Here is a 72,089-nt window from a genome sequence, read left to right as displayed (position 1 = left end):
TTGTTGTTGTATACCGTCCACAAAAGACAATAATTTGTTAATTTGACAAAAATCTGTTGAAATCACACTGGATGTATTATACTTCAGAATTGTATTGGGGCCATACTTATTTTAGTGTACAGCCTTACCTATGGATTGTGGATCAATGACATGGTGTATCAGTCTACTCAGTGACACCCAGAGAACATTAGCATCTTTGCTCTTATTGCAGAAACAACTGTGAATTGAGCCACATTTATTGTCAACCTATGTGTATTGCACACTTTTCCAGAGGGAAAACAATACTGCGTGGATTAGAGGTCGACCGATTAATCGGCATTGCCGATTAATTAGTGCCGATTTCATCTGCCTTTTTGGACACCGATTACATTGCAATCCACGAGGAGACTGTGTGGCAGGCTGACCACCTGTTGCGCGAGTGCAGCATCAAAAGGACCTCGTGGCTGCAAGGAGCCAAGGTAAGTTGCTAGCTAGCATTAAACTTATGAAAAAACAATCTTCACATAATCACTAGTTAACTACACATGGTTGATGATATTACTAGGTTAACTAGCTTGTTTTGCGTTGCATATAATCAATGCGGTACCTGTTAATTTATCATCGAATCACAGCCTACTTCAACTTTGCCAAACGGTTAATGATTTAACAAAAGCGCATTCGTGGAAAAAGCACTTTCGTTGCACAAATGTACCTAACCATAAACATCAATGCCTTTCTTAAAATCAATACACAAGTATAATGTTTTAAACCTGCATATGTAGTTAAAAGAAATTCATGTTAGCAGGCAATATTAACTAGGGAAATTGTGCCACTTCTCTTGCGTTCAGTACAAGCAGAGTCAGGGTATATGCAGCAGTTTGGGCCGCCTGGCTCGTTGCGAACTGTGTAAAGACTAATTAATTTTCCAGAATTTTTCAGAATTATGACAACATTGAAGGTTGTGCAATGTAACAGCAATATTTAGACTTAGGGTTGCCACCCGTTCTATAAAATACGGAACGGTTCCATATTTCACTGAAAGAATAAACGTTTTGTTTTCGAATTGATTGTTTCTGGATTTGACCATATTAATGACCTAAGGCTCGTTTTTCTGTGTGTTTATTATGTTATAATTAAGTATATCATTTGATATTTGATAGAGCAGTCTCACTGAGCGGTGGTAGGCAGCAGCAGGATCATAAGCATTCATTCAAACAGCACTTTGCTGCATTTGCCAGCTGCTCTTAGCAATGCTTGAAGCACAGCGCTGTTTATGACTTCAAGCCTATCAACTCCCGAGATAAGGCTGATAATACTGAAGTGCGTATAAGAACATCCAATAGTCAAAGGTATATGAAATACAAATGGTATAGAGAGATATAGTCCTATAATTCCTATAATAACTACAACCTAAAACCTCTTAACTGGGAATATTGAAGACTCATGTTAAAAGGAATCACCAGCTTTCATATGTTCTGAGCAAGGAACCTAAACATTAGCTTTTTTACATGGCACATATTGCACTTTTACTTTCTTCTCCAACACTGTTTTGTATTATTTAAACCAAATTGAACATGTTTCATTATTTATGTGAGACAAATTTCATTTATGTATTATATTAAGTTAAAATAAGTGTTCATTGTTCATTCAGTATTGTTGTAATTGTCATTACTACAAATACAGTTGAAGTCGGAAGTTTACATTCAGTTAGATTGGAGTCATTAAAACTCATTTTTCAACCACTCCACAAATTTCTTGTTAAGAAACTATATTTTTGGCAAGTCAGTTAGGACATCTACTTTGTGCATGACACAAGTCATTTTTCCAACAATTGTTTACAGACAGATTATTTCACGTATAATTCACTGTATCACAATAACAGTGGGACAGAAGTTTACAAACACTAAGTTGACTGTGCCTTTAAACAGCTTGGAAAATTCCAGAAAATTATGTCAAGGCTTTAGAAACTTTTGATAGGCTAATTGACATCATTTGAGTCAATTGGAGGTGTACCTGTGGATCTATTTCAAGGCCTACCTTCAAACTCAGTGCCTCTTTGCTTGACATCATGGGAAAATCAAAAGAAATCAGCCAAGACCTCATAAAAAAAATTGGTGACCTCCACAAGTCTGGTTCATCCTTGGGAGCAATTTCCAAATGCCTGAAGGTACCACGTTCATCCTTACAAACAATAGTACGGAAGTATAAACACCATGAGACCACGGAGCCGTCATACTGCTCAGGAAGGAGATGCGTTCTGTCTCCTAGAGATGAACGTAGTTTGGTGCGAAAAGTGCAAATCAATCCCAGAACAACAGCAAAGGGCCTTGTGAAGATGCTGGAGGAAACGGGTACAGAAGTATCTATATCCACAGTAAAACGAGTCCTATATCATAACCTGAAAGGCCGCTCAGCAAGGAAGAAGCCGCTGCTCCAAAACTGCCATTAAAAAAGCCAGACTACAGTTTGCAAATGCACATGGGTACAAAGATGGTACTTTTTGGAGAAATGTCATCTGGTCTGATGAAACAAAAATAGAACTGTTTGGACATAATGACCATCATTATGTTTGGGGGAAAAGGGGGGAGGCTTGCAAGCCGAAGAACACCATCCCAACCGTGAAGCTCGGGGGTGGCAGCATCATGTTGTGGGGGTGCTTTGCTGCAGGAGGGACTGGTGCACTTCACAAAATAGATGGCAACATGAGGTAGAAGATTATGTGGATATATTGAAGCAACATCTCAAGACATCAGTCAGGAAGTTAAAGCTTGGTTGCAAATGGGTCTTCCAAATGGACAATGACCCCAAGCATACTTCCAAAGTTGTGGCAAAATGGCTTAAGGACAACAAAGTCAAGGTCTTGGAGTGACCATCACAAAGCCCTGACCTCAATCCTATATAAAATGTGTGGGCAGAACTGAAAAAGCGTGTGCGAGCAAGGAGGCCTACAAACCTAACTCAGTTACACCAGCTCTGTCAGGAGGAATGTGCCAAAATTCACCCAACTTATTGTGGGAAGCTTGTGGAAGGCTACCCAAAACGTTTGACCCAAGTTATACAATTTAAAGGGAATGCTACCAAATACTAATTGAGTGTATGTAAAATTCTGACCCACTGGGAATGTGATGAAAGAAGTAAACGCTGAAATAAATCATTCTCTCTACTATTATTCTGACATTTCACATTCATAAAATAAAGTGGTGATCCTAACTGACCTAAGACAGGGAATTTTTACTTGGATTAAATGTCAGAAATTGTGAAAAACTGAGTTTAAATGTATTTGGCTAATGTGTATGTAAACTTCCAACTTCAACTGTGTGTGTGTGTGTATATATATATATATACACACACACACACACACACAGATTGGCTGTTTTTGGTCCTCCAATAATCGGTATCGGTGTTAAAATCATAATCGGTCGACCTCTAGCGAGGATGTTTTGGAGTCTGATAACTCTGAATATCTTGGGTATTGAGTAAACTGTTACTCCATTTCATTGATCACCAATCCTTAGGTAAATTTGTACAGTGCAATATGAATGTCAATACACACAATAGGCTGTCTGGGGAGGTGATTTCACACAGTCGCAGTCGCGCGATAAGAGCTACAACGCTAATATTTGCGTATACTCTAAACAGTTGTGCTCTGTGGGTATCACTGAGTAGACTGATACCCCATTTCATTGCTTCACATTACAACCTTGTTTAACATTATCTAGTCTAAATATGGCATTATTCCACCAATTGTAACTTTCTGCGTCACTTTCAAATAGGTACTTTTATTTTGAAGGCAAACCGCAAATACCACTATTGGGCCTAATCCTTATTGTGGCTAGCTTTACAACACAAACCATGCAGGTCGAGACTCACTAGCCAGATGAAGCTAGCTGGCTGCTTATAACGTTAGCTTTGGGCAACAGGGTTAAGTAGCTGGCTAGCTGTTCAATTTCAATAGGCAAACAACAAGTGGCTACCTAGCTAATACTTACTCACAAGCATTCCTAAATCATTGCTAAGAATAGTGAAAATGACTGCAGTTTCTACTGGTCATTGTTTTCAGGCTGGTTGTATTGGTGCTAGCTAGGTACCAAGCTAAAGCTAGCTAGCTACCCCAGAAGTTGCAGTCGAACAAATAAGGCTTTATTACCAACGCGGTATTGTAAACACATCGTTTGTTGCCGGTGTTTGCTTGTTTGCAGACTTTTTTTGTACAGCTTTGACTGGGCTACTGATAGTAGGGGTGGCACTTGGCTTGCACGTGCAAATTCAGAACACACAACATGCTATAATAGAACTGTGTTATTTGACGTGTCAAATGAAAAGCTTATTTAACGCGTCAAATAGTCTTATTGTCAAATTGTGTTATTTGACGTGTATCTTTTTTGACATGCAAAGACCCAAATAGCGTTCCATAGTATGTTGTGAAGCTAATAGCAGTGACGCTATTACTCTGTAACTCCGGTAGGGCAACATCTGAACAATAGCGCACTTGGTAACGTTTGTACTGTATGTACTGGCGCTCGATCAGTTGCCAACATCACCCACAACAGAGAACGGTTGATTGACAAGGGCAATGAATGCCATTATCTTGGCGTTAATGGATTTTGCATTTTAGTTCTCTCGCTGAAATTTTCTTGCTCATTCAAATGACTGCTCGACTTGTTGTCTGCTTGATCCACACAGCAGACATTGTGGCTAGGTTAGGAATGCTGTGTCGCAGGTGTAGTGCAACATTTTATGTGGCGTCATCACATCATGTACCTACGTTATATAGGTATGCACGTCAGCTTTGACATCAGTTTTTCACATCAGCGTTAAACTTGACATTGGGCCGATACCGATCTTGGCATTTTTCGCTAATTTCGGCCAATTCCGATATGTTCACCGACTATATCGTGTATTCCTAGTTACAGCCTTATTCTAAAATGGATGAAAAATAAATAAATACCCATCAATCTACAAACAATACACCATAATGATAAACCGAAAACAGGTTTAGAAATTTTAGCAAATTAAAAATGAAAAACAAATCAAATTAAAAATGAAAAACAGAAAGACCTTATTTACACAAGTATTCAGACTAGGGTTGCAAAATTCCAGGAACTTTCACTAAATTCCCTGCATTCCTGGTTGGAGATTTCTGGATTTCCTGCTTACTCCCTTCTTATTCTGGGAATCCTCCAACAGGGATTTCAGGAAGTATTGAAAGTTCTCCAAATTTTGCAACCCTAATTCAGACCCTTTGCTATGAGATTCGAAATTAAGCTCAGGTCCATCCTGTTTCCATTGATCATCCTTGAGATGTTTCTACAATTTGATTGGACAAGGCACACACCTGTCTATATAAGGTCCCACAGTTGAGAGCAAAAACCAAGCCATGAGGTCGAAGGAATTGTCCATAGAGCTCCGAGACAGGATTGTGTCGAGGCATAGATCTGGGGATGGGTACTAATACATTTTGGCAGCATTGAATGTCCCCAAGAACACAGTGGCCTCCATCATTCTTTAATGGAAGAAGTTTGGAACCACCAAGACTCTTCCTAGAGCTGGCCGCTCAGGCAAACTGAGCAATCGGGTGAGAATGGCCTTGGTCTGGGAGTGGTCACTCTGACAGAGCTCCAGAATTCCTCTGTGGAGATGGGAGAAACTTACAGAAGGACAACCATCTCTGCAGCACTCCTCCAATCAGACCCTTATGGTAGAGTGGCCAGACGGAAGCCACTCCTCAGTAAAAGGCACATGACAGCCCACTTGGAGTTTGCCAAAAGGCACCTAAAGGACTCTCAGACCATGATGAACAAGATTCTCTGGTCTGATGAAACCCAGATTGAACTCTTTGGCCTGAATGCCAAGCGTCACATCTGGAGGAAACCTGGCACCATCCCTACGGTGAAGCATGGTGGTGGTAGCATTATGCTGTGGGGATGTTTTTCAGTGGCAGGGACTGGGAGACTAGTCCGGATCGAGGGAAAGATGGACGGACAAAGTACAGAAATCCTTGATGAAAACCTGCTCCAGAGCGCTCAGGACCTCAGACTGGTGTGAAGGTTCACCTTCCAACAGGACAATGAGAGAGAGAGACTCTAATCGCTGCCAAAGGCGCTTCAACAAAGTACTGCGTAACGGGTCTGAATAGTTATGTAAATGTGATATTTCAGTTTTTTTTTAAATATATATATACCTTTTGCAAAAATTTCAAAACCTTTTTGGGTTTGTCATTATGGGGTATTGTGTGTCGATTGAGAAAAAGTAAATATCAGTTTTAGAATAAGGCTGTAACATAACAAAATGTGGAAAAAGTCAATGGGTCTGAATACTTTCCGAATGCACTGTATGCCAAACAATCCATTCAAACAATGCATTCAGTTGATGATAGGACTTATACAAGTTGTAAATGCAACAAGAACTGGTATTTTATCATAGTATTCACAGGTTTCTAAGAACCAAAATGTAGACATTTCTGGTCTGTTAAGATATATTTTAGAGGCTATTTACACAGAACACCCCCCTGTATAATTTGTATTTATAAGTACAGTGCCTTCAAAGTTTTCACACCTCTTTACATTTTTGTTAGTCTGAATTTGAAGTTGATTGTCACTGGCCTACACAATAATCCATAATGTCAGTGGAATTATGTTTTTAGACATTTTTACAAATTAATTTAAAATGAAAAGCTGAAATGTCTGGAGTCAATAAGTATAGTATTGAACTCCTTTTATGGTAAGCCTCAAGTTCAGTAGTAAAAATTAGCTCAACAAGTTACCTAAGTTGCATGCACTCACTCTGTGTGCAATAATAGTTTTTAACATGATCTTTGAATGAGTACCCCATCTCTGTATCCCACACATACAATTATCTGTAAGGTCCCTCAGTCGAGCAGTGAATTTCAACCAAAGACCAGGGAGCTTTTCCAATGCCTCGCAAAGAAGGGCACCTATTGGTACATGGGTAAAAATATAAAGCAGACATTGAATATTCCTTTGAGCATGGTTAAGTTACTAATTACACTTTGGGTGGTGTATCAGCACACTCAGTCACTACAAAGATACATGTGTTCTTCCTAACTCAGTTGCCGGAGAGGAAGGAAACTGCTCAGGGATTTCACCATGAGGCCAAGGGTGACTAAAACTGGACAAAAAACTGAGGATAGATCAACAACATTGTAGTTACTCCACAATACTAACCTAAATGACGAAGTGAAAAGGAAGCCAGTACAGACAAAAAATATTCCTAAATATGCATCCTGTTTGCAATAAGGCACAAAAGTAAAACTGCAAAAAAGGTGTCAAGGAAATTAACTTTGTCTTGAATACAAAGTGTTATGTTTGGGGCAAACACTACACATCACTGAGTACCACACTTCATATTTTCAGGCATGGTGGTGGCTGCATATGTAATGGGTGTGTTTGTCATCGGCAAGGACTAGGGAGTTTTTTAAGATAAAAAATAAATGGAATAGAGCTAAGCGCAGGTAAAATCAGACTGCTTTCCAACAGACATTGGGAGACAAATTCACCTTTCAGCAGGATAACTACATTAAACTCAGGGACAGATATACGCTGGAGTTGTTTACCAAGACGACATCGAATGTTCCTGAGGGGCCCAGTTACAGTTTTGACTTAAATCGGCTTGAAAATCTATGGCAAGACTTGGAATGGCTGTCTAGCAAGGATCAACAACCAACTTGACAGCTTGAAGAATGTGCAAATATTGTTGTGCAAAGCCCTTAAGAGACTTACCCAGAAAGACTCGCAGCTGTAATCGCTACCAAAGGTGATTCTAACGTATTGACTCAGGGGTGTAAATACTTATGTAAATGAGGTATTCCTATATTTAATAAAAAATGTAAAAAGTGCAACAATTTCTAAAAACATGTTTTTGCTTTGTCATTATGGGGTATTGTATTCGGGCTACAACACAATGTAGATTAAGTCGAGGGGTATAAATACTTTCTGAACGCTCTGTATTTGACAATATTATAGGTTGACAATAATTGTAATTTACAATATATGTTGCATCACATGCCTGCCTTTTTATTTTCCTACATCAGTAAAATCAGGATTATGCCTCTACTGTCTTTCTTTCCAATTAGACTGGTTTGGATTTCTTCCTGACCAATATGGCTGCAATTTTCATCCCATTCTGGAAGTTTGAGGCTTCATTACATAGTCCTCTGGTAATTTAATAGGATCTCTATGGTATTGGGTCTGTTTTTATGGCTTTCTTTTTGTTTATTGTTAGGGTTGCACTGGAGAGGTTCAGATTAGAAAGGTTTTGTTACGCATTGCCTAATTTGATGTGTTCTCTTTCTGCGTCTATCTTGTGTTTGTTGTGCATAGGTCAACAGATGACATCAGCAATGATCTCCGTCCACACCACAGCTTCTCGCTTTGCCTTGCTTCAGGTTGACTCTGATTCGGACTCCGATTCGGAGTCAGGAAAGACCAGAGGTGGTCGGGACTCTGGAAAGGGTCGGCCTGGGAAGGCAACCGAGGGGAAATCCACCGCGAGCAACGGCAAGAAGGAGAAGAGGAAGAAGAAGCGAGAGCAGCAACAGAGCGAGGCCAATGAGGTGACTGGCAGAGGCATTTAACCTCCTCGCTGAACACCGATTTCTGGTGTTCCCAACATCAGGTCTCAAAGGTTTCAGTTTGACTATTTCACCTGAGCTTGTGGACTGATGATGACTCCTGTCTCCTGTCCCCAGTTAAGGAGTCTTGCCTTTAAGAAGCTCCCTCAGAAGTCCTCTGCCCCGCCCCCCTCCCTTTCTCTGCAGGGTGTGGCCAATGAGCTACTCCATCCCGTGGCAGGGGACCAAGCCATGCCCCCGGAAGGCTGGCAGCAATGGAAACAGAGGGACTACCAGGTAGAACCTGACAGACCCCCCCCCCACCCCCGATCTGAGAGGATCAAATAGGTTTTAGAGATATGGTGAAATATGGTCCTACAATTTCATTTATTTTCTTCATATCTACATGATTGCTTAGGGGTTGTTTTTGAACAGGGCTCATGGTAACACCTGACATGGTGGGCATGAATGGGCATTACAATTTCTTATGGATGTTACCTTTACCTGATATCCCCCCCAGCTAATCCCATCCTTAATCTTCGTCTTTGTTTCTGCCCAATGCAGTTAACGAGTGAGCTGTATGAGGCAGACCTGGAGAAGGCACTGATTATAAGTAAACTGGAGTTTGAGGAGCACAAACAGGTACCATACTGCCCCAATGCAGCACTAGAGCTCTGCTACCCGAGCCCGATGGACCCCGACATTATACATCGTGTTAGGGCAGGGATAGTGCCTGTTTTTTTTTTTTTCATCAATAGCTAGGTTACTGGTATCACTAAATTGATCATTAACATTTTGAAGCTTAGCCATTTGGTTGTGCTCTGCTGCGCAGTACATATCATGGTGTCAGAAGTTCTTCAACCGTGTCAAATATAAGACCAGAATATGGTCAGAGTCCACAGGAGAGATTATTTGAATGAAAATAATAATGTTCCTTGAGTTTTGTTGGTTTAGAGTGACGAAAGGTAACTAGTTTGTCACTAACTGTTCTCTGTCTCGTCATTGAGCAGAACAGCAAGCAGGGGCGTTTCTATAGATACTCACACTAGCAGAGATATGCACAGAACGCAGCATGCAGTGGAGGATGCAAGGGACAGACAGACGAGCAGCTAATGGATACTAGCAGAGGAAGTTATTTCTGGGTTCGGCCAGGGCCGGTCCTTAAATTTGTCAGTAGCAATCAGGCATGAGTAGGGCCTGAACGCCGTGGGCATGGGTATACAGCACCCTGTCACAAAACATCTATCGTTAAACGATTAACAGAAATCAGAACCATAAAGGGAGAACTACACACATATGGCTCGGAACCAAAATGTTTATTTTTTGATGAGGAAATGAGTGTTCCATTAAAGCAGAAGCTGTTCTTTTAAATTGCATCCCGTCAGGATGATGACGGAACAGATACTCCCTCTCCCAAGTCCCGAGGAGGAGCAGCGGCAGGGAAGAAAGACAAGAAGAAGAGCCAGCAGGGAAAAGACAAGAAGATGACCGTGTCTCTGAAGGACTTCCAGGCAGAAGGGGGTGAGACCAGCAGTGGCTAGAGCTGCACTTATGTTAAAGGCCCAGTGCAGTCAAAAAATGACTGTTTTTCCTGTGTTTTATATATATTTCCACACTATGCGGTTGGAATAATACTGTGCAATTGTGAAAACTATAATAATGCCATCTTAGTGTAAGAGCTGCTTGAAATTTCAGCCTGTTTTGGTGGGATGGAGTTTTGGCCTGCCTGGTGACATCAGGTGGTACATTTGTTAATATATAACAATAACGTGTTTGAACATTCTGTACCCCCTCGTCTCTCTCAGTAACTTTCCATACACATATTTCCTGTTTACCTTAATCAATAAATGATTATATAGTGACAGTAATAAGTATAATTCAAGTTAGAACCCAACAAGACCAATAAGAAAGAGTTCGAAAACCTCTGGCAATAATAATAATACATTCTAGTTCAGAAATAATTAGGTGGGTGCTTGTACATGTCTGAAATAGGACAAATATAAGTGTGAATTGGAAATGTTTTAATTTTTTTTGTTGACATATTACAACTCTCCCTGAGACAGCCTTTTGAGAGTGGGGTCACGGCCAGGGTCTGTCGTTATCAATGGCGACTTTGGAGCAATTAGGGTTAAGTGCCTTGCTCAAGGGCACAGTTTTTTCACCTTCGGTTCATGGCCCAACGCGCTAACTGCTAGGCTACCTGCCGCCCCAATATCCGCTAGTTTTCAGTTTTCCACTCCCCACTCAGACCAGTACCAGACAGTCCTACCTAAATTCTTGCTTAAGAAATTACGCTTGGAAGAAGCTATTTTTGTTTATTTTTTTACCATTTTAATTGAAAACCATCACAGTAAGGTACTTAATTGTTACCCAGAAACGATTTAACTTTCAGGAAAAAAAGGCTGCATTGGGTCTTTAACATTGAGCACTGCCCCATTTCATCAATACAATACCAGCATAGCAGTAACACTAGGACTACTTGTTTAGCAATCAACTTTGAGCAGGTGCTGCGTATAATATGCAATAATTGTCTCTGTTTTCTCAGTGGCCCCACTCGTGTTATTATTCAGTTTTTTGACGACGTTCACTTGACTTGTTGAATTCTCCGTAAAAACCATGATTCTCCTTTACAGATCAGCTGAGTAAGAAGCAGGAGAAAGAGGTGAGGTATGGCATCATTGTTGTATTTGGTGTTTGGCTTGCAGTGCTTCGGTCGAGGGTTTTAAACCCTGTAATGCAGGGGTGTCAAAGTCAAATGGACGGAGGGCCAAATAAAAAATTTAGCTACAAGCCGAGGGCCGGACTGTTCGAATGTTCATTGAAAWTTTTTTAAATGACGCATATAGTCTAGTGAACCTAATTGAACCTACTGAAAACCTAACAAATATATTCCAATATGATCAGATAAATAAAGCAATATTTTCTTATGGCTCTGTCAGTAATCTTTAATTTTCAACAGACACAAAAGACAAATTTCCTTTATATAAAAATCCCCATAACATGAACATTAAATGAAAGAAACCGGTATTCAAGGCACCATCAGTAGCCTATATTTTCTATTTTAGCAAAAGTGGGCTAAATTTACTTCAAAGAAAAAAACAATAATAATTTTCTATCATCCACTCAACTGAAATATTTTTAAAATATAATTGGATTTGAAATACAATAAAATAAAGTGCAAAAATCTATTAATCAAAAACAACACTTTGTTTAAGGAGAAGTAACATGCAGTGAAAACAAATATTAAACTTTAACTTTTAAACTTGAACTGAGTAAAAACTCTAAATATGTGATTGCACAGTAATGTTCACTTGTTTGAGTTGAGGGTGATACTTGGTGGTGTCCCATCTTTTCCACAAGTTCATCAATGTTCGGGGTAAGGCTCTGAGCTGAGGAATCCTCAGAATTGAGTGGAGGTGTTCAGCAGTAAGTCGACTTCTTGTGTGATGTTTTGTTCAGGTTCATCAAAGAAAACAGTTGTTCCCACAGGTATGTGCTGCCAAACATAGACAACGTTTGAGCAGCCTGGATGCGCAGCTGGGGCATTGTGTCGGGGGGAAACGGGCGAACTCCGCAGCACCCATGCCGCATATTTTGCCCTCAGTGCATCATTGCATTGGAGGTCAATCAACTCCATTTGGAGGTTTGGTGGTGAGCTTTCCACGTCAACAGCAAATGGGTTACCGAGCAGTTCCAACCTGCTTTTTTGTGCTTCAAAGTCAGCAAATCGGCGTCGAAAGTCAGCGGCAAGCATACCTATTTTATCAGCCAACTGTGCGCTCGGAACGCACTGGTAGAGAGCTTCTCTTTCATGGTCTGGCAGCTGGGAAAGTGGCTCAAATTTTCTTTCCGCATCTGCGTCTCCCACAGAGTCAGTTTGGTTTTAAATGCCTTCACTGTACTGTACATATCAGAGATGACATGATCCCGACCCTGCAGCTGCAAGTTCATTGCATTCAGATGATCGTAATGTCACACAGAAAAGCCATTTCACCGAAACATTTCGTCTCGGAGTTGTGTTGTGTCTTTCCCTTTGCTGTCCAAGAACAGACAAATCTCCTCCACGAAGCTCGAAACATCTTTGAAGCCCTTTCCCTGGCTTAGCCATCGCACCTCTGTGTGATAAGGCAAATCACCATGCTCCGTTTCTAACTCCGTCAGAAATGCCTTGAACTGGCGGTGATTCAAACCTTTGGCTCTGATAAAGTTAACTGTGCGCGTGATGATGCTCATTACATGCTCCATTTTCAAGGCTTTACCGCACAACGCTTCCTGGTGTATGATACAATGATAAGCTGTCAGCTACACTGTCGCGTTTTCCTCTTGCATCTTTTCCCGTATCTTCGCCACCAGTCCGCTCCTGTGTCCACACATCGCAGGTGCTCCGTCGGTTGTCAAACCCACGAGTTTTTCCCAAGGCAGCTCCATCTCATTTACACATCTTGACACCTCTTCATACAAATCATGCCCCGTAGTTGTGCCATGCATAGGACGTAAAGCCAAAAACTCCTCTGTCACGCTTAGGCTGGAGTCCACTCCGCGGATGAAAATTGACAACTGGGCAATGTCAGAATGTCGGCTTCTCATCCACAGCCAAGGAATATGCAATGAAATCTTTTCCCTTTTTCACAAGCTGCTCTTTTAGATTGATGGACAACTGGTCTACTCTCTCGGCAATGGTGTTTCTGCTCAGACTCACATTTAAAAAGAGTTGCCTTTTTTCTGGGCAAACTTCGTCACAAACTTTAATCATGCAGTTTTTGATGAAATCCCCCTCCGTAAATGGCCGGGCTGATTTAGCGATCTCTTCTGCCAAAATAAAACTGGCCTTGACAGCAGCCTGGCCTTGTGATTTGGCTTTTTTGAACAGAGCCTGTCGAGATTTGAGGCCTAGTTTTAATTCCTCTGCCTTTTGTAGCCTTTGTTCCATGTCCATATTCTTGTTTTTGTCCGCGTGTTTCGTTTCATAATGTCGTCTCAGATTATACTCTTTCAGTACCGCCACACTTTCTCCACACAGAAGACACACAGGTTTTCCAGCTACCTCCGTGAACATATACTCCGACTCCCACCTTGTTTGAAACCCCCGGTTCTCAGTGTCCACCTTCCGTTTTGCCATTTTTGATGGGTATCTGAAAGTTAATTTTACTGTGATGCTGACGACTGCTGTGCCAATAAATATTGAAATGAAGCAGCCTACTGCTCGGTGCGTCACCGTTGCATTGTGGGAAATGTAGTATTGGTGCGTGTAAAAGATCTGCGGGCTGCCGGCTTGCTGCGGTCTGCGGGCCGGTTCTAATAATAAATCAAGATCATCCCAGGGGCCGTAAAAAACCTTCTCGCGGGCCGGATGTGGCCCGCGGGCCTTGACTCTGACATATGTGCTGTAATGTAAGGATGAATGTAATGAACAGGTGACGTGAACTAACGCAAATTGTGTAGGTTGTGTGTGAGTGATTTTAATAATTAAAATGCTGAATCCACTCTCCAGGAGCCCAAACTGCCCGCACCTCCAGAAGACAAGTTCTTCAACAAGCTTGAGGATGACGTTAGCAAAATCGTACAGAAGGAGAAAAGACGGGAGCAGTTTTCTAACGGCACTGACGCCGAGGTCACGACTTCAACAGAGCATGAACCGGTGAGACCGACTGCAAATCAGTTCATTCCAAGTGTAATGGTTTTGTGTTCGGATTATATTCGACCATTGAGTGACTGCTGATGAGACCATCGAGGACATGGTAACTCTATCTCTCAGAGCCTAACTGTGACTCCCATCACACCTGCCAGGACCCCCGAACTGAGCAGCTAAAGGACGACTTGGAGAAGAAAGACCAAGAAATCGAGAAGTTAAAGAAGGTCATTTCACAATGGGAGGTGAGTCGTTGGATGGATACTGTACTGGGCTTTGGATGGAGCATGTCAAGAAGACAGAATAGCGCCATCTGGCATTTACAGTTGGTGTGAACGTGCTATTGTTCTCGATCCTCAGGTGAAATACAAAGAAGTGAAAGCCAGAAACTCCCAGCTGCTGAAGATGTTGCAGCAGGGAGAGAGTACAGCTACTGCACTCCTAATTCAATCTGAGACTATACAGTAATCCATTACTGATGCATTAGGTAGGCCTACTTGTTCTCATTCATTCTCTTCCTCTCTCCACAGTGAAAGATAAAGCAGAGATCCTACTGCAGGTGGAAGAGCTTCTAAATATCAAAGAGGAGCTGTCTTCACAGGTGTGTGTGTGTGCTGTGCGTGTGTCTCAAACCATTAATCGTGTGCAAAGCTGTCGTCCTGGTTGAATGACATTTATTTCTCTCTCCAGGTGACATCACTACATGCCTCACTTGAACAAGAGAAGTCGAAAGTGAAAGGTTTGCAAACGGATCAGCCAAAACACCATCAGGTAAGACGTCACATAGATACTCGTCGCACTTGCAAGTAAAACTCAATACAATGCAACACACATTTAGTGTATCTCATCAAGTGTCCCTGTCTAAAATCAAACCAACAGCTCACGCCTGGTTCAGAGAGAGGGATAAAGGCTGCAGTGTAGATTGACCCCAGTTTGTCTGTTGTGCTGTTCAACCTGTGTAAAGCTGTGAGTCGAATGGGTTGTCTTTTAAATCTAAGGCGTGCGTGCGTATGTGTGTGACCCACTCTTAGATCAGGCAGGAAGTCACCTCTAGGAAGATTACCAAGGTAACAGTGCAGCAGCAGTAGTCCTCACTCTCCAGAATAGTACAAAAAACAGAACCATTCACTCTGTCCTGCTCATTACTATATGAGTGATTCCAAAACATTTTGTTTTTTACTTAATGTATGAATATTGACAAATCGAATCATGAATATTGAAAACAAACCACCATTTTAGATTTGGAAATGTTTTCTATATATTGTTGAACATAATGTGGTCATATCAAAGTTAGAGTGGGATCTCTGCTACTTTTAGAGTTGTGATCCAATTTGTAAGCGTTACCAACCGAGTGAATGTGAAAATAGATTGAAAATGGTCGCCCTCTGTTGGTGATTTGCAGGATGTGCAATTATACAAGTAAAAGGAGGAATGTGATTGGTTACATTGCCAACAATTTCGCTGTGAAGTATGGGCCAAATCTTTAAAAGTAGCAGATTTCCCACTCTGGAATGTTGATATACCGACCCAGTATATTATGTTTAGGGCTGTCAAACGTTTCAAATAATTAATCGCGCTGATGGCATTAGTTAATTTGCTCAAATTTGGCCCCAAAGAAAGATTTTTCAATTTAAAAAGTAATGCATTGAGTTACAGGCATACTTTGATTTGATTGTAAGGGACGGAAACACAGAATTATCTAGGCTACATCGGAATGTTTTAATAGCGTTTTCACTATAAACAACACAAAAGTCACTGTAACATACAGCTAGCTATTAATGCTACCAATGTTTAAGTAGGCCTACTCCCGCTTATCAATGTTCTTGAAGTTTAACACTTGCTCACACACACACACAGAGCTTTAAGTACTGTTAAAGCTTCAGCCATTCTAAATGAGTGTGACTACAGGGGGGAAAATGACTGGCTCTATTGATACAAAGAGATTTTAAACCATCTGTACAGTTCAGAGAACCTTATACACAAGCCTACACACTCTCCCTCCCTCCTCACACCCTCTCTCTCTCTCTCTCACTTATGACCTAAACTCACAAAAGACAAGCGTGCAAGGCGTGCGTTTTAGAATGCATTGTTTTGAATTATAATGACCCAACCGAAGCCGGGTGGGCGGGTTGTCAGCTTTGATGCATCACTTAATTAGAACGTGTCTCTATTTTTGCGTTTTATCGCTGTAGTCATACAAAACAATAAAAATGTTGTCATGATTCACTTTCTTTTCAAGCTCATTTGAATTGGAACGGTAGGTAAGGGTTGAGGCTTTACCACACATGCTAAATTAGACCAATTCATCCACTAATGGAAACGACATCGCGATGAGCAAACATTATTGGAGATATGGACTATCCTGCTAGCATACTGTTCTGCCTGTCCCGTCTTTGCCACCCGCCTCACTGCTTGCTCCGCCCAACGCTTATGGTGAGTTTTTGAGAAGGGTGCAACTGCAGCCCACAATTCGGGGCGTTCCTGTATGTGAACATTCCTGCATCTGCATAAACCCCTCTTTATACTTCCATTGGTCCATTTTTAAGCTATGACTCCAGTACATAGGTGTGAGGCACGGGCGATCTACTACAGTAGATGGTAGTAATGCACCATAACGTTGGATGCCAACCGCCAATAAACCCCACAGAAGAAGAGGCAGGGGCTTCAACGTTAGGGGGGGATGGAATTTTGCGGGCTGCAGTTGCACACTATTGGAGTTTTACAGCTGCTCTCTCACACATCCTTTAACAAAGTTGTTCTCAACTGGTTTTGCCTGGGGACCCAAATTTGACAATGACAATTGAGTCGCGACCCAATATTATGGACTGTTACATTTTATAATGTTGTGCTGCAGCTGCCTTCTTGGGCAGGTTTCCCTTGCAAAATAGACTGTCTCAATTATGGTATTAAATAAAGTCATTACACAGCCATTTTAACTGAGAAAACATTTATGATCAATTCAGGAGAATAAGCCATTTTAATTAGGAGACCAGTTCAGGAGTGGGGTGTAATAAATGATCAGACTCCGAACATAACATCAACACCAGTCCAATAATGTTAATGAACAGTAACACGTACCAGTGTTTTAAAATTGTTGTTTTTTCAATCATTAGGAATTCTTAATCATCAATTATCATGACAACCTTAAAGTTTTTGCCCTTGTAAAGTCAGCAACAATAAGTGGTGCCGCGGTATCCTTTCAAAATAAGTTTCGGTGCGAAGGTTTACCTTTTTTTAAATCCTCCCGCGACCCCCCCCCCAGTTGAGAATCACTGCTCTAACACACACACACAATCATACACACCCCACTCTTACATATACAGCCTACAGTACTTTGAAGCAGTAGCCTATTCCTTTTCACTTCTTGCAATCAAAATGTGTGCATAGTCAATGGTCAAGTTATCATGTTGCTGGGTAACATGACTAGCTAAACAATGTAGTTTGTTATAAAACCAATACATACTGACTCCAGAGTAGTTTAAAACGACCTGCGACATGCACAAAAAAAATAGCTTTGGGAATATTGGGCATAATTTTTGTATTATTTTGTAGAATGACACATGGTCTTTAGTGATGTTAAAGGCGCAAGCATTGACCAGTAGGGCTGCTGTCCAAACTCATAAAAGACACACCCTCGACTTATGCCCTTGGGGGAATCCCCATCGCCATCTTGGCGGGCGGTCCCACTGATTAGCCAAGCAAGGGAAGTTTGCAACGTAAGCCCCTCAACCCTCGTTTTTAGTCGAGTTTGCGAGTGTACAATTATGTTCACGCCGGGGCCTGAAACTCCCCTTAATTCAAATTGCGACGATTGTACATCCGCTAAGAAGTCAGCGAAAACTTAAAAGTAACATCAATGGAGAAGTCAACATACAAGTGTAAGTACAAACTAATGCAAATAATGCACATGACGGCACAAACACGTCTCATAAAAAGTAAATATGTTTGTGTTTGGTTATCTTTTGGAAATTGTAGAAATAAAGCATTTTCCTTCTTCAGAAGTTCCAGCTAGGCAGGCTAACGTTAGTCAGCTAATTAATATTTCTAGCTATCATACAGTAGGCTTTTATTAATCATTATATATTTAAAATAAGTAGACATGCACTCATAATTGACTGTAGTGCATTTAAAGTACCCACAAGCTACCGGTGGCTGAAAACACAATCATCGCGGGATGAACGAGTGACGAATTTCCGGGCAAGGGCGGTCCATTTTTAAAATCATTCTCGCCACTTTCCCTGCAAGTGTATACTTGTCATGATACGTCATCAGAAGGGTCTACTTAATTTGAGGGCTGAGGGGATAGGGTGTGTGTTTGGACTGTAACCTAGATGTGTTCCGTGTTGTGTTCTGCTCTTAAAAGGGGCAGTACGGATAACACGTGCTCTTGAAAGGTTCCATGCGGTGATGAAATAGAGAAGTGATTTAAGCCCTTGGAGACAGTCAAGCCCCAGACAAGCGGACCACCAAACTAACAATGTAAGAACATTTCTGTACTCACTCCATACTTCCGGGTCTCCTCTGATTGGCAGGGAAACAGGAAGGGGAAAAAGGGTTCAGAGTCTGATCTATGAAGACCGCAGAGGGAAGAACATTGACTGCAAAATACAACGAAGCAAAGCACTCCTATTCTTCAGGGTCTATTTGTTTGTATGGTTACTCTCTGTCTTCATGCACTATGCATGCCTTGTATAACACACACACCAACGCCTGGATGTGCCGCACTGCAGAAGTTATTAAAAGGCTTGTAATGAAGGCTGTTCTGATTTAAAGATATGTTGACTGACATCACAGCTCCTCTTTTTGTTCTGGTATGGAGCTTTATTGTTCTGGTCTGCTCCCCGCCTTCTCTGGGGAGATGCCAAATGACAGGTGTGATTATTAATTATTTTTCTTTTCACTGCAAGTTAAATAAACTACTTTTTCAGTGTAAAATAATGTCTCCTTTTGTGATATTACTATGTGCTAATGGTACACAAAAGATGTAAAACAGTTTTTGGTGCTCATCACTTATGACAAATCACATACAGTTGAAGTCGGAAGTTTACATACACCTTAGCCAAATACATTTAAACTCAGTTTTTCACAATTCCTGGCATTTAATCCTAGCAAAAATAATCTGTTTTAGGTCAGTTAGGATCACCACTTTATTTTAAGAATGTGAAATGTCAGGATAATAGTAGAGAATTATGATTTATTTCAGCTTTTATTTCTTTCATCACATTCCCAGTGGGTCAGAAGTTACCATACACTCAATTAGTATTTGGTAGCATTGCCTTAAAATTGTTTAACATGGGTCAAATGTTTCGGGTAGCCTTCCACAAGCTTCCCACAATAAACTGGGCGAATTTTGGCCCATTCGTCCTGACAGAGCTGGTGTAACTGAGTCAGGTATGTAGGCCTCCATGCTCGCACATGCTTTTTCAGTTCTGCCCATACAAAGCCCTGACCTCAATCCTATAACAAAATGTGATGGCCACTCCAATACCTTGCCTTTGTTGTCCTAAAGCCATTTTGCCACAACTTTGGAAGTATGCTTGGGGTCATTGTCCATTTGGAAGACCCATTTGCGACCAAGCTTTAACTTCATGACTGATGTCTTGAGATGTTGCTTCAATATATCCACATAATTTCCTACCTCATGATGCCATCTATTTTGTGAAGTGCACCAGTCCCTCCTGCAGCAAAGCACCCCCACAACATGATGCTGCCACCCCCATGCTTCACGGTTGGGATGGTGTTCTTCAGCTTGCAAGCCTCCCCCTTTTTCCTCCAAACATAATGGTCATTATGGCCAAACAGTTCTATTTTTGTTTCATCAGACCAGAGGACATTTCTCCAAAACGTACGATCTTTGTCCCCATGTGCAGTTGCAAACCGTAGTCTGGCTTTTTTGTGGCTTTTGTACCCGTTTCCTCCAGCATCTTCACAAGGTCCTTTGCTGTTGTTCTGGGATTGATTTGCACTTTTCGCATGGTGTTTATACTTGCGTACTATTGTTTGTACAGATGAACGTGATCCCTTCAGGTATTTGGAAATTGCTCCCAAGGATTAACCGGACTTGTGGAGGTCTACAATTTTTTTTATGAGGTCTTGGCTGATTTCTTTTGATTTTCCCATGATGTCAAGCAAAGAGGCACTGAGTTTGAAGGTAGGCCTTGAAATACATCCACAGGTACACCTCCAATTGACTCAAATGATGTCAATTAGCCTATCAGAAGCTTCTAAAGCCATGACATCATTTTCTGAAATTTTCCAAGCTGTTTAAAGGCACAGTCAACTTAGTGTATGTAAACTTCTGACCCACTAGAATTGTGATATAGTGAAATAATCTGTCTGTAAACAATTGTTGGAAAAACTACTTGTTATGCACAAAGTAGATGTCCTAACCGACTTGCCAAAACTATAGTTTGTCGACAAGACATTTGTGGAGTGGTTGAAAAACGAGTTTTAATGACTCCAACCTAAGTGTATGTAAACTTCCGACTTCAACTGTATATGGGGCATACATCAATCTCAGCTCTGTAGATTTTCAGCGAAGAGACGGAATCAATAGATCATTTATTTTGGTATTGCCCCTATGTAGCTTGTTTCTGGTCACAGGTTCAGAATGGTAAAAAAAAAGTCACAACATGCACTTAAAATGAACCTTACAAATAGCAGTGTTGGGCGAATTGGGAGAGCCATAGTCAGTCAATAAATAATACTCGTAGGAAAGGTTTTCATCTTAAGCTCACAATCTGTGGATACTATACGATTAGAAAGATAAATAATGTAAAACATCACAATTGAAAATGATATGGCACATGGAAACCAAACGAGGGTGGTCTATGGTGATGGGTGGGATGGGCTGAGAGTGGCTGAGGGTTGGGATTGAAGAGCTTATGTTTGGTCATGTGTTATTGTTATGTGACTGCTGTATGTAAAATGTGTATGCAAAATGTATGTATATGTACAGAAAAGCTGCAAAAAATCGTGTATATTTGTCCTCTGAAGAGGGGGATGGGTTAATAAAAATAAGAGGCAGACAAAGGGTCATAATCCAAATCGGAGTCAGGCAGGTACAGGACGGCAGGCAGGATCAGGACAAGCAGAAAGGTCAGAACTGGGAAGACTATGAAAAACTAGAGCATAGGGAACACGCTGGTAGGACTTGACGGGACAAAACAAACTGGCAACAGACAGACAGAACACACGGGGAGATGGGAGGCACCTGGTGGGGGGGGTGGAGACAAGCACAAAGACAGGTGAAACATCAGGGTGTGACAGAAATCATTCCAACATTGCCTACAATGTTGAATAAGGTACTAATGAGGTAGACCTATATAAGCAATATAACAATGGAGATGTACAAACTCTGGCATAAGGGAACGATGAGCGGATAAGAGGCAAGCCATAATTTCAATTAAGACAAAGAGTGAGTAGTCTAACTATTTGTTCAGCACTTTATAAATGTACAGAGAACGAATTCAGAACATGGGCTGTTCTTACTGTATTCTCCCTGTGCACCAAGTCAGAAATGTAGGATAAGTAACTAGAGAAGATGACCAACTTCTACTCTGTTTTTTTCTCTGGCTGCCCCTCCACCACAGAAAGCACTGAGCTAGGCTGAAACACCTGCATTTTAGTGCTGCCTTACTCAAGAAAGAAACCATGTTTGTATGTCTTTACTAACTCAAGGGAAGGACATTTTCTACATTGTTTGCAAACTGATATGTGACACGAATTAATGCCAAAATGTGCAAAACAGGCAACACAAAAATAGAATGACGGGTCACCACTGGGCTTATCTAGCTTATATGATAATGATGGTCATAATGCTTCTTGACAGTGTCATGAAGTGTATTTTCTACAAGTTATTTCAAATATGATGAAAAAAACAGGACTGTAAAGAATTAATAACAACAACAAAGGCTTTAAGAGACAAACTTTGAAACAAAAGTTAACTTCTTGGTCTGGAAAAAACACATTTGAATACATTTTGGTTTTGACACTTATGTAGGTGTCATAACCAGCCATACAATAATGCAATATATGTCACAAGGTGTAACTAAATGGGTCATGGCTGTGCTATGACCATATTAGGACAGGTTATGACAAGTTATGTCAGCTGTTATGACATATTATGACAAAGTGTTATGACACTGGGTGTCAAGTAAAGTGTTACTGAAAATGTTGTGATCCATTTAATAAACACAAGAGACCAGCAAAATTGATAAAATAATGTGGTGGCAGGAGCAGGAACAGCAAAACTGGGTACGTTCACACTAAAAAAAACATCACCAGATACATAGGAAATACAACTCCATACTACTTGTCAAAGATCGAGAACATATACTGTATACTGGTTGTTAAGGTGAGATTGTCGTGGGGTGTCTATGGTCATTTTATTGGATTCCTCATGTTTACTTATTGTTAGGAAGAATTATGGTTAAAATCAGATGTTAGGTAGTATATTTATTGAAGATTATATGAATCCTATAAATGAACATGGCCAATTTAGGTGCAATTAATTAGCTTAATTTCTCAGAGATCAAATTATATTTCAACAAAATAATGTTTCAGGAATGCTAATCTTAACTGTTTATAACTACAGAAACGATTTCAGAACAATCTGTTTTGGTACCCTTCCCCAGATCTGTGCCTCGATACAATCCTGTCTTGGAGCTCTACGGACAATTCCTTCAACCTCATGGCTTGGTTTTTGCTCGGACATGCACTGTCAACTGTGGGACCTTATATTGACAGGTGTGTGCCTTTCCAAATCATGTCCGATCAATTGAATTTACCACAGGTGGACTCCAATCAAGTCATCTCAAGGAGGATCAAATGAAACAAATGAAACAACCCATCGCTCCACAAAAGTGTTTTCTTTCCAAACCCTATCAAATGTTTCATATCTTTCCATATCAAGTTGAATTGAGATTAAGGCTATTAATTGTGTGTATCGCTGAAACTGCCTAGAGTGCACCTGGCCTGTGACAAAAACAATGTGCTCTGTCCACCACTGGAGGGGGGGCACTGTTGACTAAACTCTCTTCTGCCTAGAGAGAAAATTGAAAATTCAGGAGCCATTGAAGTACATGTGAAACTGGAGCAGGGATCTCAGGGCTCGGTTAAATCCATAATGCTGAAGTTCAGATTCAATCAGTAAAGCCTAAGATCAGCGTTGTAGAGCGGTTGAAATGTAAAGGTAATTTTCGATTGAGCCGACATAGCCTTTGCAGCATTTACCGTGAATGCGGTCTCCGCAAGCAAAGAAACATTGCTTTTAAATTTCAATCACGCCACAACACTGATCTTCTGCGTTATGGATTAAATCCAGCCCCTAGTCAGGAAAGCACTTGTTTTGTATCAGATAGGTGTTACTTGAAGAGGATGTTTGTGTATGGGAGAGAGTCATGAGCCTTGGCGTGTTCATTCCCTCTCTGTGTCCTCCCTTACATGCTGATTACACACGAGCGTTGCAAAATAAATGTAAACATACATGTTATTCAATTATTGCACCCCAAAATAAATGTAAACATACATGTTATTCAATTATTGCACCCACACAAATTAGCTAGCAACTGCAAGCTAGCTAGCTAAATTGCCATAAATGTTTAATGCTTTTCTACCTGTCCCCAAATGAATATTATTGGTTCAGAGTTTGTTTTCATATTTCAACCTGCGTGTCGTGAATAAAGTTACCGCTAGATGAGGGCCTTGGGTCAGTTTTGCATTTCACCCACTAGGATTGGGGAAGGGAGAGCTCATTAGGGGAACCTTCAGTCCAGAGCTGATGAAATTCTGCGAAACTGTCATTTTTTATTTTTTTTATTTCACCTTTATTTAACCAGGTAGGCTAGTTGAGAACAAGTTCTCATTTGCAACTGCGACCTGGCCAAGATAAAGCATAGCAGTGTGAACAGACAACACAGAGTTACACATGGAGTAAACAATAAACAAGTCAATAACATGGTAGAAAAAAAGAGAATCTATATACAATGTGTGCAAAAGGCATGAGGTAGGCAATAAATCGAATAATTACAATTTAGCAGATTAAACATGGAGTGATTTCATCAGATGATCATGTGCAAGAAGAGATACTGGTGTGCAAAAGAGCAGAAAAGTAAATAAATAAAGCAGTATGGGGGGTGAGGTAAGGTAAATTGGGGTGGGTAAGTTTACAGATGGACTATGTAAGCTGCAGCGATCGTGTTAGCTGCTCGGAATAGCAGATTTTTTAAAGTTGTTGAGGGAGATAAAAGTCTCCAACTTCAGAGATTTTTGCAATTCGTCCAGTCGCAGGCAGCAGAGAACTGAAGTAAGGCGTCCAAATGAGGTTTTAGCTTTAGGGATGATCAGTGAGATACACCTGCTGGAGCGCGTGCTGGGGTGGGTGTAGCCATCGTGAACAGTGAACTGAGATAAGGCGGCACTTTACCTAGCATAGGCCTTGTAGATGACTGGAGCCAGTGGCTCTGACGACGAACATTAGCGAGGGCCGCGACTAGGGCATAACAGGTCGCAGTGGTGGGTGTATAAGTGCTCTTAGTAAAAAACGAATGGCACTGTGATAACTGCATTCCATTTGCTGGTAGAGTGTTGGAAGCTATTTTGAGATGAACATCGCCGAAGTCGAGGATCGGTAGGCATAGTCAGTTTTACTAGGGTAAGTTGCGGCGTGAGTGAAGGAGCTTTGTTGCGAATAGAAAGCCGATTCTTGATTTGTTTTGGATTGAGAGATGTTTGATATGAGTCTGGAAGGAGAGTTTGCAGTCTAGCCAGACACCTAGGTACTTATAGATGTCCACATATTCTAGGTCAGAACCGTCCAGGTGGTGATGCTATGTCGGGGTGCGGGTTGCAGGCAGCGAACGGTTGAAAAGCATGCATTTGGTTTTTACTAGCGTTTAAGAGCAGTTGGAGGCACGGAGGAGTGTTGTTGGCATTGAGAGCTCGTTTGTGAGGTTAGATAGCACAGTGTCAAGGAAGGGCGGTAGTATATAGAATGGTGTCGTCTGCGTAGAGGTGGATCAGGGAATCGCCGCAGCAAGAGCAACATCATATGATGTATACAGAGAAAAGAGTCGGCCGAGATTATGATACCCTGTGGTACCCATAGAGACTGCCAGAGGACCGGAAAACATGCTCCGATTTGACACACTGAACTCTGTCTGCAAAGTAGTTGGTGAACCAGGCAAGGCAGTCATTAGAAAACCGAGGCTACTGAGTCTCCGATAAGAATATGGTGATTGACAGAGTCGAAAGCCTTGGCCAGGTCGATGAAGACGGCTGCACAGTATAGTCTTTTATGATGGCGGTTATGATATCGTTTAGTACCTTGAGCGTGGCTGAGGTGCACCCGTGACCGGCTCGGAAACCGGATTGCAAAGCGGAGAAGGTACGGTGGGATTCGAGATGGTCAGTGATCTGTTTGTTTGACTTGGCTTTCGAAGACCTTAGATAGGCAGGCAGGATGGATATAGGTTCTGTAAAGTTTGGTCCAGGTGTTCCCCTTTGAAGAGGGGGATGACCGCGGCAGCTTCCCAATCCTTGGGATCTCAGATGATACGAAGGAGAGGTTGAACAGGCTGGTAATAGGGGGTGCGAAAATGGCGGCGGACAGTTTCAGAAATAGGGGTCCAGATTGTCAAGCACCTGATTTGTATGGGTCCAGGTTTTCCAGCTCTTTCAGACATTGCTATCTGGATTTGGGTAAAGGAGAAGCTGGGAGGCTTGGGCGAAGCTAGCAGGGGGGGGGCGGGGCTGTTGGCCAGTTGGAGTCGCCAGGAGGAGGCATGGCCAGCCATTGAGAAATGCTTGTTGAAGTCTTCGATTATCACGGATTTATCGGTGGTGACCGTGTTACCTAGCCTCAGTGCAGTGGGCAGCTGGGAGGAGGTGCTCTTGTTCTCCATGGACTTTACAGTATCCCAGAACTTTTTGGGTTAGAGCTACAGGATGCGATTTCTGCTTGAAAAAGCTGGCTTTGCTTTCCTGACTGACTGCGTGTATTGGTTCCTGACTTCCCTAAACAGTTGCATATGCGGGGGCTCTTGATGCTATTGCAGTCTGCCACAGGATTTTTTTTGTGCTGGTCGGGCAGTCAGGTCTGGAGTGAACAAGGGCTATATCTGTTCTTGGTTCTGCATTTTTTGAAAGGACATGCTTGTCTAATATGGTGAGGAAGTAACATTTAAAGAATGACCAGGCATCCTCAACTGACGGGATGAGGTCATATACTTCCAGGGTACCCGGGCCAGTCGATTAGAAAGGTGCTCGCAGAGTGTTTTAGGAGCGTTTGACAGTGATGAGGGTGGTGTTTGAGCGGGCCGTGGCGGATACAGGCAATGAGGCAGTGATCGCTGAGATCTTGATTGAGGACAGCAGAGGTGTATTTGGAGGGCAGGTTGGTCAGGATAATGTCTATTAGGGTGCCCATGTTTACGGATTTAGGGTTGTACCTGGTGGGTTCCTTGATGATTTGTGTGAGATTAGGGCATCAAGCTTGGATTGTAGGACTGCCGGGGTGTTAAGCATTCCCAGTTTAGGTCACCTAACAGAACAAACTCTGAAGCTAGATGGGGACGGATCAATTCACAGATGTTTGTCAGGGCACAGCTGGGAGCTGAGGGGGGTCGGTAGCAGGCGGCAACAGTGAGAGACTTATTTCTGGAGAGATTAATTTTTAAAATTAGAAGTTCGAACTGTTTGGGCATAGACCTGGAAAGTATGACGAAACTTTGCAGGCTATCTCTGCAGTAGATTGCAACTCCTCCCCCTTGGCAGTTCTATCTTGACGGAAAGTGTTATAGTTGGGTATGGAAATCCCAGAATTTTTGGTGGCTTCCTAAGCCAGGATTCGGACACGGAAGGACATCAGGGTTGGCAGTGTGCTAAAGCGGTGAGTAAGGCAAACTTAGGGAGGAGGCTTCTGATGTTGACATGTATGAGGCAAGGCTTTTCGATCACAGAAGTCAACAAATGAGGGTGACTGGGGACATGCAGGGCCTGGGTTTACCTCCACATCACCGAGGAACAGAGGAGTAGTAGGATGAGGGTGCGCTAAAGGCTATCAAAACTGGTCGCCTAGAGCGTTGGGACAAAGAATAAAAGGAGAGATTTATGGGCGTGGTAGAATAGATTCTGGGCATAATGTGCAGACAGGGGTATGGTGGGGCACGGGTAAGCGGAGGCAAGCCCAGGCACTGGGTGATGATAAGAGAGGGTTGTATCTCTGGACATGCTGGTCTCAATGGGTGAGGTCCGCATGTGTGGGGGGTGGGACAAAGGAGGTATCAGAGGTACGGAGAGTGGAACTACGGGGTCCATTGCAAACCAAAACAATGATAAATGATACTAGCCTGAAAACAGTATGCAAGCATTGATATTTGAGAGAGACATACAATAAGGCATAAAGTGATTGCAGGTCTTGATTGGAGAGCTAGCTAAAACAACAGGTAAGATAACAGCAGCAATAACAGGGTGCTAGTCTAACACAAGCAACAACAGGTAAAAATGGCGAGCTAGGCAGAGAGGGTCGGATTAACTACACACAAGATCTGAGTTAAAGCACAGAGCCGACAGATAAAACACAAATAAACAGAATGGAGTACCGTGAATTAATGGACAGTCAAGCAGGCATCAGCTATGTAGCCAAGTGATCATAGTGTCCAGGGGGCAGCCGTAGATGGAGCAGGGAGGCCTCCACTAAGCTAGCACGCGGCGTTTAAAGTTAGTAGCCCGGGGGGTGGTCTGCTCAGACGGAGGGGGTCTGCTCAGATGGAGGCCGGTTGAGGGCACAGCGGGTGGGGTATTCGTCTGCAGACCAGACGTGGTCGTGTCGACAGAGAATCCAAGCCGGATGGCGATGGCGAAAGAGAGGTTGTGAATTGTASAATTGTGTTTGCTAACTGGTGCTAGCTTCGTGGCAGTGGCGCTAGCTGCGCTAGCTGCAAGCTAGCTGTGAGGATCAGAAGTAGTGGCTCAGGGATTACGGCAGGAATCCGGCGTTGTTGTCGAGAGACAGTCCGATGCTGGTAAATTGGTGAGTAATATCCAGGCTAATAACAGGGCTGGTGTCTGTGCAGAAGGTAAAAGCTGCTAGCAGCGGCAAAAAATGGCTAAATTAGCTTGTAGCTGATTTAGACCAGTTGTGATGGATTGGCAGGGCTCTGTGTCGGCAAAAAAGGTCCAGGCCAATTGGCAAAATATGTATTGTAGCACAAGAATTAGCCGGAGGACCTCTTCGGCTAGCCGGGAGATTGGCCTAGCTCGAGGCTAGCTCAAGGCTAACTGTTGCTTGCTTCGGGACAGAGACGGGACAGAGACGTTAGCCAGGAGTAGCCACTCAGATTGCAGAGACGTTAGCCAGGAGTAGCCACTCAGATTGCAGCTAGCTATCTGATCCGGTGTAAAGGTCCAGAGCTTGCGGTAGTAATCTGGAGATTTGGTAGAGAAAAAGCAGTCCGATATTCTCTGGGTGGATATCGCGCTGTGCAGACTGGCATGTATTGACCAAGCTGAGGCTGGCTGGTGTCCGAATTAACGGTAAAGACCACTAGCAGTGACTAACTGATAACTAGCTAGTAGTTAGTTAGCTGGCTAGCTTCTGATGGGGGTTCCGGTTCTAAAGTATAAAAATAGCAGATCCGTACCACATTGGGTGTTGGGGGACACGGTCTGAGAGTTGAGGTTTGACTTTGAGTCACAGTCCAATATTTGCATCCCCAGGTGTGCCGGAGCACATAATAAGAGGATTTATGTTGATATCAGCAGTCAGAGGGAAGGGGAATTAAAAAAACACCCTACACAAAATGTTTAGTAAACTTTTATTTTTAGTTGATCAGCAAAAAGAGGAACTGCAAAAGGGATAATGTAAATTGATTTCAGCTGTGAAAAGCTGCAGATTTTACCATATGTGATACAACCAGGACATCCTCAAATAAAGATGGTCCACAATTTATATAGTTAAAATCATTTGATAGTTTTCATCAAGGCTCAAGCCATGCAAAACTATTACATTCAGCGAGCTGGAAGCATAGGCCTATTTGGGTGTGCAAAAGTCTGTAGGCCTATTCTGAGGCACATTCATAACCCGACTCCCAGACTAAAAGGAACATAATTCTGTCTCAACAAGCACATCGGATCTAATAAGATATTTCTGATATTATTGCAGACTCCTATTTTACCAATAAAATAACATGGACTTGCCCAGATAGCATCTGACACTGCACATGAAGCCTAATTGGCCTTTATGAACCTGGTCCCTGGCAGTGTCTGTCCAATGTGCTTTTTTTGTATGTTAAAATGACAACGCACTGCTCTGAAAACAGTTTGCACCCTGCAATTTCCAGAATTGACTATGCTCGCTTATTGTGTCCCCTTTAGAATGCCAGGTGATATTGTGCAACAAGATTAATTGCTCACGACTCGAGAGTATAATATCATTATGAAATCCAACCACTTTGGAACGTTCGCTGTCATTGACTAGTAGGAACAATGGTAAAAGCAGGAGACAAGGGTGTGTCCCAAATGGAACCTTAAACAAGGTCCAATGCAGCCATGTTTATCTCAATATCAAATCATTTACGGGTAACAATTAAGTACCTTACTGTGATTGTTTTCAATTAAAAATTGTCAAAAAATAAACAAAGATAGCTTCTTAGCAAGAATTGTGCTAGACTGTCTGGTAGTGGGGAGGGGAAAACTGGAAACTAGCTGTTATTGGCAGAGAGGTTTGAAACTCTTCCAGGCGGTCTTTTCAAACTGCTCTTACACTAAAAGGGCATCGGCATAATGGTCACCATTTCACAGTATTATTCCAACCTCATATTGCAGAAATATATATAAAAACACAGGCAATTCACGTTTTTCACCATACTGAGCCTTTAATCCTCAAAGGGCTTTGGTCAAAAGGGAATAATAGGGTGTCGTTTGGGACACTGCCAAGGAGTTTAGAGTGCTTGATGAGTGTGTGACCTTTTAGCTGCTGCTCCTTGTGCATGACTATTCCAAAGGCTTTCTGACGTCAGCCTGGTGATGACAATCAGCTACAGGCTGACTACAGTGTTGTCACTGTTCCGTTTAGATCTCCCTGCCGTGAGAACATGGGTGTGCAAAAGCTAGACAAATATCTTACTGTATTACTGTGAGAGCACTCCTTTTCAGATAAATAATGAACACACAAAAAATCCACAAAAGCTGTACCTTAAACTGTCGACAAACAATTACAGGCATCTGGAAGATGCTGTAAGAAACAGTAGTTCAATGTATACAATTGTCAACAGTAAAACGTTCAAATGTATCAACATCATAGGATTCCCAGGGGTCATCTCCCTTTATCTGTTCTTTAACTCTGGTCCAGGTCATTAGTGAGCGTTCCTCCACTAACACTTTCCTTATTGGAGGAACACTCCCTGGACCAGAGATTACTGTTGTTATGCAAAGACGTGAACCTGTAAATACATTCAGACCTTTAAAGACAGTAGGTCTTTATAGGAAATACTTCCCACTAAAATGGAAGATATTCGTATAATTCTAAATAGCTATTTGCGGCAGGAAGACCTACTGTATAGCTACTCTCATTCGGAAGATATCTTAACACAAAAGGGTTATGTTTAAAAGAGACATTTCAACAAAAATGTAAACCAAAAATAGCCGATTGCTTTCTCTTCAACCTATTCTGCGACGGAATACCCGGGAGTTCCTCTCTCCAACCAAATGTTGATCCTTTGCAGGCATTCTTGTAATGCGTACACACCGCTGCGTTGATGCAACATAGGCTGTACAACGTACATTCATTTACAACAGTGACCACACTGACATACTGTATGCAGTAGCAAAACCACCAGAAGCTTATGTTGTTCGAACAGTACCAAATGGAACTTGATCCACACCTCACTCCTCTTATTCTTGTAACATACAGTAAAAGTAGCTCTGAACAAAGTAGCAGCACCACTGGTTTAAGTGAGCAGGGTTAGTGTCAAGGCAACGCTTACTTATGAAAAAAAGAAAAGAAAGTCGCACACCCCAATGATTTATGGGTAAAGAAAAAAACAAATGTACCCATTAAATCTTCTGCAACTTCATTTTTTCCCCTTCTACATGCGTTCACTATTCAGTCTACCAGTACTCTCTGCGTTAGCCTTGGACCCCAGCTCCTTTCAGGAGTTGGGAGTCTGACGTGGGGGTGGTCTGCGCTCTGGAAGCCTGGATACGCCATTGATGTTGGCCTGTTTGGCCCCGTCTGGGTTTCCACCGAGGTCCTCACTCTGACCACACAACTTCAGGGCTGTGATGAACACATCCAGGTCAAACGGGCCCTCTTGCCCCCTGGAGGGAAGCATCTGGAGGCGCTCATGGATCGCCGAAGGAATCGGAGGTGACATTGACGGAGGAGAAGAGGGCAACAGAGAGGGAGGGGAGCGGGATGAGGCAGGTGGGCTGAGTGTGTCGTCCTCGTCCAGCCCAGCTGAGGGCCGTAGGACCGGCGAACAGCAGTGGAAGAGGGGGGCGGGGAGGGGAGTGGGAGAGAGGGGCAGTGGGGGTGAACTGGAGTAAGGCAGGGGTTCCTGGGGCAGGCTGGGGGAGTGGAGGCGAGACTGAGTGCTCTCCACCCACCGAGATATCTCCTGGAACAGGTCCCCAGGCGGCTCCTCCACAGGCAGCTCCTCCACACTGGCCCCTCTAGGCTCAGGCACCGGCAGCTGTCTGTTCCTCTTCCAGTGAGACAGGTCCAGGATTAGCTTGGGCTCGGAGTAGTGCTGCGGTTTGTCTTCCCTCCAGGCAATCTTATCTAGATAGGAAGGAGAGCCCACTTTGTAGTCACAGGAACGGTCACAGTCCAGCTCAGTATAGGCCACGCCCCCACAAGCACGCTCCAGAGAGGAGTGGGAGTGGTCCAGGAAGCGCTCGGCAGAGCTGCTGTTGGAATACTTGCGAGGGTCCACCTGGGCCTCCTCCAACAAGGGGTTAGAGCCTGCCTTGGGATCCCTCAGGACCTCCTCCTCCTCTGGGTCACCCACCTCCAAGACCCCAGGCAAGCACTGACACCCACCCTGCTGCTGCCAGCAGAAGTCTGATGAGAGGCTGGTCTCATACCTGCACAGTGGAAACAAAGTGCTTGTCAATGAAATATCTAAAGTAGCCATTTCGATCTATTGTTGTGAAGAAAATATTTGTTGTCTTTATACCCGTTACATTTTCTCCTAATTTGTCTACACACACACACACAATGAAAGATAAATGAATACGAAACTGAAATCACCTGGTAGACACTACAACTTATATTGAACAAAAATATAAAACGCAACATGTAAAGTGCTGGTCCCATGTTTCATGAGCTGAAATAAAAGATCCCAGAAATGTTCCATATGCATAAAAAGCTTCTCTCTCATTTTGTGCACAATTTTATTTACATCCCTGTTAGTGAGCATTTCTCCTTTGCCAAGATAATCCATCCACTTGACAGGTGTGGCATATCAAGAAGCGGATTAAACAGCATGATCATTACAAAGGTGCACCTTGTCCTGGGGACAATAAAAGGCCACTCTAAAATGTGCAGTTTTGTCACAACACAATGCCACAGATGTGCAATTGGCATGCTGACTGCAGGAATGTCTACCAGAGCTGTTGCAAGATAATTGAATTTATTTCTCTACCATGAGCCGCCTCCATCGTTTTAGCGAATTTGGCAGTGCGTCCAACCGGCCTCAACCACATGTAAATGCAAATGCGCACCTTCGATGACCATTGGCATGTTGGACAAGTGTGCTCTTCACGGCTGAATACCAGATTCAACTGTACCGGGCAGATGGCAGACCGTGTATGGCGTCGTGTGGGCGAGCAGTTCTTCCATGGCCTGCATACTCAGACATTTCATCCATTGAGCATGTTTGGGACGCTTTGGATCGACGTGTACGACAGCGTGTTGCAGTTCCCGCTAATATCCAGCAACTTCACACAGCCATTGAAGAGGAGTGGGACGTTCCACAGGCCAAAATCAACAGCCGGATCAAATCTATGCAAAGGAGATGTGTCGCACTGCAAGAGGCAATGGTGGCCACACCAGATACTGACAGGGGCGTGGATCAGATTTTTTTTTTAAGGTATCTGTGACCAATCACAGTCATGTGAAATCCATAGATTAGGGCCTACTGAATGTATTTAAATTGACAGATTTTCTTATATTAACTGTAACTCAGTAAAATCGTTGAAATTGTTGCAGGTTGCGTTTTTAAATGTTTTATGTACTGGCTTTTAAGAGGGCAACAGCGGCATGCAGGTGAAGTGTCTGCCAGGAGATTTAATTAAGAGTAGAATGAATTAGCTTGTATATATATATATATATATATATATATATATATATATATATATATATATATAACATCCATGCAACATTTTATTCGGCTACATCTTACTCAACTTTATTTATACTTTTCTTTGGTGTATTCATTGTGCACAGCCATGTCACAGTTCCTTTCATAATCTCTTTATGTTGCTTTGCTGTGTTATTTTTCACTAAGTCCGTCTGCTGCTATGTGTCTCTGTGTGAAGTTAAGCTGAGACCATAGAATTAAATAGAAATTAATGACATAGTACTATATGAACTCAGCAAAAAAGAAACCTCTCCTCTCACTGTCAACCTTGTTTATTTTCGGCAAACTTAACATGTGTAAATATTTGTATGAACATAACAAGATTCAACATCTAAGACATAGTGAAAAGTCTGTGGAACTTGTTCAGTTTAACAGAAATTGAATAATGTGTCCCTGAACAAAGGGGGGGGTAACAGACAGTCAGTATCTGGTGTGGCCACGAGCTGCATTAAGTACTGCAGTGCATCTCCTCCTCATGGACTGCACCAGATTTGCTAGTTCTTGCTTTGAGACGTTACCCCACTCTTCCACCAAGGCACCTGTAAGTTCCAGGACATTTCTGGGGGGGAATGGCCCTAGCCCTCACTCACCAATCCAACAGGTCCCAGACGTGCTCAATGGGATTGAGATCCGGGCTCTTCGCTGGCCATGGCAGATTACTGACATTCCTATCTTGCAGGAAATCACGCACAGAACGAGCAGTATGGCTGGTGGCATTGTCATGCTGGAGGGTCATGTCAGGATGAGCCTGCAGGAAAGGTTCCACATGAGGGAGGAGGAAGTCTTCCCTGTAACGCACAGCGTTGAGATTGCCTGCAATGACAACAAGCTCAGTCCGATGATGCTGTGACACATCGCCCCAGACCATGACGGACCCTCCACCTCCAAATCGATCCCGCTCCAGAATACAAGCCTCAGTGTAACGCTCATTCCTTCGACGATAAACGCGAATCCGGCTATCACCCCTGGTGAGACAAAACCGCGGCTCGTCAGTGAAGAGCACTTTTTGCCAGTCCTGTCTGGTCCAGCAACGGTGGGTTTGTGCCCATAGGCGACGTTGTTGCCGGTGATCTCTGGTGAGGACCTGCCTTACAACAGGCCTACAAGCCCTCAGTCCAGCTTCTCTCAGCCTATTGCGGATAGTCTGAGCACTGATGGAGGGATTGTGCATTCCTGGTGTAACTCGGGCAGTTGTTGTTGCCATCCTGTACCTGTCCTGCAGGTGTGATGTTCGGATATACCGATCCTGTGCAGGTGTTGTAACATGTGGTCTGCCACTGCGAGAACGATCAGCTGACGGTCCTGTCTCCCTGTAGCGCTGTCTTAGGCGTCTCACAGTACAGACATTGCAATGTATTGCCCTGGCCACATCTGCAGTCCTCATGCCTCCTTGCAGCATGCCTAAGGCACGTTCAAGCAGATGAGTTGGGACCCTGGGCATCTTTCTTTTGGTGTTTTTCAGAGTCAGTAGAAAGGCCTTTTTAGTGTCCTAAGGTTTCATAACTGTGACCTTAATTGCCTACCGTCTGTAAGCTGTTAGTGTCTTAACGACCGTTCCACAGGTGCATGTTCATTAATTGTTTATGGTTCATTGAACAAGCATCGGAAACAGTGTTTAAACCCTTTACAATGAAGATCTCTGAAGTTATTTGGATTTTTACGAATTATCTTTGAAAGACAGGGTCCTGGCAAGGGACGTTTCTTTTTCTGCTGAGTTTAGATGTATCTCTATGGCTGACACACACTAGCCTGGTCCCAGATCTGTTTGTGCTATCATGTCAACTCCTTGTCACTAGTTGACATGACAGCACAAACAGATCTGGGACCAGGCTAGACACACACCTGTCCCAGTGAGAGCTAAAGGCCTGGCTGTGACCAGGCTCCGTGATTAGGCTATCATCCAGCTCGTCCTCTATGCGGAAGGGCTGGGGAGACATGGGCTCGTCCTGAGGAAATGAGTACTGCTGCAGGAAGGGATGGGACAGGGCCGCTTCTGCCGTCAGCCGGTCCATGGGGTTAAAGGTCAAGATACGCTCCAGAAAATCAATGGCTAGTGGAGAAAGAGACGTGAACAGAGAATAGAAAATGGTTTCAAATGATGTGCATACGTGGCTGCAAGTAATGCCATATCGCATCAGGAATAAATATTTTTTTCTCTAGGAATAGTAGGCAACAAGTTAGACATGTGTGTTCATGATTTTTAGCATAAAACAGTTATCGTTTAAGGGAGAACAAAGGCTCCATCTAATTCTCCACCCTCCATCCTGCTCACCATCCGCCTCCACCTCAGGGATCAGCTCCCTAAATGACCTCTTGACCTTCCAGCCATGGCTGACATAAGTGGGCATGACCTGCAGAAGATCCAGGCGGTCCTCTTCCCTCAACACAGGCACCGTGTCCAGGATCAGCTGCATCTGTTCCAGTTCATGGGCTCCTGCAGAGCAGCCAGGAGGAATCAGGCAGGAAGACAGAGTACCAGGAGTAAAGAACTATATCAATCAAATCATGATTCCAAAACTAGAAAAGGTCATTTTCATGAAGAAAAATGAGGTGCCTTGTTTAACTGTCCAGAAGTATTTCTGTGGTAGAAGTTAAGAAATTGTTAAAGGCTAGTGTTGAAATTGAGGTTAACTTAGAAGTAGAAGTATTTTTAAAGACTGGTATTAAAATGGTTGGAGCAGGCTACTGGGAAAAGAACAGCTGCACCCTCATGACTAACGAGCTACTGACACGGTCATGGACCACATACTTTTATCCAGACCCAATTATTCAGTATCTGTACATGACACAATTAATATTAAACAATGACACCAAAAGCCTAACGAAACTGTCTTAAAATGATTATTATATAATGTGAGCACAAAAAGGCTTTTTTTCTGTTTGGTTTCTGTTCAAGTCTCCAAATGATCCGTTTTTCTTTCGACTTCAGCCAGTGTAATCGTAACAGCAGTGGGAGCTATAATGACACTGTCACTGCGAGACAACATAAAAGCTCAGCTCTGTCCCAACTGGCACCCTATTTCCTATAGTGCACTACTTTTAACCCTGGTAAAAAGAAATGTGTGCACTACATAGGAAGTAGGGTGCCATTTGGGAGACACGCATATCCTGGAACATTTTGCTTCTAATAATTACTCTTGTTGACACTGTTAAGCAGGTCGGCCAGAGAACAGACATGCAAATGGAAATTATATAATTATATGTATTATTACATCCCAGTAAACAAAGTATACTATCTCTTCACAACATCAAAAAGATCCTGGACAGACAAATAGATAGTACTGCCCAACAGCATAAAAACAAAATGGGCACTACCCAGTTTATCTGAACCATTAAATCTCTCAGATCATATTCATATCCACACCTCTCCACCTCAATAGACCTCTTACCTGCAAAGAGCATGCGGCCTGTTAGCATCTCTGCCAGGATGCAGCCAGCTGCCCACATATCGATGGCCTTGGTGTAGTTGTTGGGAGAGAGCAACAGGCGTGGAGACCGGTACCATTTAGTCACCAAGCCCTCTGACAGGTAGCCCTGGCCAATACACACAGACAACAGCACACACAGGGTAAGCGTAACAAGTACATTTATACATAGAAGGTTCTCTAACTTTGTAAATGTTTTAATGGCTCTTTCGCTAAGATATTTGGAGGGCGTTTTTACAGCTGCCCCCAATTCTTTACACTTTACGGGTAGGCTATAGAAGGCAGTATTCTTCTTCATGTCAGTTACAATGTTGAGAATATATATCTAAGTATGGCGGAACAGAGTGTCAGAGAAAAAGCGTTTGTGAAAATGTATTACTGCACCTACCTCCTTTGAAGTGGCCCTCTTTCACTATTCTGCCTAATGACACACCGGCTTCATCTCGTCAGAGCAGCACGACTTGACCACTTTATCTCCTCTTTTTTATTTAGAACATCCATTACACCCAGACAAATCATTTGCTTTGCTATCATTGTGGGGACAAAAAATTGATTTCCATTCAAAATCCTATCTTCGCTAACCCCTAACCATAAACCTAACAATAATTGTCACCCTAACCCTAAACCTAACCCCTAAGCCTAAAATAGCCTTCGTCTTCATGGCGACCAGGGAAATGTCCCCATGAGGGAGAATTTTCCTCGTTTTACAATCCTTGTGGGGACTTTTTCCGGTACCCTTCCCCCCCACACACACCTGATAGACGTAGAGAGATGAGATTATGAAAAACACAGCCACTGGACTGAGACCAACCTCTGCAGGATCTTGAATTGAATTCAATTATTGCATTACACAACCCCAGTAAGCATCCCCTGTCCTCTCTGTCCCTCCCCTCCACTCTCTGCCAATGGTTAACGGAGCACTGTTCAATGTTTGATGAGAAGCAGCTGAGACAGCCTTAGGACCACACAACCTCCCCCTCTCTCTCCAACTCTCCTTCGTTTCACTCCTCCCTCTCACTCACCCTCCATCCTTCTCTCCTTTCTCACCTCCTCCCACTCTCCAGGTGATTAATAATTAAATAGGGTTAGCTCAGCAGGCGGAGAGATTCAGTTAGGCCTCCTCCTATCACCTTTGCTGCAGCCCCTCTTCTGTGACTAAGCAATCTGTCAAATCTCTGCTTATTGTCCAAAAGCACAGTTTAGTCAGTCACTGATGGTTCCAAAAGTCAGATGTACCATTATAGGTGCATTGTTGCGTTACTATGGGCCCTGGTCAAAAGTAGTCCACTTAATAGGGAATACGATGCCATTTGGGACACATCCTATGTCTATATTTGACAGTAACGAAATGTTGTTAGGCGTTGTTAGCACTTCAAATCAAAGCATCTGTCATTATGACAAATTCGGCAACAAAATAAAAAAATGGTATAGCACCATTGAGGAGAGATTGGCACTAATAATGACAACAAACGTAATGCTTAAGGAAACCTGCCAACCCTCTGTCACAGGCTGACATGCTTACTTTCACGAGCGCAGCGGCACACTCACGGGTCAATTGAAACGATAGGAACAATTCAAACAGCCCGTCAACTTCCTCTCCACGTCGGAGGCTGACGACAGATCCCTGACGTCTTTTCTCTGTTGCGTCTGCTGCTAAGGTCTTTGCAACGTTACATTTAGGATGAAATATTCTTAAAATTGTGGTACTATCATGCATCCTCCACATTTTAACAAGCAAGGACTATCCCAGCAGCTGTAGTGAGAATTGGCCTGTCAGCCTCTCTCTAAGTAAGCATGGCATAGGAAGAACCAGAGACGCTACGGTTGCGAAAATGACACCCTATTCCCTATATAGCGCACTACTTTTGACCAGAGCCACATAGGCTCTAGTCATAAGTAATGCACTATAGGGAATAGTTGTGCTGCACTATAAAGGTGTTGAAGTCTAGCTTGAAATACACTTATTCATGTTAACATAATAGAACTTTTGATTCCTTTACATGTACAGTCGAAGTCAGAAGTTTACATACACCAAATACTTTTAAACTCAGTTTTTCACAATTCCTGACATTTAATCCGAGTAAACATTCTCTGTCGTTAACAATGTAAAGGCAATGCTACTAAATACAAATTGAGTGCATGTAAACTTCTGACCCACTGGGAATGTGATGAAAACTAACTGTAGAATCACCACTTTATTATAAGAATGTGAAATGTCAGAATAATAGTAGAGAGAATTATTTATTTCAGCTTTTATTTCTTTCATCACATTCCCAGTGGGTCAGAAGTTACCATACACTCAATTTGTATTTGGTAGCATTGCCTTTACATTGTATAACTTGTGTCAAATCTTTCGGGTAGCAATCCACAAGCTTCCCACAATAAGTTGGGTGAATTTTAGCCCATTCCTCCTGACAGAGCTGGTGTAACTGAGTCAGGTTTTTAGGCCTCCTTGCTCACACACGCTTTTTCAGTTCTGCCCACAAATTTTCTATAGGATTGAGGTCAGGTCTTTGTGATGGCCACTCCAATACCTTGACTTTGTTGTCCTTAAGCCATTTTGCCACAACTTTGGAAGTATGCTTGGGGTCATTGTCAATTTTGAAGACCCATTTTCGAACAAGCTTTAACTTCCTGACTGATGTCTTGTGATGTTGCTTTAATATATCCATATAAATTTTCCTACCTCATGATGCCATCTATTTTGTGAAGTGCACCAGTCCCTCCTGCAGCAAAGCACCCCCACAACATGATGCTGCCACCCCCGTGCTTCACGGTTGGGATGGTGCTCTTCGGCTTGCAAGCCTCCCCCTTTTTCTTCCAAACATAGCGATGGTCATTATGACCAAACAGTTACATTTTTGTTTCATCAGACCAGAGGACATTTCTCCAAAAAGTACAATCTTTGTCCTCATGAGCAGTTGCAAACCGTAGTCTGGCTTTTTTATGGCGGTTTTGGAGCAGTGGCTTCTTCCTTGCTGAGCGGCCTTTCAGGTTATGTCGATATAGGACTCGTTTTACTGTGGATATAGATAATTTTGTACCCGTTTCCTCCAGCATCTTCACAAGGTCCTTTGCTGTTGTTCTGGGATTGATTCGCACCAAATTACGTTCATCTCTAGGAGACAGAACAAGTCTCCTTCCTGAGCGGTGTGACGGCTGCATGGTCCCATGGTGTTTAAACTTGCGTACTATTGTTTGTACAGATGAACATGGTACCTTCAGGCACTTGGAAATGTCTCCCAATGATGAACCAGACTTGTGGAGGTCTGCAATTTTCTTCGCTGATTTCTTTTGATTTTCCCATGATGTCAAGCAAAGAGGCACTGAGTTTGAAGGTAGGCGTTGAAATATATCCACAGGTATACCTCCAATTGACTGAAATTATGTCAATTAGCCTATCAGAAGCTTCTAAAGCCATGACATAATTTTCTGGAATTTTCCAAGCTGTTTAAAGTCACAGTCAACTTAGTGTATGTAAACTTCTGACCCACTGGAATTGTGATACAGTGTGAATTATAAGTGAAATAATGTCTGTAAATAATTGTTGGGAAAATTACTTGTGTCATGCACAAAGTAGATGTCCTAACCGACATGCCAAAACTATAGTTTGTTAACAATACATTTGTGGAGTAGTTGAAAAACGAGTTTTAATGACTCCAACCTAAGTGTATGTAAGCTTCTGACTTTAACTGTTTATGTTGGGGTCAATGGGGGTCAATAAGAAGTAGGTGTATGGAAAGTTACTGAGTGAGGAATTGGGAGTGCAGAAAGTTTACATTCTGTTAAAACATGGTATTGTTAAATCTCATGGCTCCTAAGGAGGGGGGCAAAGGGCAACAGTTTGGTTTCAGTCACTGATAAGGTAGGACAGCTGTGGAGTAGGGAGGAGTGAGGAATTCAGCCCAAGGTCAGATGAAGTGAGGAGGAACAGTCAGTCCTGTCACAAACATATTTCCACACCCATGAAGGTTCTAGCAGGAGGCTACACCACTGAGAGGAACCAATTAAGTTCCTGACTAGCAACAGAGATGTATTGGCTGTGTAGACGTGCAAGGAGTTGCCACCGCCTAGTAGGAGGGTATAAATATATGTGCTTGGGTAAACATGTCTTTGTATTTGCAGCTGCTTGATCCAGTGGGGGAATACATTTGGTTTGTGCTTGTCCTAGTCAACCGTTTTAGGTTCTAAACAAACAGAGCAAAAAACGAACAGTTGGCGTTGTCGGCAGGATTCACCACGATTTACAGTTGAACTAGAGAGTCCAAATCAGTGAAACAGGAGCCGGCACCAAAAACAATGTAGGCACAGTTCCTAAATCTGTTACTACTCATTCTGACATCTTGGGGAGATGAGTTGTAGGCTGAAACAATTATAGGATATGACCTAGAAAGCCTGAGTTTATTTAGTATGCCCATTGTGTAACGACCGGTCATAAATATGGATTAAGATAGATTGAGTGGAGGTGTTCCTCTGCGAGAGCCATAGAAATACTTGGTGTAGGATAGGTCCGTAATGGGGGTGATCCCCTGCAAGATCCGTAAATGAAACAAAAGGCCCAGCCGCGGTGGCCGTGAGGCCATAGAGTGTGTGTGTATGGATAAATTGTCATGCTTGTGTACTACTACAAAAAGTTATAGAGAAGAAGTCCATGTTTTGGGACAAAGGCAGGAAGTGCATTGGGTGGAGAATAGGAGATATCCAAGGATATCTGTGCTTAAAGATGAAACCACAGTGAGTGGGATTGTAGATGGTGATAAAAGGTTCCCTACAAGTTCCATGGTTAGAAAAGCACTTGAACATGATTCAAGTGTATTAGCAGTAGCAGTAAGGAAAGAGGTTGGTTCATGCCCTATTGGGGCAGGGAACCGTGACAGATTATGTGGAAATAAGGAAGACAACTGAACAATTTTGTAATGCGTGTTGTCAACAACAGTAATATTTGAAGCGTAACACTGGTATAAGACATTAGGTCTCCCGTATTCTCCAGTAGTAAATTAGCAGACGCTTCAGTATTAGTTCTATCACAAGGTATCATGTGTCCCGTGACCAATTAATAGGCACAAATACCATAACTACTCTCCGGGGAAGTGGGTATCACAACCCTGGAAAATTGTTAAGAGGGCGTGTATTATTGGGGGCCTCCCTGGTGGCGCAGTGGTCTAGAGCACTGCATCGCAGTGCTATGCTGCGCCACCAGAGTCTGGGTTCGCGCCTAGGCTCTGTCGCAGCCGGCCGCGACCGGGAGGTCCGTGGGGCGACGCACAATTGGCTTAGCGTCGTCCGGGTTAGGGAGGGTTTGGCCGGTAGGGATATCCTTGTCTCATCGCGCTCCAGCGACTCCTGTGGCGGGCCGGGCGCAGTGCGCGCTAACCGAGGGGGGCGGGTGCACGGTGTTTCCTCCGACACATTGGTGCGGCTGGCTTCCGGGTTGGAGGCGCGCTGTGTTAAGAAGCAGTGCGGCTTGGTTGGGTTGTGTTTCGGAGGACGCATGACTTTCGACCTTCGTCTCTCCCGAGCCCGTACGGGAGTTGTAGCGATGAGACAAGATAGTAATTACTAGCGATTGGATACCACGAAAATTGGGGAGAAAAGGGGATAAAATGTAAAAAATAAAATAAAATAAAAAAGAGGGCGTGTATTAGAGCAGTGAGTGAGGAAATCTAAAACACCCCGGACACCGTCGAGAGAGACGCAGAAATAACCCCCGTTGAAATGGAATCCGTGGTTACTGACACTCCCGTAAAAGGGGGAATAGAAGAGAAACTACAGCAAAGCCATGGATGCGCTGAAAAGTAAGTATAAAATTGGTCAGCATTTTATCAGTCAGGAGAATTCCAATCTAATAAAGAATTCAGAGATGCTATTGTGAGTCGGCACAATGACATAAAATAAAAAATCAATAGATCAATACACCAGCGTTTTGATGTCAGCGTTCTATCAACAGAAAAGCAAAACCGATAAAAGCATTTACATTTACATTTAAGTCATTTAGCAGACGCTCTTATCCAGAGCGACTTACAAATTGGTGCATTCACCTTATGATATCCAGTGGAACAACCACTTTACAATAGTGCATCTAACTCTTTTAAGGGGGAGGGGGGGGTTAGGAGGATTACAAAATTAGATGTACTCAGAATTAATTAAAAAAGACTGGGTACGTGAGTACAATAATAGAATGTGTACATCTGCTTTCACTGCAGGTATGAAACCTGTTATCAAAACAGCTATTGCGGGGTTAGTGGACCAACATTTTCACTAGGTTGAAATAGTGCAGGAGGTTTGAATGTGGAATCTAATTCCACTCACTTGGCAGCCGTGCGTGCAGTTAATACAGCCACAGTGGAAGTCACTAACAGTGGTTTAACTAGAGGGCGACCGATTAATCGACATGGGCGATTTAATTTGGGCCAATTTCAAAACAATCGGTATTCGGCCTTTTTGGATGCCAATTATGGCCGATTACATTGCAATCCATGAGGAAACTGCGTGGCAAGCTGACCACCTGTTACGCGAGTGCAGCGTCAAAAGGACCTTGTGGCTGCAATGAACCAAGGTAAGTTGCAAGCTAGCATTAAACTTATCTTATAAAAAAACAATCAATCTTCACATAATCACTAGTTAACTACACACGGTTGACGATATTACGAGGTTAACTAGCTTGTCCTGCGTTGCATATAATCAATGCGGTGCCTGTTAATTTATCATCGAATCACAGCCTACTTCAACTTTGTCAAATGTGTGACGATTTAACATAAGCACATTCGCAAAAAAAGCACATTCGTTGCACAAACGTACCTAACCATAAACATCAATGCCTTTCTTAAAATCAATACACAGAAGTATATATTTTTAAACCTGCATATTTAGTTTAAATAAATGCATGTTAGCAGGCAATATTAACTAGGGAAATTGTGTCTCTTTTCTTGCGTTCAGTGCAAGCAGAGTCAGGGTATATGCAACAGTTTGGGCCGCCTGGCTCGTTGCGAACTGTGTTTCTTCCTAACAAAGACCATAATTAATTTGCCAGATTTTTACATAATTACGACATAATATTGAAGGTTGTGCAATGTAACAGCAATATTTAGACTTAGGGTTGCCACCCATTCGATAAAATATGGAACGGTTCCGTATTTCACTGAAAGAATAAACGTTTTGTTTTCGAAATGATAGTTTCCGGATTTGACCATATTAATGACCTAAGGCTCGTATTTCTGTGTGTTTATTATGATTAAGTATATGATTTGATAGAACAGTCTGACTGAGTGGTGGTAGGCAGCAGCAGGCTCGTAAGCATTCATTCAAACAGCACTTTGCTGTGTTTGCCTGCAGCTCTTAGTAATGCTTGTTGCACAGCGCTGTTTATGACTTCAAGCTTATCAACTCCCGAGATAAGGCTGGCAATACTATAGTGCCTGTAAGAACATCCAATAGTCAAAGGTATATGAAATACAAACGGTATAGAGAGAAATAGTCCTATAATAACTACAACCTAAAACGTCTTAACTGGGATTATTGAAGACTCATGTTAAAAGGAACCACCAGCTTTCATATGTTCTAATCGGTCATGAACATCCCACTTGCGACAGTCTAAGACGGGGACAAACGGTGGCCGTGATGAGAAAAGTTAATGCTGGTAATATAAGTAGCACATACTGTAAATATATTTTCTCCTGTCTGTAAATGTACATTCTGCCAGTGTCGGTCTGGGCTAAGTTGTGGGTCTTAAAGTGATAGACTCAACGTGACGCACTTAGGACTGTCATTCTAAATTTGGGATGGATCATTTATCAATAGTTCTAATTATGATTCGGAAAGGCGAGAAGGAGAGAGAGCGCTGCCCCTAAACTGTGAGGAGAGCACAGATTGAGGGGAGGGTGTACTGCTCATCCTGCAGGTGGTTTCTGAAACTAATTCATATTTGTAAGAATCCATTGAGTGAGGGTTTCCTCACAGGAAACCTTATCTTTTCGTTTTCCTCCAAGAGAGATTTTATGAAAAAACACACTAGATTTTACCTTGGGCTAACCGTAATAGGGACATTGATAGTAGGGGTTGTGTTTTACCATGCCATCAGTACATATGGCTTCTTGGATGATACAGTACAATTAATTACGTACAAGGCTCATAGTCTGGCTTGCTGTGACACCCAAGGATGAGGATGAAGACGACTGGGTAAAAGCGAGCGGGATAACCAACAGGGAACTCATTTTCATAGGGGCCCAGTGAAGATCCAGCATCCATTGGCATAGAACAGAACGGATTAAAGGTCCTTGCCCCAATCTCATCAAGGGTGGTGTGAAAGTAATAAACATGTATTCTCTCTCTTCACTGTGTAAGTCAATATGTTTTCTAGGTGGCGTGGAACATGTGAGTGATCATTGTTCCAGATAAGGGATTGTTGGAAACTGACTATTTGACTTGAGTACGTTTTAGTATGTTTCTAACTATATAAGTGGCCTAGCGGTAGTGATTAACGTTTTATGGTTAGATGGAATGTTTTTTGTGCAAATGTATTTGTGGCCGGAGGAAAAGTACAGTACCAGTCAAAAGTTTGAACACGCCTACTCATTCAAGGGTTTTTCTATATTTTTACTATTTTCTACATTGTAGAATAATAGTGAAGACATCCAAACTATGAAATAACACATATGGAATCATGTAGTAACCAAAAAAGGTTTGAAACAAATCAACATTTGTTTTATATTTGAGATTCTTCAAAGTAGCCACCCTTTGTCTTGATGACAGCTTTACACAGTCTTGGCATTCTCTCAACCAGCTTCATGAGGTAGTCACCTGGAATGTATTTCAGTTAACAGTTGTGCCTTGTTAAAAGTTCATTTGTGGAATTTCTTTCCTTCTTAATGCGTTTGAGCCAAATCAGTTGTGTTGTGACAAGGTAGGGGTGGTATCCAGAAGACAGCCCTATTATGGCAAGAACAGCTCAAATAAGCAAAGAGAAACTTACTTTAATAAATTAAAGTGTCAATGCGGATAATTTCAAGAACTTTGAAAGGATCTTCAAGTGCAGTCGCAAAAACCATCAAGCACTATGATGAAACTGGCTCTCATGAGGACCGCCACAGGAATTGAAGACCCAGAGTTCTCTCCTGCAGATGAGAAGTTCATTCGAGTTAACTGCACCTCAGATTGCAGCCAAAATAAATGCTTCAGAGTTCAAGTAACAGACACATCTCAACATCAACTATTCAGAGGAGACTGCGTGAATCAGGCCTTCATTGTCGAATTGCTGCAAAGAAACCACTACTAAAAGGACACCAAAAATAAGAAGAGACTTGCGTGGGCCAAGAAACACGAGCAATGGTCATTAGAAGGGTGGAAATCTGTCCAAATTTGAGATTTTTGGTTCCAACCGCTGTCTTTGTGAGACGCAGAGTAGGTGAACGGATGATCTCCGCATGTGTGGTTCCCACCGTGAAGCATGGAGGAGGTGGTGTGATGGTGCTTTGCTGGTGACACTGTCTGATTTATTTAGAATTCAAGGCACGCTGCAGAATGCTGTGATACGCCATCCCATCTGGGTTGCGCTTAGTGAGACTATCATTTGTTTTCAACAGGACAATGACCCAAGACACACCTCCAGGCTGTGTAAGGGCTATTTGACCTGGCCTCCACGACCTCAAACCAATTGAGATGGTTTGGGATAAGTTGCACCGCAGAGTGAAGGAAAAGCAGCCAACAAGTGCTCAGCATATGTGGGAACTCCTTCAAGACTGTTGGAAAAGCATTCCTCATGAAGCTGGTTGAGAGAATGCCAAGAGTGTGCAAAGCTGTCATCAAGGCAAAGGGTGGCTACTTTGAAGAACCTAAAATATATTTTGTATTGTTTAACATTTTTTTGGTTACTATGGGATTCCATGTATTATTTCATAGTTTTGATGTCTTCACTATTATTCTACAATGTAGAAAATAGTACAAATAAAGAAAAACACTTGAATGAGTGGGTGTGTCAACTTTTCACTGATACGTGTCTGAGAATGCTTCCATAAGGGTTTTAGTTGCAGATTCTGGCAGGACCGATATCAGTGCATTCTATTGAGTCCCAAAAACCAAGGCGTTAACATTATAGGGAATTGGGAAAGCAGAATTTAATATGACTGGGACGGAGATTTGTGAGGCTCATAAATTAAGGAAGTGGGTAATAGAGTCTCTGGGGAACGATACCACTCCTCTGTGTATAGTGATACAGGGGATAGCTTGTAGTAGATGGAAGGAAATCTAACTGTGCACAATTTAGAGACTACTATGAAGACAAGTTGAACGTCACGCATACCCAGATCATGGTAGGAGTAGCAGAGATAGTGGTATCATTTCAGACTCTTGTCAACTTTTAGTGAGGGGTTCATGGAAGGTACAACTCTTGAAAGACTAGCTACAGATCCCTGTATACAGGAAGCCACCTAACCAGAAGGGAGTTTCCCTGTGATAATAGCATCTCCTGCAGTGTGATTAAGAAACATGTGACTCATGGTTTCGAGTCCAGGCTATGTCGCAGCCGGCCGTGACCGGGAGACCCATGGGGCGGCGCACAATTGGCCCAGCGTCGTCCGGGTTAGGGGAGGGTTTGGCCTTCAGGGATGTCCTTGTCCCATCACGCACTAGCGATTCCTGTGGCGGGCCGGGCGCAGTGCAGGCTGACACGGTTGCCAGGTGCACAGGGTTTCCTCCGACACATTGGTGTGGCTGGCTTCCGGGTTAGGTGGGCATTGCGTCAAGAAGCAGTGCGGCTTGGTTGGGTTGTTTTTCGGGGGACGCACGGCTCTCGACCTTGGCCTCTCACGAGTCCGTGCGGGAGTTGCAGCAATGAGACAATTGGATACCACGAAATTGGGGTGAGAAAGGGGTAAAACGTTTTTTGAAAGTTTTTATACGCCACTAATCTCTCTACCGTTCCTAACCGCCAGCAGTGGGACCCGAGTGACGGTAACAGGAAAGTGTTAGAAGGTTGCTGCTTATCAACCGTTGGGCCCCAAAGTTTACACCGTAACGAGGGTGTTCACAAAGGGGTGCAGATCGGTGTAGATCGGCCTTGGGATGAGAGACGTGTACCTCACCTGAGCACAGAAGTATTATCTACAGATACCGACTGTAGCAGAACATTGGATGTCGTCGGAGATGGTGGTGGCTAGAAAACCTGGTAGGAGTTGGGAAACCGGTAAGGGGTATCTGAAAGATTTAGTTCTAGATCTATCGGTGAACCACAAAGGCAACAGGAGATCAGGAGCAGGAAACAGATTCAATGTAATAGCTATTCTAAAATGGCAGTCGCTGTAGGGACAGTAAACTGAAGGAGCTGTAGTAGTGGCGAAGGATGCTATAGTAACAGCATGGAGCTGGACTACAGCGCATCTTGAAGTATGCATCATGGGCAGTGTTAGTGGTGGTGGGGGGGGGGGCTGAAGTGAGGATGATATGGTGTGTAACCTGTGGCCTAACAGGGGAAGACTAGGTGAAAGCATGAGGAGGTTTTTTAGAACCCTGGAAGAAGCCAGGCTAAGACAGAGTGGGAATCGTCATGTTATCAAACTTGTTGGTTTGTTTGCATATATCATTATGCATTGCTTAACGCATTACTAATAACTGTCATATTGAGTTTTCCTTTACTTTTCAAGTCTTCTGCTATAACTCTCTTAGGAACCCGAAGGAGGAAATGGAGAAAGTCAAAAGCTCCAGCTGAAATGTCATTATCAGCTGAACAACAAGAGGGGGAATAAGAGTGTGATTATAAATCAGAGGCTGTAAGTCTCGGAGGTATAAACATAGAGATTAACTTAGTTGATTTCATTTCAAAGTTTATATGTTGAAAGTATGGAGTTACTATTCAGAACTAAGGGAGTCTAGCTTGAAATACACTTATTCATGTTAACATAATAGAACTTATTGATTATTTTACATGTATAATGAAGGTATTTGTTGGGGTCAATGAAGGGTGGATAAGAAGTAGGTGTATGGAAAGTTACTGAGTGAGGAAGGGGGAGTGCAGAAAGTTTACATTCTGTTTAAACATGGTATTGTTAAATCTCATGGCTCCTAAAGAGGGAGGCAAAGGGCAACAACCTGGTTTCAGCCACTGATAATGTAGGACAACCGTGGAGTAGGGAGGAGTGAGGAATTTGGGCCACAGTCAGGACAGATGCAGTGAGGAGGAACAGTCAGTCCTGTCACACACATACATTTCCACACCCATGAATGTTCTAGCAGGAGGCTACACCAATGACAGGAACCAATTAAGTTCCTGACTAGCAACAGAGATCTATTGGCTGTGTAGAAGTGCAAGGAGTTGACTCCGGCTCGTAGGAGGGTATAAATATATGTGTTTGTGTAAACATGTCTTTGTATTTGCAGCTGTTTGACCCAGTGGGGGAATACACTTGGTTTTAGCTATTCCTAGTCATCTGTTTGAATTTGTACACTGTTTGTTTAGAACCTAACAAAGGGAATAGGGTGCCATTTAGGACACACCCTGTATCTCTCTCTCCTCTGAATCAACACATGCCTGTCAGTGGAGTTCAGTACTGAACATTCTGTTCCACTCAGAGAGAGAGAGCGGTAGCTAGGTACACATTATGTACATGGCTGCCTGGACTGAGGAGTAGCTACAGTGCATTCACAAAGTATTGACCCCTTGACTTTTTACACATTTTGTTACGTTACAGCCTTATTCTAAAATGTTTGAAAAATTTTTTTTCCCGTCATCAATCTACACACAATACCCCATAATGATGAAGCAAAAAGCAACCCCTTTTTTAGAAATCTTTGCAAAATTTGAAATGACATTTACATAAGGATTCAGACCAGGATTCATACTCAGTACTTTGTTGAGGCAACTTCGGCAGCGATTACAGCCTAGAATCTTCTTGTGTATGACGCTACAAGCTTGGCACACCTGTATTTGGGGAGTTTCTCCCATTCTTCTCTGCAGAGCCTCTCAAGCTCTGTCAGGTTGGATGGGGAGCGTCGCTGCACAGCTATTTTCAGGTCTCTCCAGAGATGTTAGATCGGGTTCAAGTCCGGCCTCTGGCTGGGCCACTCAGGGACATTCAGAGACTTGTCCCGAAGCCACTCCTGCGTTGTCTTGGCTGTGTGCATAGGGTCCTTGTCCTGTTGGAAGGTGAACCTTCGCCTTCGTCTGAGGTCCTGAGCGCTCTGGAGCAGATCAAGGATCTGTACTTTGCTCCGTTCATATTTCCCTCGATCCTGACTAGTCTCCCAGTCCCTGCCGCTGAAAGACATCCCCACAGCATGATGCTACCACCACCCCCATGCTTCACCGTAGGGATGGTGTCAGGTTTCCTCTAGATGTATTGCTTGGCATTCAGGCCAAAGAGTTCAATCTTGGTTTCATCAGACCAGAGAATCTTGTGTCTCGTGGTCTGAGAGTCTTTGTGCCTTTTGGCAAATTCCAAGTGGGCTGTCATGTGCCTTTTACTGAAGGGTGGCTTCCGTCTGGCTACTCTATCATAAAGGCCTGATTGGTGGAGTGCTGCAGAGATGGTTGTCCTTCTGGAAGGTTCTCCCAACTTCACAGAGGAATTCTGGAGCTCTGTCAGAGTGCCAATTGTGTTCTTGGTCACCTCCCTGACCAAGGCCCTCCTCCCCCAATTACGTATTTTGGGCGGGCTGCCAGCTCTAGGAAGAGTCTTGCAGGTTCCAAACTGCTTACATTTAAGAATGATTGAGGCCACTGTGTTTTTGGGACCTTCAATGCTGCAGAAATGTTTTGGTACCCTTCCCCAAATCTGTCCCTAAGCATACTGCTAAAGCAACACTCGAGTGGTTTAAGGGCAAACATTTAAATGTCTTGGAATGGACTAGACAAAGCCCAGACCTCAATCCAATTGAGAATCTGTGGTATGACTTAAGGACTGCTGTACACCAGCAGGAACCCATCCAACTTGAAGGAGCTGGAGCAGTTTTGCCTTGAAGAATGGGCAAAAATCCCAGTGGCTAGATGTGCCAAGCTTATAGAGACATATCCCAAGAGCTGTAATTGCTGCAAAAGGTGGCTCTACAAAGTATGGACTTTTTTTGTCTTATTTGTTTGTTTCACAATAAAAAATATTTAGCATCTTCAAATTGGTAGGCATGTTGTGTAAATCAAATGATACAAACCCCCCAAAAATATATTTTAATTCCAGGTTGGAAGGCAACAAAATAGGAAAAATGCCAAGCGGGGTGAATAATTTCGCAAGGCACTGTATAGACAGGTGTGTGCCTTTCCAAATCATGTCCAATCAATTGAATTTGCCACAGGTGGACTCCAACCAAGTTGTAGAAACATCAAGGATGATCAACGGAAACAGGATGCACCTGAGCTCAATTTCGAGTCTCAAAGCAAAGGGTCTAAATACTTTCCGAATGCGCTGTACGTGAATAGACGTTGTTCGAACATGAGGGAACGAGGGCAGGCTGAATGGAACAGGGAGAACAAGGTTGTGTCCCAAATGACACCCCATTCCCTATACTTCCATTACTTTGGACCAGGATCCAAAAGGCACTATGTAGGTATTAGGGTGCCATTTGGAACACAACCTTGCTCTTCCTGTTCCATTCAGCCTCCCCTCGTTCCCTCATGTCCGAACAACGTCTATTCACATAGCTACTCTGAACTCCTCCGACAGGCCTGTGTTCATTCAGAGGAGAGACATAAAAAGGTTATTCCTTCTTTTCACTCTAGCATCCATACAACCTGATTTTTATCCTGACAAAGGCGTAAGTGTTTGATGTCCAAATCAGCTGTTGCAACTAACACATTTCACCCATACTCTGATGATGGGTAAGGGAGGCCAGGCCAGATGTGTAGTTGATACACAGACTTCTCTATAGCTGGCCAACTATGCACAATCCACTGCGTAAGAGCAGCATCGATGCTTTTTTCTCTCTCAACTTCACGCAGAGCACAGCACTGCCCATTTGTTATTTTGGCTACACTCCCGCTCACAGCCTGAGCCATCTCTTTCCCCTGTCTACACCGTGCTGCCCCGAGATCAGATCTCTGGGTCTGGGCCCGGGCCAGGACAAAGTTCCCCTTCCACTGGGCCCTCGCTGGGCTACTAGTATTACACAGTGTTCCAGCACAATAATAAAGCAGTACAATAGATCAGTACATTGTCACATGAATCTCCCAGAAGCTTATCCCCAAAAAACAGACAGGGAAATCATTCTGGGTAACTTAAAATCAGGTTAGGTTATGAAAGCGCGTCTCTAGCACTAGCTATAGACGGATGATGATGCGGTCACTTCCATTTATGCAAAGCAGAGAATCATCAAAGTCGACACAAGGCAACAGAGTTGATGCATGCGACTTGGTGCAAGGATCTATTCATACACGCACCACGACCGCACAGAAACATGCACAAAGAGGCATCTTAATATGGGTAGAATGCTGTGTCGTTTGGAAATGCAGTACAATTGTCGTTTTTTTTTTTATGTCTCCGCCTTACATGTAGGGCCAGGAGTTTTTCCCTAGGACTAAGGCCAGCTTTTTCTGGTCAGGTCACATGGTTAGGAAAAACTCCTGGGCCCTGATTCATGAAGCGTCTTAAGAGTGATGATCTAGGATACATTTTGCATTTCAGACAATGAATACAACATGGACAGCTGAGAACTGATCCTAGACCAGAACTCCTACTCTGAGGCTTTACGAATACTGACCCCGAGCTAGCTGTTCCCTTCTAACTGCAGCCCACTTTAACTATAGTCTCACCTTATGGGAGTAGTGTGGGTCAACGATTCTGGCCAGGCCAAAGTCACCGATCTTGAGCAGTAACTGGTCTGTGTTGAGGAAGATGTTCGCTGGTTTGAGGTCGCGGTGCAGCACGTTGGCTGAGTGGATGAACTTGAGGCCTCGAAGGAGCTGGTAGAAGAGCAGAGTGGTGTGCCCGCTAGGAAGTGGCCCCTGCTCCAGCAGGTGAGCTAGGTCCATCTCCATGCACTCCTGGACGATGTACAGGGCGCTCAGCTGGGCTGGGTCGCGATGAAGCGGGCGGCCGTGGGGGCCCAACACCTCGTGCACGCGTACAACGTTCTCGTGCTGCAGGCGGCGCGTGATCTTGACCTCCCGCAGGGCGTGCTTCACGCTGACCACGTCACGCATCGCCAGCTTCTTCACAGCCACCCGTTGGCCGCTGCGCTTGTCCACAGCGGACAGAACCAGACCAGTGGTCCCGCTGCCCAGGGGCCGGGGGTCTATGAAGACGTCCCCCAGGTCAAAGCCGTGGAGGAACAGTGGGGAGTCCTGTTTGGCCATGGCTCAGGTGACCTCCACCAGTTATTGCATGACGAGGTAAAAAAATCTGAAAGGATGGTACATGATTTGACAAAGCAAATAAAAGGAACTGGAGTCATACATACACATAAGTAAATAATCCCATCTGTAAAATGGTCATTGTTTTATAATTGCATGGGTTATGATTGCTTTTCCTGGAATAAGCTCCATAGAATTTCAAGTGTATCACTCTTGAACAAAGTGAATATAACAACGTGTACAGTAGTCAAGCTTGTTCCATCTACCTCAGATATCAGAGAGTGTAGAGCAAGTGATGAGACAACTCTACACCCCGGTGCAGGGCAAGTGTTGCCATAGCAACGCCCCAACTGTGCCTGCTACAGATAGAAGCATGGGATGGCAGAGGCAGACACTCGGTACTGGTCTCTAATCCTAGCTGAGCGATCCCAGCTCAACTCCCCCTGGGGAAATGAGCCGAGAGTTACATTCACAGAGATTCTAGTGGATCCCGCTCCTTCCATAGCAGTCTATCAGTCAGTTAGTGACCCGCCCATTCAGTCCTCCCCTGGCCGACGATATTCCCAAACTTCCCACTCAATCCCGGTTTTGTGGCATTGAGTTAATGAGTGTCCATGGAATTCCTCAGCCTGTGGCTAGAGCTGTAGCATGGCCCTGCCTCCCTCTGGTTTCTGGATACTGCTGTTTGCCACCATTACCACCTGAAGCTTCTGCGACAGAGGGGGGAGATAAAGCAAGTTATGCATGAAATACAAAGATGATATCCTATGTGCCGCATTTTAATGTGGACTGCATGGTGATAACGCACAATTCACTTTTATGCCTCTCATTCACACAGAACTCCTACTTGGTGTCATGTTATCCCTACCTAATATAATAGATGCAAGGAACAGATAGCATAGCTTATGTATAGGCCTACCTGATGTTTATATGGGATGTCAGAGCCCAACTACTGCATAGCATAGTCTAGTGGAAGAACAATCTAGACATCACCACATTCTAATGACTATTTTTAACATTAAAATGACTTAATGGTTAGGTATATTATATAATTATAAGAAGGGGTAGTAGGCAATTACTGGGGTACAAATATCACAGCACAATAACAGATCATGTTTGGCCTATTAAATTCATTGACATCTGAAGCCCAGATCATTTATAAAATGAATGTGCTCCATTTGGATATTTTTGTATACAGACCTACTCAGTTCAAACCTGACAAATGTGCTCAAGATAATTATTTTTGTGCCATAGCCCATCAGTAGAAAATACAATGCTCTTGTTCTATTTTAAAATAGGCATTTCCCTCAATGGAGACAAAGATAGGCCTATTGACACTGGATCTATGTCAAAGGTATAGAGCAGGGTACCCCAACTGGCGGCCCGTGGGCCAAATTTGGCCTGCGGGTGATTTTATTTGGCCCCTCAAGTTTTCTGAGCAAAACATAATATTTGTAAAAATTTTGACATAAAATACTGGGAAAACAGCTCCAAGTTATTAAACATTTGGAAATCTGTTTGAAATTATTACATTTAAGTCAAATATTATATCTGTTTGGGCTTCTTGCGGTCCGTTTTATTTCCCATTCTTTGCAACACAGGCATAAAGTCTATAGGCACATTACATAGTTGATTAAGGTATTTGTATCACAGGAGTTTGGTGGCATCTTAATTGGGGAGGATGGGCTTGTGGTAATGGCTGGAGTGGAATCAGTGGAACGGTATCAAACACATCGTTTGATGCCATTCCATTAGCTCCATTACATCCATTACCATTAGTCGTCCTCCCCTCAGTGGCCTCCACTGATTTGTATGTTTATTAACCAGTCTAGCCTGTAGATCCACAAGTAATAGAAGTTGACACACTAGTAGACCTATGACAGAAAATATGTGATCATTTTCAGTTACCTGTTGTTATTTTATATGTTATTTATTATGGCCATTTTATAGGCTAATATTACAGTCATTAAAAATATACACTATATATACACACAAAAGTATGTGGACACCCCTTCAAATTAGTGGATTCAGCTATTTCAGCCACACCCGTTACTGATAGGTGTAAAAATCAAGCATACAGCCACGCAATCTCCATAGACAAACATTGTCTGTAGAATGGCTTTACTGAAGAGCTCAGTGACTTTCAACGTGGCACCGTCATAGGATGCCACCCAACCAACAAGTCAGTTTGTCAAATTTCTGCCCTGCTAGAGCTGCCCTGGTCAACTGTAAGTGCTGTTATTGTGAAGTGGAAACATCTAGGAGCATCAACGGGCCACACAAGCTCACAGAATGGGACCGTCGGGTGCTGAAGCACGTAAAAAAAATAGTCTGTCCTCGGGTTGCAAAACTCACTACCGAGTTCCAAACTTCCCTCTGGAAGCAACATCAGCATAAGAACTGTTTGTCGGGAGCTTCATGAAATATGTTTCCATGGCCGAGCAGCTGCACACAAGCCTAAGATCACCATGCGCAATGCCAAGCATCGGCTGGAGTGGTAGAAAGCTCGCAGCCATTGGTCTCTGGAGCAGTGGAAACGCATTCTCTGGAGTGATGAATCATGCTTCACCATCTGGCAGTCAGATGGACAAATCTGGTTTGCCGGATGCCAGGAGAACGCTACCTGCCCCAATGCATAGCGCTGACTATAAAGTTTGATGGACGAGGAATAATAGTTTTTCATGGTTCGGGCTAAGCCCCTTAGTTCATTTTAGACGATTCTGTGCTACCAACTTTATGGCAACAGTTTGGGGAACCCTTTACTGTTTCAGCATGACAACGCCCCAGTGCACAATGCCAGGTCCATCCAGAAATGACCTCAACTCCATCGAACACCTTTAGGGATGAATTGGAACCGACTGCGAGCCAGGCCTAATCGCCCAACATCAGTGCCCGACCTCACAACGCTCTTGTGGCTGAACGGAAGCAAGTCCCCGCAGCAATGATCCAACATTTAGTGGAAAGCCTTCCCAGAAGAGTGGAAGCTGTTGGCAGCAAATGGGGGACCAACTGCCTATCAATGCCCATTTTGGAATGAGATGTTCGACGAGCAGGTGTCCACATACTTTTGGTCATGAAGTGTTTTTTGTTGGTTATAGGCTAGGCTACTGTAGCACAATGCATCGGGCTGCATCATTGTGTGTGGTGGTGGCTACATTGTAACGCCTTGATAGCAACAAGAAACATTCAAAACCTCTAAAGGTAAAAAGAAAAGATGCGGTAAAAAGTGTCATTCCCAAATTTCTTGGGACGTGAAAACCTCTGATGAACATGGGCCAGTAGCCAGCCTTTTGCTCAGCGAGCGTAGCGTTATCTATCGGCCCATCCATTGAAAACTACAAAGGCACAAGCAAGATATCACAACACAGCGAGAGCACTCACCATATAGCATATGCTAGGATGAACATCGCAGCCTGTCGCAAGAGATGGAGAAAAAAATCTGTGGAGGTTTTCGATAATTATCCTATTCTATTTGACTGTCAAAAAGAAAGTATGGAATCAGTCAGCGGGACTGTGACCAAGATCGTGGTTACTGTAGGTATCCGCTAATTGCATAAAACTATTTATTTAGGAATAGGATACGAGGATATCTGTTCCGGTAGTCTGCGCATAGGCTGCACTATGAATTATTGAGTGCTGCTCTCTTTCTTTCGGTACTTCCCACACGGAGCGTTGTAACCTCTTCTAAAACACAAACTCCACCACGGCGCCCCCCGATATGACGTCACGTTCGCAGCTGTCAATCAATGTCTCTGACACCTGCTGAAGCGCCATCCCATAGCCCTAACAGGGAAAAAAAACTATTCTCTGATATAGCCTAGCTATATCGAACAAAATATAATTATGAAATGTTCTATGTTTGCACGCAATACAATGGCTACGTGTATCCTTCATCCAAACCAGTTCCACCAAGAATAGAAGTGTCACTCATGGTTCTCATATGATCTCACTTAGACCACAGCCCTTCAGTCAACCATTCAGTTATACCAGGAAGGAACACAAGTCCAGAATGTAACTGATTAACTTTCCTAATATTGAGTTGCACCCCCTTTTGCTCTCAGAACAGCCTCAATTCGTTGGGGCATGGACTCTACAAAGTGTTGAAAGCATTCCACAGGGATGCTGGCCCATGTTGACGCCAACGCTTACCACAGTTTACATGGGAAACTGTTGAGCGTGGAAAAACCAGCAGCGTTGCAGTTCTTGACACACTTAAGCCATGGGCGCCTGGCACCTACATCTTTTGTCTTGCCCATTAACCCTCTGAATGGCACACACACAATCCATATAGCACGGCTTAAGAATCCTTCTTTAACCGGCCTCCTCCTCTTCATTTACACTGATTGAAGTGGATTTAACAAGAGACATCAATGTGGGATCATAGCTTTCACCTGGTCAGTCTCATTGAAAGAGCAGGTGTTCCTAATGTTTTGTACACTGAATATCATCTTAAGGACATCACGAGTTGAGCAACTAGGGTGACCTACTGTTCTCATAAGGACAAGAAATAGAGGCCCTAGCCCCGTCCACTCTGTCAAGGGCGGATGGGGGGGGGGGGGGGGGGGGGGTCCCTAGGTACAGATTTAGAATCGGCTTCCCCTCCCCAATCCTACTCTAAACATTAGTCAAGAAAACACTTAAACTGACCCAAGATCGGTGTCAAAAGACAACTTCACCCTACACCCGTTCCATGGGCTGCCGAAACTCCTCAACAGCTGCCTCACAGTGGATGTTGGGAGCCCAGATTATCAATGGGGTGGGGAGGAGGTCTCACGGAAGGAGTCGTCATGGAGGTGAGGTGTCATCCAATCTCAGCGGAGGGGAATCCTGAGAGCAGTCAGTGCGCTATTAACCACGGTTTCACGGACACTGAACATCTCGCTCTCCTTAAAACATATATGTCATATTGGGAAATATGAATAATATGTTATAGGCCTGTAGGATACATTCCGTATTAGATTGTAGGGGCACCCAGACTATGCCTACAAGAGTTGTTAATTAAACTATGTAGTTTAAGATTTATTTTTTCAAAAGTGCAATTAACTTTGAGTACATACCACTTTCCTTGGAAACAACTGGTAAGAACTTTAACATTTTATATAGCTACATATGTTACAATGTAATTAGTGTGCTTTCTAAAGGCAATAACATTTCTTTAAGACAGCTAAAGCAAGGACACATTTTCTTCAGGAAACATACTTTTCCCAGTTACCTTATTCCCCTACCTTGGAGTAATGCCTATGTAATGTTAAGTTTTGCCAAACGTACACAGATCCTGTTGTAAAACAGTATCCTACTAGTGTGGTGTGCCTTTTTTGTGGGCTTTTGTATTTACAATGAATTAAAGTGAAACATTTCCATGTCGTGCTCTCTCTCTCTCTCACTCCTGGTCTCTGAGCAGGTTCCTCTTCCTAATGATGTCCAATTACTGTTTTTTTCTGGTGTGTGTATGAGCCTAAAAGGGGCTGAGAAATCACTTGCTCCAACTGAATCACAAAAAAAAATCCAACTGCTCATGAGCATATAGACAAAAGCAGGATTGTGCATGCACAATTGATGGTTCCCAACATTTCATCCAGTATAGTTTTTTATATTACACATTCCATTTCTGCGGTATAGTTGATGACCATTGCTATGCACGCTAAGAAGCCAACCTTACTGAAGCATAAATCACTCGTTGCCCTATCCGTCTGTGCTGGCACAAATCTACTACTCACTGGAATCCTCTCAGGATCCTTCACTCTTGACCATCCTCTATTTTCTTAACTGCCTCAGCATATGACACCTTCTGCACAACTCTGACTCTGGCCACTTCAACCTGCCTCACTTGCACCGGACACTTCCAATCCCCAGCAACATGGGCACCCCTACAGTTGAAACACACAACTTTATACACAATCCTCTGTCCAATGGCCTCCTGCACACTTCCCACATCTTGGAATCTGCCCCCTAAACACTACGGCAACATGACCATAAATGTTGCACCTGAAACAGAACAGTGGAGTCTGCACAAAAGCTCCAACAGGATAACTGATATATGCTAACATGACATAGTCCTTTTGAGTCAGAGACTCTACCAGACAAAACAGTGACACCTCTGTTTCACCACGCTCCCCCCCCCGGGTCTGCGTCGCACCAAACGGCGGACGTCACAAACACCAGGAATTTTACATTTCAATCACTCCACCTCCACACTACCCTAGAAATCACTCCATTCAATGGTGCCCTGTTCCTAAGAGCAAAGCAAGAAACAGATCTTGATCCAAGTTACATGACGCCTGCTCCCTCAGGTCAGAAGAAACAAACATCACGTGTCCACTACAGTTACCGTCACTGATTCAACTGCACCAAACTCCTTTCCCACACACCCTGAAACCACAAATGGATCCATCAAAAGGCAAGGGTCCACTTTCTCCAAAGATTTCACTCCTATTTGTTCAGATTCTTCTTTATCATGTCTGGTGCCATTCTTCCTCAACACACATCTTCCCACTACACTAGACTCTTCTTCCTCGCGGTCCATAACCACGTCTATCTGTTCACCCCACTCTGGACGCGCCTTCATCCACTGCATTGCTTGCAGAGCACGCACTGATGGCATTTCTCCAAAACCCAACTTCTGTTCCTTGGCCCAATTTACAAGTCTGGCTATCTCTGACATTTCCATGCTTCCTTCACCTCGCCTCAATCTTTATGAACAGTGGCCACTCCAGTATGGCTCGGTCCACGACACCATCTTTACCCATAACCCCTTAAAATGCTGTCCTACAAGTAAACCCAAACGGTGGCCACCAGATGTCACAACAGCAGTAAAGGGATGTTCCATGCAAATAAGCAGCTTCTCCAGAACAAACAATTCTATATTTTATTTTATACATACAAAATGTCTCTTAAAACACCGACCCCATCATTGTGACAGCATGAAGCTAAACAATAAAACAACTTTAGTTTTAATAAGTAGCTCAAAAGAAAATGTTCGTGTGAGTTCTTCATATGCAAGTGCATGTATTGATCTTCATGTACGAACGAGTGCATGAGTGTCTCTTCGTGTACATGTGCATGATTGATCTTTATGTAAAAACGTGTGCACGGTATAAGTGTGTTCTTGAGCTGAAAGGAAAGGGGAAAACAAAGGTTAAGACTGGAACTGTCATGCCTGCTCCCGCTCTCCCTTCCTGGCGCTCAAGGGCGCCAGGCTACTCAGCATTACGCACTCCTGCCTCGATCATTACGCACACCTGCCTCCCTAGTCACGTGGATCAGCGACTCAATCACCTGTGTTGTTACCTCCACTATATCTGTCTGTTCCCCAGCTCTGTTCCCCGCTTCAACATTATTGTCGTCATGTTGTTTTGTTCCCCCTGTTCTGACGCTGTTCCTGTCTTGTTCAACTCCCTGTACCTGCTTCTCATCTCCAGTGTCAGTTGTTACAGAATGCTGAAGCCACCGAATTAAGCATCGGGGAGTGCTGGCTTTTCGGTTGGTGGTGATGTCGGATCCGGAGGCTGCCGCCGATGGAACCGGGGGTGCCTTAGCCATTTCGCCAGACTCCCACGCCCCGGACGGTTCTCCAGGCTCCTACGCACCGGCCGGTTTGTCCAGCGCCCACACCTCAGCCGGCCCGTCAAGCTCGCCCTGGTGGGACACCGGGTGGCGCCCCTGGGGGGGTGTACTGTCACGACTGATCCCGCTCTTGCTCCCTGGCGCTCGAGGGTGCCAAGCTACCCAGCATTACGTACTCCTGCCACCATCATTACGCACACCTGCTTCACTCGTCACACGCATCAGCGATTCATTGGACTCACTTGGACTCAATCACCTGTGTTGTTACCTCCCCTATATCTGTCTGTTCCCCAGCTCTGTTCCCCACTTCAGCATTATTGTCGTCATGTCATTTTGTTCCCCCTGTTCTGACGCTGTTCCTGTCTTGTTCCATGTCCGTTCATTAAATGTTCAACTCCCCGTACCTGCTTCTCATCTCTAGTGTCGGTTCTTACAGGAACAGACAAACTGGTGTGTCGTGTAGTTGTTCAGTGTCTTAAAGTCTTTCAGTCAAGTCTTAGTTCTAGTAAGTGTTCTTTGGTAACAGGATGGTTGCTTCTTCTGGCATTAACTTCCTGTTCCATCTTTCATTCTCTCTTATTCTAAGACTTTCCTTGTTTTTGCTTTGGGTTTGACTTGTATGTGGAGCTGTCTCTTCTGACATTCACATTCCTGCATTCACATTGAACTCCTCTGTCCTGGTTTGTTCAGAGTTATTTTTCCATTCCTTAACCAGCTTAGGTGGGTTATTTTTGTTTTCGTGGATGTCTGTGTGAAATGAGGTGAAATTGAGTTTGACTGAAGGTCTAGGTCGTTCCTTCTCCTGTGAGGAAGACTAGACCAATGCTCTGAGCTTTGGGTTTCAGTAAAACAGCGTCTGTCAGACTTCTGTTACATTGACTCCATTGCTTGACATCAGAAGTTTCTTTGCTGGTACCAACACTGCTTGCCCGCATCTTTTTAATGCACCCTTGAACTCCCAGGGCACTGTCAGCGGGAGGGTGTTCTTTGCCCAAGGATACATCATTGGTTCCTTCTGTCTCAGTAATGGAGGCCAATACAGTTTGGCTGTTACATCCTATGTTCACTAGGGACATCTCTGTCCTTACCACGTCTTCCATTCTGCAGAGTGTTAGGCCAGTGTCAATGGTGCTGCTGAACGGTTTCTCCCTGTCAGAGCTTCCTGCATGATGAAAAGTGTGTGTGAACAACTGTGTTTACGTTTGAGGTTTTAACCCTTTGAGTGTGTGTGACTGTCACCGGCCCTTTTGGCCGTTCCACTGCCAACTTTTCTTTCATTGCTTGAAATTCGGCTTGCTCCTTTTCCAATGCGTGTTTTTACTTCAGCTTACATTTGAGATATAAACTCAGCAAAAAATAAACATCCTCTCAGTCAACTGCGTTTTTTTCCCAGCAAACGTAACATGTGTAAATATTTGTATGAACATAAGATTCAACAACTGAGACAAACTGAACAAGTACCACAGACATGTGACTAACATAAATTAATGTGTGAACAAGGGAGGGGAGTGGGGTCAAAATCAAAAGTAACAGTCAATGCAGCTGGTGGCCACACCAGATGCTAAGTACTGCAGTACATCTCCTCCTCATGGACTGCACCAGATTTGCCAGTTCTTGCTGTGAGATGTTACCCCGCTCGTCCACCAAGGCACCTGCAAATTTCTGGGGGGAATGGCCCTAGCCCTCACCCTCCGATCCAACAGTTCCCAGACGTGCTCAATGAGATTGAGATCCGGGCTCTTCGCTGGCCATGGCAGAAAACTGACATTCCTGTCTTGCAGGAAATCAGGCACAGAATGAGCAGTATGGCTGGTGGCATTGTCATGCTGGAGGGTCATGTCAGGATGAGCCTGCAGGAAGGGTACCACATGAGGGAGGAGGATGTCTTCCCTGTAACGCACAGCATTGAGATTTCCTGCAACAAGCTCAGTCCGATGATGCTGTGACACACCGCCCCAGACCATGACGGACTCTCCACCTCCAAATCGATCCCGCTCCAGAGTACAGGCCTCGGTGTAACGCTCATTCCTTCTACGGTAAACGTGAATCCGACCATCACCCCTGGTGAGACAAAACCGCGACTCGTCAGTGAAGAGCACTTTTTGCCAGTCCTGTCTGGTCCAGCGACGGTGGGTTTATGCCCATAGGTGACGTTGTTGCCGGTGATGTCTGGTGAGGACCTGCCTTACAACAGACCTACAAGCCCTCAGTCCAGCCTCTCTCAGCCTATTGCGGACAGTCTGAGCACTGATGGAGAGATTGTGCATTCCTGGTGTAACTCGGGCAGTTGTTTTTGCCATCCTGTACCTGTTCCACAGGTGTGATGTTCGGATGTACCAATCCTATGCAGGTGTTGTTACACGTGGTCTGCCACTACGAGGATGATCAGCTGTCCTGCCTCCCTGTAGCGCTGTCTTAGGCGTCTCACAGTATGGACATTGCAATTTATTGCCCTGGCCACATCTGCAGTAATCATGCCTCCTTACAGCATGCCTAAGGCACGTTTTCAAACCACGGTAATCAAACACGGTTTTAATGATTATTAAAATTTGAAACAGTAATACTAACAGTCGGGAAATTTACAGTGGTTTATCGTGAAACCGGTGACTGTTTCATCCCTACCCGACATTAATCTACTTTCCACGGCTTTCAAACCACAATCTACCCCACAATGAAAGTTCTAATATGCAAAGCATTCAACCATGAAACAAATCTTCACAGCAATTCCATAAAGTAAAAAAATGCAATACATTAAAATATTGCTCACGAAGCCACTCTTCCAAAGTCACACAGTTCCAATAGCCTATAGCAGGGGTATTCAACTCTTACCCAACGAGGTCCGGAGCCTGCTGGTTATCTGTTCTACCTGATAATTATTTGTACCCACCTGTTGTCCCAGGTCTAAATCAGTTTCTGATTAGAGGGCAACAATGAAAACAAGCAGTGGAACTGGCTTCGAGGTCCAGAGTTGAGTTTGAAGGCCCTATAGCATTCAGTGGTGTAAAGTACTTAAGTAAAAATACTTTAAAGTACTACTTAAGTCAATTTTGGGGGGTATCTGTACTATACTGAACAGAAATATGAACGCAATATTCAACAATTTAAAAGATTTTACTGATACAGTTCATATAACGAAATCAGTCAATTGAAATAAAATCATTAGGCCCTAATCTATCGATTTCACAAGACTGGGAATATTGGCCACAGATTTTTTTTTAAAGAGGCATGGATCAGAAAACCAGTCAGTATCTAGTGTGACCACCATTTCTCATGCAGCACGACAGAGCTTCTTCGCATAGAGTTGATCAGGCTGTTGATTGTGGCCTGTGGAATGTTGTCCCACTCCGCACACTCCAAGAAGTTGCTAGATATTGGCGGGAATTGTAACAACGCTGTCGTACACATCGATCCAGAGCATCCCAAACATACTCAATGGGTGACATGTCTGGTGACATGCAGGCCAAGGAAGAAAAGGGACATTTTCAGCTTCTAGGAATTGTGTACAGATCCTTCCAACATGGGGCCATGCATTATCGTGCTGAGACATGAGCTAATGGGGGCAGATGACTGGCATGACAATGGGCCTCAGGATCTCATCATGGTATCTCTGTGTATTCAAATTGCCATCGATATAAATGCAATTGTGTTCGTAGCTTATGTCTTCCTATACCATAATCACACCACCACGGGGCACTGTTCACAACCATGACATCAGCCATCTGCTCACCCACAACGACACCACGTCTGTGGTTGTGAGGCCAGTTGGACGTACTGCCGAATTCTCTAAAACAACGTTGGAGAATTATGGTAGAGAAATTAGCAATAAATTATATTTTAAAAGCTCTGGTTGACATTCCTGCAGTCAGCATGCCAATTGCACGCTCCCTTAAAACTTTAGACATCTGTAGCATTGTGTTTTGTGACAAAACTGCAATTTTAGAGAGGACTATTATTGTCCCCAACACAAAGTGCACCCGTGTAATGATCAAGCTGTTTAATCAGCTTCTTGATATGCCACACCTGTCAGGTGGATGGATTATCTTGGCAAAGGAGAAATGCTCACTAACAGGAATGTAAAAAAAAGTGAACAAATTGACAGAAATAAGCTTGTTGTGCGTATAGAACATTTCTGGGATCTTTAATTTCAGCTCATGAAACATGGGACCAACACTTAACATGTTGCGTTTTATATTTTTGTTCAGTATATTTATATTAGAGGTAGTTTCGCAAGCCAATGCTAACTAGCGTTAGTGCAATGACTGGAGGTCAATGGGTATCTGCTAGCATATACACATAGACTTCCAGTCATTGTGCTGACACTAGTTAGCATTGGCTCGCAAAACTACCTTCAACTTCCTTCATTCTGGACCAATGATGGATGACTGACAGGGGTCACTGTACTGAAGCTACGTGGCATAGCCTCTGATTTAATTAAATTAATATTGTAGCCAGGGAATACACTGAATAATTAAATAATATTAACAAGAGATGTAATTGAATTCTCGGTGCTAGAGATGAATATCAAAACATCATCAGTATACAAGCTTATTTTATGATAAACGTCATCAATGAGCAGACCCTGTATAGCAAGCGTTATCCTGATGGCCTCGGCTGGTCGTTTCATAGCGAGCGCAAATAGGAGGTGACAAAAGACAGCTCTGTCTGGTACCTCTGTGTGTGGAGAAACAATTTGAACTTAGACCATTAGTAAGGACAGCAGCCTGAGGGTCATCATATAAATCCTTAACCCATTTTATAAAGTTGTCACCTAGACCAAATTTAGTCAGTGCAAAGAATAGTTAAGACCACTCCACAAGGTAAAATAATATTTTTGCATCTAGGGAGAGCACAAGACCATCCACAGCACTTTGTTGGTAGGCTTGAATAACATTAAGAAGCCGCCTGACATTATTACATGAGTTACGGCCCTTAATGAAGCCAGTTTGGTGCCAATAGTGGCAAAAAGTCCTCTAGTCGTGTGGCTAGGATTTTAGAAAGCATTTTTTTTTAGAAAGCAAGTTCTGAAGGGCAATATGTCTGTATAGGGAAAAAGACTCTGGGAATTTTCCCTTTTTGAGAATAAGTGATATGTTAGCTTCCCTCAGCTTTGAGGGAGGCGGTCATTTGAAAATGAGTGGTTAAACATATCAGGTAATGGCTCAAGGATCAGGCCATGAAACTCCTTATAGAACTCACTACAAAACCCATCTGGTCCTGGGGCCCTACCATTTTGCAGATTCTTAATTGCAAACATTATCTCTTCCTTGGTAATGGGGGCATTAGGAGAGACCCCTGTTCTTCGGAGATACTAGGGAGCTGTCACGACTTCCACCGAAGGTGGCTGCTCTCCCTGTTCGGGCGGCGCTCGGCGGTCGTCGTCACCGGTCTACTAGCTGCCACCGATTATTTTTCCCTTTTCTGTTGGTTTTGTCTTTATTGTTTTCACCTGTACCTTGTTTGTGGTTAATTCGGGGCTATTTAAGGCCCGCCTGCTTTTGTGCAGGCTTATTTTATTTTCTGTCTGTGGAGGTTTGTGTTTTGTTCCATTACGGATTGTTTGGTGTCCCGTTTTGTGGTAATTTGTGCCTGTTGTTTTTGGCTTGACCATTTTTGGAATAAATACGTCCTTTCTGGAACCTCTGCTCTCTGCGCCTGACTCCACACCCACCACTCCTAGCTAACGTGACAGAAGCCCGCACCAAAAGCATGGAGTCAGCAGGAGCAGCTGCGCCCCCTCTCCCATCTATGGAAGAGCGTGTCCTCCATCACTACACCGAATTGGGACGGCGATGGACCAGATGATGGAGAGAATGGACCGATGGGAGAGGAGTGGCATCCCTACCTCGTCTCCAGCTCCTCCTCCGCCTGTGCTACCTACTTCTCCCACAGCGTCCGGACCTAGCGCTCTTCGGCTCGCGCCCCCGAGAGAGTACGATGGATCGGCTGCCGGGTGCAAGGGATTCTTGCTCCAGCTAAAGCTGTACCTGGCTACTGTTCGCCCGACTCCTTCTGGAGAGGAGAGTGTGAGCGTCCTTGTCTCCTGTCTGACGGGTAGAGCCCTGGAGTTGGCCAACGAGGTCTGGGAGAGTCCAGACTCCGCAAGGGACCACTAAGGAGGCTACACCGGTAGTGGTCCAACAGGGCCACTGAGTTCACCCGCCAGTTCCGGGCCGTGTTCGACCACCCGCCAGAGGGCCGAGCGGCGGGTGAACGACAGGGCCCTGATGGACCACTACCGGTGTAGCCTCCGGGAGGACGTCCGCAGGGAGCTAGCTTGTCGGGACGCCACCCTCACCCTGGACGAGCTCATAGACATGTCGATCTGACTGGACAACCTGCTAGCTGCCCGCGGGCGTCCAGAGCGGGTCCTGTTTGTTCCACCCCCCAGCCCTCCCGCTCCAACACCCATGGAGTTAGGGGGGGCCGCATCTAGGGGAACCGGAGGAGGAGGCTCCTCCTGCACCAGTTGTGGGCGGAGAGGGCACACTGCCGATCGGTGCTGGAGGAGCTCGTCTGGGAGTCGAGAGGGCAGGCAGAGCACTTCTCGGACAACCCAGGTGAGTCCGCACCAGACTCACCCAGAGCTCCCTGTTGGTCATATGTTCATACTAATCTCTTTTCCTGAGTTTTTCCCCTCTTTCCAGCATAAGGTGCAGCTGGGAACTTTATGGATCGTGGACTCGCTCTTAGTTTAGGGATTCCACTGGTGCCGATAGGCCAACCCTTCCCCTTGCACTCCCTAGATAGCCGAACGGTCAGAGCTGGTCAGGGAGGCCACGGTTCCACTGGACATGGTAACGCAGGGGGGTCATAAGAATCGGATTAGTCTCTTCCTTATTGTTTCGCCTGCGTTTCCAGTGGTGCTGGGGATTCCCTGGTTGGCTAGTCACAATCCTAGGATTTCATGGAAACAGGGGGCTCTAAAGGGGTGGTCAGAGGAGTGTTCAGGTAGGTGTATAGGAGTTTCCATCGGTGCAACGACGGTGGAGAGTCCAGACCAGGTTTCCACTGTGCGCATTCCCTCAGAATATGCCGATTTGGCTATCGCCTTCTGTAAAAAGAGGGCGACCTAATTACCACCTCATCGACGAGGGGATTGCGCGATAAACCTCCAGGTAAACGCAGCACTTCCCAGGAGTCACGTGTACCCACTGTCACAGGAGGAGACAGTGGCTATGGAGACATATGTCACTGAATCTCTGGGACAGGGGTACATTCGGCCCTCCACGTCACCCGTCTCCTCGAGCTTCTTTTTTGTGAAGAAGAAGGAGGGAGGTCTGCGTCCGTGCATTGARTATAGAGGTCTAAATTRCATCACAGTGGGGTTRAGTTACCCGCTACCTCTCATRGCTARMGCGGTGGAATCATTTCARYGAGCYCGCTTTTTCACAAAACTGGATCTCTGGAGCGCGTATAACTTGGTGCGTATCCGGGAGGGAGATGAGTGGAAGACCGCGTTTAGTACCACATCTGGCCATTATGAGTACCTCGTCATGCCGTATGGGTTGAAGAATGCTCCAGGCGTCAGATATCCTGATATCCTGATCTATTCCGCCACACGCGCCGCGCATGTGTCTCTGGTGCGCAAGGTACTTGGGCGACTGCTGGAGCATGACCTGTATGTCAAGGCTGAGAAATGTGTGTTCTCCAAACAAGCCGTTTCCTTCCTGCGGTATCGCATTTCCACATCTGGGGTGGTGATGAGGTGTCCCTCATTCAGGGGCAGCACTCTCTCTCTGTCCTTCTTCATGGTCCGAATCACACAGGGGGACTCTTGATTAACTTCTTCTAATTATTAGTGTTTACATAGCCCATTTAAATCTCACCCAATGTCTCCAGTCTTTCTAGTGAGAGTGATCAGGCCTCACCAGGAAGTCAGAACAGAGGTCAGAGGTCAGTCAGCCCTATTAAGTGAGTGTTTGTTTGCCTGTACCTCAGACATTACTTAAAGATATTTCAAATATTTTGTGTATCAGGTTTACATTGGGTTGTTCAGTACATTTTTTCTAATCAAGAGAATTTACATGTGTGCACCCAAAACTCTGAAAATAGAAACTTCTGAAAATGTCATTTGTGTTCAGTATTCTAAAACCAAAATAAAAAGAACCCACACAATAAATCAAACAGAGTATCAACCACTAACAAATATTCATTAACAGGTGGGTTGTGTGTGGGTGCTGGCATGTGTAAAAACAAACAAAATGGCCAGGCCTTACTTCATTTGGGAGCTCCCTTAACAGCTGGATCTCCCAAGGCACTTGCCTTAGGAAGCCTTTCAAAGGGAGAGATACTGAATCATTGATAAATAATTAAAATCTCCTCCAACCACAGCATTATCTGAGTTCAATTCTGAGAAGTCTAGAGATACCTTAGTGAGGAAATCAGGGGGGTGGACAGGGAGGAAGTAAATATTCATTATGGAAATGTTTTGCCTTTGTAAAGTAGCTTTAATTATAACAAAATGACCAAATTAATCTATCACACATTTCAACACCTTAAGTGGTAGGTTATTTTTCACAAGATTTTCCACACCTCTACTTCTGGATGTAAATGTTGAGGAAAACACTTTTCCAAACCCCCCTTGTTGCAATTTCTGGGAGGGCATCCATGCCCAGCCAATCAGAATATTTTTTCCCCAACAAAAAGGCTTTATTGCAGACAGCAATGCTCCTGTTTCATCAGCTGTCCGGGTGGCTGGTCTTAGATGATCCCGCAGGTGAAGAAGCCGGATGTGGAGATCCTGGGCTGGCGTGGTTACACGTGGTCTGCGGTTGTGAGGCCGATTTGTTCTTATGGAACATTTCTGGGACCTTTTATTTCAGAACATGAAACATGGGAACAACACTTTACATCTTGCATTTATATTTTTGTTCAGTGCATATACTCCAATTAGAATTGGAATTCCTGTCAAATATTAATATGCTATCTTGTGCATTTACAAACATCTTTAAAAAAAAAAAGTTCCTAACCAAGAGATAACCACTACGCTCAATGCCTACAACTTCTCAGAATTTGGGCACAGTGCATTTTTTCCATGGTTTACATTCACTATTTTGCAGGTCTTACTAGTCTATACAATTTCTTCCATCCTAGCCAAATTTCCTCATCTGTTTTGGTACTTCCCTACGCTTTTCCAGGCGCTAACTTTTACTATACCACAGGCCAATATAGTTAGTCTAACTGTCTATCCTGCCCTCTAGCCACCATTCAGTGGCAATAGTGGTAGGTGGATCCATACCACACATAAGAGGCCAGCTGCATCATTGCACATGAAAGATCAGGAAAGACATAAGACACGGATCTCAGAAAGCTCCCCTATTGATATTGTTTAGGGACAATACAAGTATCCTACCTAGACTAGCCTACAACACTACAATGCAATGAATAATTGCATTATTGTTTTCAGGTGAGTACAAAATTAAACTGTAGGCTGCAGTGGAAATGTTCTTTTGAATAACAGTGCAAAAGGCCCTGAGACTTGAATGTTTCATATGCTCCTGGCAGGCCCAGTTATTCAGGAAAGCTTAACGCAAGCTTAATGCGGCTATTCCTCGCTCACCTAGAACCCAAAGATTCATTATAGTCAAAATATTTGTCTTTTAAAATGTATTACCTTTTATATGTGGCATAAACACAACCAGTCACAATGCTCGAATCTGATTAGGCTGCTTCGAAAGTCTCCTGTAGGAAAATATAATTCCAGCATCCTCAACATTAACCAGGTTTTCATCCAACCTTTTTATGCAAGTAAAAATGTTGGATAAAAATGTAGACAAAATAAAATTCACTGAACAAGGTGGGATCTGCTTGTGTGTGTAAAATGTATTATGCGAGAAATGGCGGTAGAAACTCTTATGCGCAAATACTGATATAATAACCGTCATATTGAAGTAAACTTGTAGTCACATGATAATATGTTGTGTGGTCTCCCAGTACGACTCAGGAAAGCATGGCGTTTATGAGGCTACTGCTTAAATAAATGATGAACCTCACAGGGTGGTGAAAGTGCAAGGTGATGAGTTTGATGCTCCTTTCCAATAAATATCAAAGGTCTTTCTCTGGTGACAATATGATGATCGATGCTTGACTGCCATTTGACAAATAACAATTCCCACACTTTCGTCCATAATAATCATGTAGGCTATACCCTGAATGTATCTGCGATACCAGAGTAGACACATTCGCTATACCTATGCAAAAGAATTGTGACAAAACAAGGCCTAGAGTTAAACATGCGATGGAAACCCATTTAACTTGTCGTTTTTTATTTCGGTACATGGGAATTTAAACAAAACATTTATTTTTTATGTGCACTACGTATTTACGCAAAGACTTATCGGCAACAAGTCAATTAGATAGAAAAACAACTCTGATGGGAAAATGCACATTTTTTTAATGCAGATTTTAGAATATTCGCATGAAAATCTTTCCCCAATTTGAAGGAATTGACACCCTAGACTCTGGCAAGTGCACTAGTCCAGTGTCAAACAACCTTGTAAGAATTGTACTTAAACTCCCCCCGCTTCATACTCATCTGGAGGTCAAGCATTTTAAGCAGGCTGGCTATCTGTGATTATTTTGGGGGGGATTAATCCTACTTGGTCTGGACCACAGAATTAGCACAGACTCTGCCCCCAGGTACCACATTTTTCATTTGTTAGAGATGTCCACCAGCATAATACCAGAGCCGGACACTCTAATATTCATTGTTTGAAATATAAAAGTCTATCTGGTAAGAACACATTTTTATATAACGGCGTTATTGAGTGGAACAAACGACCACAGCAACTCAAAGCCATACCAACCATAAACACTTCTAAAGAAATTATGTCAAAAGCTGGCTAATGTGTGAAAAGTATAACCTTTTGCCTGCATCTATGTAAGTGTATATGTAGTTATGTAAAAATAGGGACCACATTGGAAATAAGTCCCTGACTTTATTGTGCAACCCGGGTCCCTTTTTTACTGCCAAATAAAATCAATTAATCCAAAATGTGCAACAGCCAATTGATGAATGGAAAGAGACATGTTACAAAACACCAAAATGTTTAATGACATTCTGAGATTATCAAAAACTTGGCTTGACACTCCATAGGCCTACAAGGTAGGGAGGGATTTGTTTTCTGGTTGTCGAGATTGACAGTATTTATTGTGGTGTTGAAAATGCAAACCATGATACTGAAACGCCCGAAGTCGGAACGCTTTGTTTATTGGTTGCGTGGTGCATTGGCACAGAAACCTGTCAGTGGAAAATTCATTCCATATATTTTATATAATGAGAAATATGGCATCA

At 43.6% G+C, this 72,089-nt stretch overlaps 3 protein-coding genes across 7 annotated transcripts in view; 1 reads left to right on the top strand and 2 right to left on the bottom strand.

Moving 5' to 3' along the window:
* LOC111957732 (G kinase-anchoring protein 1) overlaps window positions 1–19,115 on the top strand; it is a 22,111-nt gene extending 2,996 nt beyond the window's left edge. For 2 of the 5 annotated variants that reach the window (XM_070437105.1, XM_070437106.1), the window contains exons 2-13: window positions 272–458; window positions 8,319–8,551; window positions 8,687–8,845; window positions 9,113–9,190; window positions 9,934–10,069; window positions 11,182–11,210; window positions 14,040–14,186; window positions 14,336–14,422; window positions 14,538–14,601; window positions 14,708–14,778; window positions 14,868–14,948; window positions 18,710–19,115. In XM_070437105.1, the coding sequence (XP_070293206.1) occupies window positions 8,327–8,551; window positions 8,687–8,845; window positions 9,113–9,190; window positions 9,934–10,069; window positions 11,182–11,210; window positions 14,040–14,186; window positions 14,336–14,422; window positions 14,538–14,601; window positions 14,708–14,778; window positions 14,868–14,948; window positions 18,710–18,751 (1,119 nt within the window). In that variant the 5' untranslated portion in view covers window positions 272–458; window positions 8,319–8,326 and the 3' untranslated portion in view covers window positions 18,752–19,115. Of the gene's footprint in view, window positions 1–271; window positions 459–7,733; window positions 7,753–8,318; window positions 8,552–8,686; window positions 8,846–9,112; window positions 9,191–9,933; window positions 10,070–11,181; window positions 11,211–14,039; window positions 14,187–14,335; window positions 14,423–14,537; window positions 14,602–14,707; window positions 14,779–14,867; window positions 14,949–18,709 lie in introns of those variants that run through there. The other 3 variants (XM_023978691.2, XM_023978692.2, XM_070437107.1) reach the window with 2 other exon arrangements.
* Window positions 19,116–28,979: 9,864 nt separating this feature from the next.
* Window positions 28,980–56,938, bottom strand: LOC111958191 (mitogen-activated protein kinase 4-like). Its single transcript, XM_023979389.2, has 7 exons — window positions 56,615–56,938; window positions 53,500–53,943; window positions 52,694–53,282; window positions 36,931–37,075; window positions 35,814–35,975; window positions 35,384–35,591; window positions 28,980–32,264 (listed from the first exon to the last, which is right to left on the bottom strand). Exons 3-7 carry the CDS (start codon window positions 53,234–53,236, stop codon window positions 31,328–31,330), a joined length of 1,995 nt encoding a protein of 664 aa, XP_023835157.1. The 5' UTR covers window positions 53,237–53,282; window positions 53,500–53,943; window positions 56,615–56,938; the 3' UTR covers window positions 28,980–31,327.
* A 14,106-nt stretch (window positions 56,939–71,044) lies between these two features.
* The window catches only part of LOC111957722 (tetraspanin-36), a 10,256-nt gene continuing 9,211 nt past the window's right edge, over window positions 71,045–72,089 (bottom strand). Inside the window, exon 7 of the mRNA XM_023978678.2 lies at window positions 71,045–72,089. This exon is cut by the window's right edge and continues 1,403 nt beyond it. The gene's annotated coding sequence lies outside the window, so the exon portion shown is untranslated.

This window comes from Salvelinus sp. IW2-2015, linkage group LG33, assembly GCF_002910315.2.
Source record: "Salvelinus sp. IW2-2015 linkage group LG33, ASM291031v2, whole genome shotgun sequence".
NCBI lineage: Eukaryota > Metazoa > Chordata > Actinopteri > Salmoniformes > Salmonidae > Salvelinus > Salvelinus sp. IW2-2015.
The sequence above is the reverse complement of the archived record's forward strand: the minus strand, read 5'-3'. Positions and strand labels throughout refer to the sequence as shown.

Excerpts from the sequence above, each read along its gene's own strand:
- LOC111958191 (XM_023979389.2), bottom strand. The coding sequence starts at position 53,236 with ATGGCCAAACAGGACTCCCCACTGTTCCTCCACGGCTTTGACCTGGGG. Across the intron at positions 37,076-52,693 it reads ACCCACACTACTCCCATAAG|GGCTACCTGTCAGAGGGCTT; the intron begins GTGAGACTATAG and ends TGTATTGGCCAG. Across the intron at positions 35,592-35,813 it reads CCCTGAGGTGGAGGCGGATG|CCATTGATTTTCTGGAGCGT; the intron begins GTGAGCAGGATG and ends TTTCTCCACTAG.